The 55,496-nt window shown below is 35.3% G+C and overlaps 1 pseudogene; it reads right to left on the bottom strand.

Annotated features, from left to right (window-relative positions):
* Positions 1 to 12,530: 12,530 nt before the first annotated feature.
* On the bottom strand, positions 12,531 to 14,740 carry LOC103078595 (poly(A) polymerase beta pseudogene; annotated as a pseudogene).
* Between the last annotated feature and the right edge of the window lie 40,756 nt (positions 14,741 to 55,496).

The raw sequence follows: 55,496 nt of genomic DNA on the forward strand, positions 1-55,496 counted from the left end.
GAATGCCGAACTTAACATGTTAATAAATGCAACTTTGGTTAGCATTCTATGAGGCAATAAAATATAATGATTGGGATTATGTCTCTAAAGACAGGAAGTCAATTTTCTCTAGTGTGGATATCTATTTACATTGCTGTGGACAAAAATAATTGGTATGACAACCATTATTCAAGAATACTTGTACACTTACAAAGTGGTAAAATAGACTAGTCATTAGAAAGACAGTCAAAGGTGCACACCCTTATATCCTAATAATTCCTAAGGTGTACATCTTAATAAATATTACTATATTATCAGCTCCCTGTGAACGTTATGCCTACTAAAAACATGCAGTAGTCTCTTTTGCCCATTGCCAGATCTTAGAAAATATTTCCTGACACTTTTATTTTTTTGTGAACTCTGAGCAGTGTCTCTCCATTTCCCCCACCCCTAGCCACTATCATTCTACTTTCTATTTCTATAAGTTTGACTTTCTGTTTTCATCGTATTTGTCTTTCTCTGTCAGACTTTTTTTTTTTTTTTTGCGGTACATGGGCCTCTCACTGTTGTGGCCTCTCCCGTTGCGGAGCACAGGCTCCGGACGCGCAGGTTTAGTGGCCATGGCTCACGGGCCCAGCTGCTCCGCAGCATGTGGGATTTTCCCGGACCGGGGCACGAACCCATGTCCCCTGCATCGGCAGACGGACTCTCAACCACTGCACCACCAGGGAAGCCCTAGACTTACTTTACTTAGCATAATGTTCTAAAGGTCCATCCATGTTATCACAAATGGCAGGATTTCCTTCTTTTTTTATAGCCAAATAATACTCCATTGTGTGTGTATTTGTGTATACATATCTCATATTTTCTTTATCCATTCATCTGCTGGTAGACAGATTGTTAACATGTCTCAACTGTTATGAATAATGCTTCATTGAACATGGTGGTGCAGGTATCTTTGAGAGAGTGATTTTGTTTCCTTCAGATATATACCTAGAAGTGGAATGGCTGGAGCATATGGTAGTTCTATTTTAAATTTTGTGAGCAACCTCCACACTGTTTTCTACAATGATTGTATCAATTTACATTTTCACCAACAGTGCACTAAGGTTCCCTTTCCTCCACATTGTCAACGAAACTTGTTATATCTTGTCTTTTTGATAGTAGCCATTCTAACAGTGTGAGGTGATACCTTGTGCTTCTAATTTCAATTTTTCTGATGATTAGTGATGTTGGGCAACTTTTCATGTACCTATTGGCCATTTGTATGTATTCTTTGGAAAAATGTGTATTCAGGTACTTTGCCCATTTTTTAATCAGATTGTGTTGTTGCTATTGAGTTATATGAGTTCTTTATATATTTTGCATATTAACCTCTCATATATGGTTTGAAAATATTTTCTTACATTCTATAGGTTGTCTTCATTCTATTGGTTGTTTCTTTTGCTATGCAGAAGCTCTTTTGTTTGATATAGTTTTGCTTGTTTATTTTTGCTTTTGTTGCCTGCACTTTTGATATCAGATCCAAAAATCATTGCTAAGACAAATGTCAAGGAACTTTTTCCCTACAGAAGTTTTATAGTTTGGGGTCTTACATTTAAGTGTTTAATACATTTCAAGTTAGTTTTTATGAATGGTGTAAGACAGAGGTCCAATTTCATTCTTTTGCATGTAGCTATCCAGTTTTCCCAATATTATATATTAAAGAGACTATCCTTTCTTCATTGAGTGTTCTTGATTCCCTTGTCAAGTATTAGTTGACCATAGATGAAACTGTTTATTTCTAGGCCCCCTATTCTATTCCATTGGTCTATGTGTCTGTTTTTAATACCAAAACTATACAGTTTTAATAATGATGGTTTTGTAGTATAATTTGAAATCAGGAGGCGTGATGCCTCCAGCTCTGTTCTTAATTTTTCTTTGGCTATTCAGGGTCCATACAAATTTTAGGATTATTTTTTCTATTTCTGTGAAAAATGCCATTAGGATTTTGTTAGAAATTGCATTGAATCTATAGATGGCTTTGGGAATTACAGACATTTTAACAGTGTTATTATTCTGATTCATGATCATGCGATATCTTTGCATTTATTTGTGTCTCTTTCAATTTCTTTCATCAATGCCTTATATTTTTCAGTGTACAGTTAATTTCACCTCCTTGGTTAAATTTATTCCTAACTACATTATTGTCTTTGATGCTATTGTGAATGGGATAGTTTTCTTTATTTCTTTTACAGATAGCTCATTGTTGGTACACAAAAATACAACCGATTTTTATATATTGATTTAGTATTTTGTAACTTTACTGAATTCATTAATTAGTTCTAAACATTTTTTGGTGACATATTTAAGGTTTTCTATATATAAGTTCATATAATTCATAAACAGAGACAATATTACTTTTCCTTTCTGATTTGGATGACTTTAATCTCTTTTTCTTCCTGATTGCTCTGGTTAAGACTCAGGTACTATGGTGAATAAGAGTAGTAAGAGTTGGCATCCTTGCCTTGTTCCTGGTTTTTGAGAAAAAGCTTTCAGCTTTTCACCATTGAGTATGATGTTAACTGTGTGTTTGTCAGATATAGCCTTTATTATATTGCAGTCTTCCTTTTCTATATTGAATTTGTTGAGAGCTTTTATCATGAAAAAGATGTTTAATTTTTTTGTTAAACACTTTTTCTGCATCTGTTGAGAGGGTCATATGGTTTTCATACTTCATTTTATTAATGTAGTGATCTTGACATTTTTGGCAATTCAAATTAATTTCAGTAACGGATTTGGAGAATTATTAGAAATAAAATTGCCAAGTTCAATAGTATAAAATTATTGTTACACCAAATGAAATAAATGAACAGATTGCAAAATTTTCAGGAAGATTTTAACAATATAACTTTTCCCAATATCACTTGAGACTGTCTCTTTCTAACCATATTAACTGGAATTAAATATTACAATATTAAAATGTTTCCAAAAATTATTAATTTTCTAGGCCAATAAAGGTATTATTTAGTTATTTTTTTTCTGAAGCTGAACATTAAGAAAATATTTAGAAGTCTTTTGTGTTTTTTCAAGTATAAATGTTCTCTTCTTGCTCTTTGCTATTTTTTTCCAGTTCAGCCTATATCAGTGTCTTTATCGACTGATATTGTTAATTTGCAGATTAAAAATATCAATCCATTTTTGTACTTGTAGCAAATTTTTTCACCTAAATTTGTTTAGCTTTTTAAATTTTAAGCTTGTTGTTCTGTGGTTTTTGTTTCAATAGAAACTTTTATAGTTTTATAGTAATGAATCTGTCAATATTTTACTTTGAGATTGATTCTGCTTTTATACAAAAAAATTTCTAAATTCACACAGAGATATTCTAATTTTAACTCTATTTTACCTGGTATTTTGTGTGTGCTTACGCACATGTGTATGTTTTGGACTGATGACCTAGATATCTATTTCCCGCTCAAATTACTGACTCACTTGGTCAATAATTATTCTCTTACTCTCATGTTAAAATTTTACATGAAATAATGTTTATTTCCAAACTATACTATTTACTATTATTATGACCACATCATATTATTAGTACATTTCTAAGGAGAAGTTGTTTTCATTACTTTCTGTTACATAACATCGCTCAGCACAGTTAAAATATAAAAGGTAAATTTCCTTCTTACTCAAGGATGCTTATCGATATTCTTTCTAACACACAGTCATTTCTGTTTAGTTACACTTATGCTAAAACCAAATCAGAGCAAAATGACACCTGAAAAATCATTCTGGAATGTATCAGTTGGCTTTCCTTTACCATAGCTCTATAAATCCATAGACAGAAATAGAGTCACAAGGACCCTGCATATTTTGTTTTTCTTCCTTCACCATCCCAAGCTGAGATAGGTAAAAATAGAGAAAGAGATGTCAAGGGGGATAGTTGAAGAAGAGAGAAAATATACATTTTCTACATTATATATGTATTATACAATATATTTATGCATTTATATAAATATATATATTTAGAAATGTATACATTTATCTGTTCATGTTACTATATCATATATTTATGTTATATATAATTATATTATTAAAATATAACATATAATTTTAAAAGTTATATTGCATTGTATATATTATTCCATATATATGGGATACTGTATATATGTGTGTGTGTATATATATATATATATATATATATATATATATATATATTGCATCTCTACCATCCTCTTTTCCTCCTTTCTCTTATTGTTAGTTAATTAGTATATTATATGAATGTACTTAGGTGAAAAATTCATAAAATACAATCCAATCTCACAGCAAAAGCTGCTGTTTGCTTCAAAGAGACAACATAGGAAAAACGTAGGGGAAAATGTTACTTCTTCTATTTCCATCAGATATAATGAATGTTATAACCTATGAATCCAGAAAGAGAAATCTGGGGTGAGTGATAAATGTTTTCTTCTCCCTACCACACCAAATATATGACAAAAATGGATCATTTTCAAGCACTATACGAAAGTGTATTTTTTCCCTGAATTGTGAGATTTTGATATATTCATTTATATTTTAAATCAATCTCTATCATCCTACCTTGCAGCAGTATTCTGGCCATCTGATCACCTCTCATCTTTTGACATTTCCCTGGTTGTAAGTAAGGGTTTGGCATCTTTCATGTTCTTTGGCACCATGTACAGTATTTTAACTGTGGTTTCAGTTGTGCCATTGATAGAAGGGTCAACACCCCTAGCTTCATAACATAATATCCCTGAGTACCCTGGGGTGTATTTCTTTACTCGAATATTGTTTCCTTGATTGTTTTAACAGAGTTGATGCGTTTTCCTAGGGTTCATCTATCACAAAACAATTTACAATGCCTCACAAAACCCCACTACCTTAGAAAGAATGTATTTATGTTTTCTTCGGCTCAGAGTGAATGACTCAGGTAGTACCATGTCCCTGAGGCCTTGTTCTTTAGGTTCTTTCTGTTTAAAGAAAATACATTTAGGTCAAACACTGAAACAGGAACTACATTTAGATAGCAGTGAGAACTGGTGAAAAATTGCTTGGCAAGCAAACTTTCTTAGCAAAGTTCTCTTGCTGAACTTAACAGCCTTAAAGCTTAAAGAGCCTGTAGGCTTATATTATTTAAAATTACAGATAATTTAAAATTAGTATTAAAGCAAATAAAGCCTTTAATTAATGAAATAGAAAGATATTGTTTGATTTTCTATCTGTGTCAATGATTCTTGTCCTCCAAGACTAAAATGAAAAACATTGTTTTATTCCTGCCACGATTTTAAATGGGCTGAGCATGTGTTCATACTGTGTCTGTAGCATAAGAATACGTTAATACGCAGAACCTGAGAGAATATTTCTTTGCCAGTATAATTTTGTAAGCACAGAATCATAATCGTATAGTAATATAGAATAGTGAGGTTTTGCAAGGCACTCTAAATTGTTTTATGATAAATGGAAGCTAAGTTGGAAACATATTCCCTAGTTTTCCGTTTCTTGTATGTTTCTGGGTTAGGTTTGGTCACAAGACGGATTTGTGCCAGATTTAGAAGGTAGAAGTAAAGCAGCAGATAGTTTCCCCAGTGATCAGCACAGAGCTATAGGCATTATTGCAGTCCATACAATATGTTGCTGATCTCCAGGCTCACAGGGCAGGTACCTATAAGTCCTTCTACTTTGCAGTTTGGGGTCCTGGCTCATGCATTTAAAAAAATGTTTACTCAGGGCTTCCCTGGTGACGCAGTGGTTGAGAGTCCACTTGCCGATGCAGGGGATACGGGTTCGTGCCCCGGTCCGGGAAGATCCCACATTCCGCGGAGCGGCTGAGCCCGTGAGTCATGGCCGCTAAGCCTGCACGTCCGGAGCCTGTGCTCCGCAACGGGAGAGGCCACAACAGTGAGAGGCCCACGTACCGCAAAAAAAAAAGAAAAGAAAGAAAATATAGGCAAACAAGAAAGACCTAGAATAATAGATTGGGGAAAATTAAGAATAGGAAACCTTATTAGGAAGGTCATTTAATGTTGAACTTATTTATATTCTTATCTTTTGTCTCTTATTGTATCTTACCTGTATCTTATCTTTTGAAAAAAATTAAAAATATTTAAATTTCTAATATTTTCACAAAAAATCCCCATTAGTTTACTAATCTTTTGGAAAAAATAAAGTAATATCATGAAAAATTTTTATTTAATATTATATATTCTTTAAAAACAATTTAGACATAATGACCACTGATGCAATGAACACTGTGCAATTTAAATTTAAAATTTACATATTCAGGCTTAACATAATAAAACAAATTTCTCAAAAAAGCTTTCTATTGTATTTCACAAATGTTATTAACATATTTTGCCTCATTTGAACCTAAAAATAAACCAGGGAAGTGTGCCAAATGAAAGCTCTGGCAAGGTTTATTATCCATATTGTCTCAAATTCAACAAATCAAATTTCAAATATTTCATTTAATAAGGTACTAATAAGGTAATAAATGTATATATTAGTAAAAACTGAATGAGAAAACAACTACACAAATATCCTGAAGGCAAATAATAAAGTTAATAATGAAACATTGACCAAGACTTGACTCTAAAATTAATTTTTATGTATATAAAGAGTGAGATAAAACTTAGTAGAACCTCCACATATGCATTAATTTAAAGTTTTATGACATTTTAAAAACTTATTCAGGTTTTATGTTGATGCTTTCTTTTTGCAGTTTCCTAAACAATTTCCTTCTCATCATTTTCTTGACATTTGAGTTATTTTTACAAAAAAGTTTTGTTTTCTTTTTTTTTTTGCCAAATAAAACCTATTTTTCCTTCCAAAGGGAAAAAAAGTTCTGTAACTTAAGGCAATATGAAATACTGAACAGGTATAGAATGTATCTTTTCTACTTTTTACAAATAAATCCAATATGATCCTCTCTCACATACTGACCTTAGGGAAATCCCCCATCTTATTTTTTCCTTTTAAACTAAGGGGGAGAAAAGCATTTGTACATCCTCAGTGACAAGATTACATGAAAAACAATGACTACAATATTCATATCTGTCTTTCCAATTTCTTCCTAATATTATCTATGATCTTGTTTTATTTCTTGTAATTTGACTTATTTAAAGGTGTATACTTTGCAAAGCATCATTGCTTACTGTGTTCTTTGAAATGCTTAAATGGAATGTAATTTTAAATTCTGAAATACGTAATTATAGAGATTTAAGGATTCTTAGCTTTCTTAAGCAAATCTCCACTGTTGTATAAGAAGACTCATTGAATATGCTAATTGTTTAAATACTCCTTAATGCAATGTTAATAAATATAGGTTTAATTTTAAAATGTTATTTATAACCACATTAAAATAGACACTCACATTTTAGAATTCTGGGAGATATATTCAATTTAACTCAACAAATAATAAGTCAGGAGGCTGTGTATTACATCCCCAGGACTTATTTATCTTATAACTGGAAGTTTATACTTTTTGACCACATCCATCCATTTCACCCAATTTGCCCAATATCTTAACGTCAAAATCCAGTTTCTTCATCTAACCTGCTACACAAAAAGAGTTCTACACAAACTTGTAAATTTAAAGACTAGGTTACTGGAACCCCTCCCAATTCATTATCAGAATGAGCAATCATCAGGCTTTTAAAAAAAGTTTAGAAGTAAAGTTATTGTATATTGTGGCCATTGTTGGATCCAGGTTTATTATGACTCAAATCTTACACAATGTTGCAGTCCCACTTTAAGGAAAATAATTCAAATCAGGCACAGGGCATCTTAGAAGTAGCCCATGCAAGTGAGAGTCTCCAAAACTTAAACTTCATTAGATTCTTGAAAAATTGATGAAAAAATGAAGGTAGATTAGAAGGAATTTGCTACATAAGGATAGATGCAATGAAAAAGAGGAAAATTAATGCCAGAACCCTGTGATTGAAGGCAGTATGGTATGTTCAAGGAGCTGAAAACAAAACAAAACTGCGTGGCTATAATAGGGGACGTTTGGGAGAATGTGGACATTAAATTTGATAAGTTTTACAAACGTGCTCTATAAGCTAGCAAAGGGTATACAGATATTGAAAATAATTGTATATTTAGCATTGCCTAGGCATTGAGCAAGGGAAAGCATGATTAGGGAAGACGCCAGTGGGATAGAGGTGGTCAGGAAATGTAGGGCTCCACAGGCCGTTTTAAGGTGTTCTTTATTCACATTACAGCAAATATAACTTTCGGAAAGTTTCAAATTGGGTATGTAGGGGTGAGGACAGAGCAAATGAGTACAAGCAGATTTGATTTCATCAAGCTTAAAGTGGCTGTCTAGAGAAGGATTTAGAGAAGAATAAGAGAAGCTGTTGCTGCCAAAACACGCAGAAATACCGGTGGTTTAGACTGGGTGGCTACTGGGTGGTAAATATGGGGGAAGTGGACTGATTTGAGAGATATTTAGAAAGGCATATCTATAGGGAAATACAAGAGGTCAATGTCTATGATGACTTGGATTTTCAATTTATGTAACTAGACAAGTGGCAGAATATGGAAGAAATGCAGATAGAAGGAAAATTCAGTCTTGCTTCGTTAGTAATAGGTAGTTTTCAGTGATTCCAAGAGGTAAGACAAAATACATCCAATCAGTAGCCTCTAGCTATTTAAATAAAATGAAAAAAATCAGTCTCACCACATTTCAAGTACTCAATAGCCACATGTAGCTAGTGACTACAGTTTTGGTCTGTACAGATATAAAACAATCCCATGATAATGGAACATTCTGTGGAGGCTGGACTGATCTAGATTAAACTTCAGTTTGTGATTTGTCTATAGAGAGATGTACATAAAAATATTAGTTGAAGAGTCGCAGGCTAGGCTGAGACTTGCAGAATGTCATCATTCAATAGAAGTAAAATAGTTATGAAGGCCAAGAAAAGTTTGCGTCATAGATCCAAGAGAAAAACTTCAAAATATAGGGAGCTCTGGACAGGTTTGAGTGCTTCTGAGAAGCTAAGTAAGATGAGGCAGTCAAAATATCCACTGGGTTTAGCAAGACTTCCCATTTCCAGAAGCATGTTATGGTATAAGCTAGAAAGGAGTGGCTTAAAGAACTAATGGGAGATTGGAGAATGAACATAACATTATGGATTCCTGGTTTTGAAAGGAAGGAGAGAGATTGCAGTAGCTTCAAGACCATGATAGTTCAAGTGTAAGATCGATCTATCTATCTATCTATCCATCATCTATTTTATTTTTAAAAATTTTAGAAAGAGCAAAATGAATTTACCTTGAAGAAGAGTTATCCTGTTGAAAGGGAAGGGAGATAAATATACAAGAGGGAGAACAGATAATCTACAGTGTAAAGTCAGTAAGAAAGAGAAGAGATTTAAGACAGAGCAAAAAATGGAAAGTTTATCCTGAGAGAGATCCATACAATTTACCAGAGTTCCTGTGATTTTAACACCATTTGACTCATCTTCAAATATATTTTTTTAATGAAGCATTCCGAACATCTGGTTTATAAACACACACAAAATATATTTTATTTACAGATGTTTCTGTTTCCATGCTTGCCTGTTGTTTACATTTGTTCTTCCATAACTTCAGCGAAATGAGGCAATGAAGTTCAGTTAATCCCTGCAAGACTCCTCTGTATTCCTCCCACACGGCAGTTACTTACCAAATGTTCACTCTTTTCCCTCTCTGAGGGAATGGAACATTGTTAACGAGTTAGATTTTATAACTACATGGTCAGATTTATGTTTTAGGCAATTTCTTTCTCAGTTAAATGGAGAAAGTTTCTAAGCCAAAGAAAGACTGGTGTTAGGGAGGATAGTAGAAGCGACTGCAATAAACCAGAAGAGAAATGGTAACAGCCAGTGTCATCTGGGATGAGAAAAGTGTCAAGACCATGAACAATAACAAAACCAGACTGGGATACAGAATTACTCAGAACAGAAAGAATTTCAGTAGCTTCCTAACTGTGTTGTCTTTTTAATATCTTGGTCTAAGATTTAATATTAGTAACAGGATTACAGTATGTATTAGTTCTGTCTAGTGTTTGTATACATAGATGTATTATAAATACATAGTATATATCTACATATTGAATAAATATGGATTATTTATCTGCGTATTTGTATCTATATGCATATGTATATATTAAAGTTAAAATGGAATCAAAATTTACCAAATTCTCATTTTTTGAGGGTTCAGTCTATTTAATTTATTTGCCTTTATAGTGTTTCAGTTTTTTCAGATATATTCAAAGATTGATACATGAACCGGGTAGACAGATTTCAACTAATAAGTACAAAGCATTGGCCTCTCCCACTGCGGAGCACAGCCCCCGGACATGCAGGCTCAGCGACCATGGCTCACGGGCCCAGCCGCTCTGCGGCATGTGGGATCTTCCCAGACCGGGGCACGAAACTGCGTCCCCTGCATCGGCAGGCGGACTCCCAACCACTGCGCCACCAGGGAAGCCCCAGTAGTGGTTTTTATAGATGAAGCATTATGTTTGGGTTTGTTATGTTTCAGAACACATTAAGATACAAATTATAGACAATAGTAGAAAATCAAGAATATTTAAAAATGATGAGAATTTAATCATCTAAAATGTATACAGAGGTCTCAGCATATTGTGTTTTCCTAACGTAGAAACCTATGTCTTCCCTGTATTTCCATGCTTCTCTAAGGCTTGGTAGGACTTAAGTTATTTCTTTTATACTATATGCTCCGGTAATCATAAAGCTTAGTTGTGATTCTTTGTCCAGCTTTGGATTGACACATACGAGTGTATCCAAATGAATGCATTTTATTAGTAATCAAAATTAGCTCAAAATACCACAAATGGAACCAGTCACTTTCGCAACAAAATATGTTCTTTCTATCCATTTCTTATCTTGGCTGATGTGCTCAGAATGTAACCAGTCACCAAGTCCAGAAACTTGAGTAAAATCCTAAATTCCACATTCATCTTTACTCCACTATTTTAGTCAGAGGTTCTGATTCACTTATAATTTCTGTTTTATGATAATCTTGGTCTACTCCACTTCACTTGGCAATATTCCCTTTAATAACAAAGAAAGAGAAATTGTAAGCTTAGTTCAAAGTTTATGTAAAATGTATTTCCACTATTTTAGCTATCTCTGTTTTCAGTCACACATGTTGTAAAAGCACCCACAGCCTCCAGCATGCTTTGAATATCCTGTGTCCAGAAATGGAGTCTATCCTGTGCACTCTCATCTCCTCCATTGCATTAATAGACTAGTTGTAATGCTTTGGGAATTATTTGGGGAAATAACTCCCAGGGTGGTTCTGAACTGAAAATGTCTCCTAATTGCATGAACTCTGTCAGATAATCCCCCTAGGTACAACTTCTGACACTTTGTTCAATAATCACTTCATGCCCACTGCATTTAGTCTTCTTTTTTTTTTTCTTCAAGTTTTAGCCCAGAAATTCCAAAAAATATATTTGTACTGGTCAAGAATAGAGTTACAAGTGGGGAAAAAACCCTCAACTACAGTATGAGGCTTGTTGATTAGCATACTTCAAAGGAGCATGTAGGAAACTGACCCAATGTCACTACTGGAACCAAGGTTTCTCTACTATGCTTCTATTTCCCTTTTGTCTTTACTTCCCTGTCGTATCACTTAATTCTCCAAGCATGATAAAGATACTCTGAATGGTTGTGGAAGCACTTTCCTAGAACCATAGGTTTATAGTCGAAGAGCATTAGAAAAAGGTTGGTTTCTATCATACATGCTTAGAAATATGCTGGGGAAGATCTTAGATCACCTGACTTAGTCCTATGCCCACAATCATAGGCTAATTAACACGGCTATGTGTGTAAGTTTTGTAACCAGAAGAATGAATAGAAAGGCAGACACAATTTTCAGCAACTGTGCTATAATAAATATATTTTATTTCAAAACTATGTTCAGAATATTTTATAATTTTTGATTTTGAATATTACGTTTAGTCAACACATTTATAAAATGTGTTGTATGTGATTCCTCCATTTATTTACTGCAACAGAAAGGATAAATAATCCCTTTCTTCTGCTGCTTGGTATATTTAGTCCTACTGCGTAAAGAAACAGCAGAAAAAAGACATTACCTTATTTATCCTTGTTCTTCCTGTACTGACTAGTGATAAAGCTCAGCATGAATGAATATATAGTGACTGATGTCATCATGGCATAGTATTTAAAGATGTGTGCTGAAAAGTCTAGCAGGCCTGATTTTATTTTTTTCCTGATACCAGTTTGTATTGCAAACTTTCCCCAACAATGCATCAAACATCAACCCAGTCCCATATCAGTCATGGGTACAAATATAGCTGGAGGGTTTTTTTCCTCTTAAAGGGCAGGAGTCCTTTGAAATAGTTAGCGTCACTGTTGCTGACACATAAATAATCTGACACATTAATAACAGTACTTCTAGCTTCACATACTAACCTGGACTTCTGATCAAAATTAGCCCAATAAAGGAAGTCATCAAATAAGCCTAACAATTCTATTTTGAACCATATCTAGTTTGGTACCCTTCATCCTCCTCCTTTAGCATTTGAAGACAGCAGGCTCAGTTGGCAGATACTGTCTATGGATGCTTGAGGTTGTGTTTCTCAGTTCAATCTGTTTCATTGAACTCTTGATGACAGAAATAAGATTTTCAGGGAGAGCAGGGGTACTGAGAAGGTCTGCACTGGATGTTCCCCGTGAGGCCAACAGAGAAGCTGCTGTCTGACTAGTTTCCAACTGAGTCACGGTTGTCTCTTGATGAGACAAGTTCATCTTCTGTTCTGGTTTCCTTGGTCCTTTCTTCTTTGTAACGTGACAATATCCTCTGGACTCCTGTGATAGGATTTTTTGCTGCTGTGCTCCCTGAAGGCCTGGGTGGATGGTTGACCACACATGTTGAGAAAACAACTCTGGTGACCATGGGCTTCGGTGGTGGAGAAATAGTTGGTTGTGGGGCAGTCTGAGGGATGCTTTTGCTGGACGCACCCCTGAGCTGTCACTGGGATTTGCTTGTTGCAAAAGGAAACTTTGGGAACCTGTACGCTGGTCACAGATGCTGCCATCACAGCTGGGGCAGGACTGCTTCTACCCTGAGCACTGCCAGTCACTGGGCCAGTCTTCATAGAGCCAGGAAGTGAAGACACAGATGTGCTGTCTTCACTGTCTACAGACAGGTCGAGGCTGCCATCATCCAAAGCTGTTAATCTGACACCTTCCGTCGAGTGTGTTTTCTTTTTCTGAAGCACGTGATTAGGTAGTAGTTGATGAAGTTCCTTTCTTCTCAAATGCATTGCAGCAATTTTCATATCCATCTCAAACATCTTACTATTTATCGCTTGCCTATAAACTGTATCTGTGAAAGACTGGATATCATAGGTGAGATCAATACTGAGAACTTCAGACTTTTCTGGGTTTTTTAACACTAACCCAATCACCCCCACTGTACGAAATTCTTCCTTGTCAGGATTTTCCGTGGGTGCTGGAAACGACTGAGGATTCACATGTGCCAGTGTAATAAATTCATTCTTCTCCAAGCTTCCAGCCAGGATTCGGAGTTTTGATTCCACCAAGCCTGCCCATTTTAGATGTTGTTTTTCTGTTGGTGCACTTGCTAGAAGTATAATATAATGCTTGTACTTTTGAAAGAAGCTGGGAGCTTCAAAAAGTTTGGACCGCTCTGCGTTACTCAGCAAAATCTCATGTGTGATAGCAAGCCCTTGCTTACACTCCTCAATCATGACCATCCTTGTTGAAACAGACACGTGGTAAGTGGAGTTCTTCTGTGGGTATGCTGGTGTAATTATAGGCATGACATGGTACCTACCACTGGGATTTACTCTCGGGTCCCAGATAGGCAAATTAAGATTTCGTTTTTTCAGGCTCTTTCAGTAGCACTGGATTTGGCCATTCCCATTCAGAAAGCACCAAGAAAAATTTACATACAAGAGTTGATGCTATTGCATTTGGATAAAGCTGGCAAGTTCTTGCTCCTAGCATCGCCCAGGAAACACCTCCTAGGAAACCTAATATATTGTAATAGATATTGTGGCATTTGGCCCACAATTTGTTGGCGCTCAGAGTTAATCTGAAGTTGTCGATGTTTGGTACCAGATGTAAAATCTCATCAGTTACCCAGCAACCATTAAGACTTATTATTGCATCTAATATCTAAATTTTTAAGCAGACTGTCATCTCTTAGGTCCAAATCTTCCAGAATAGTCAGCAGTGCTAATCTTGCAAACAAAATATCAATCTCTATCCCACTAAAACACAGTTTGATAACTGGTACAAATGCCTCCTCAACAGCCCTTAAAACCTTTACTTCTTCATGTAGTTTCAATTTATCATAGAAGTAGGTGAAAAAGTAGCTTCGATCAACACGTCTTGGTGCCACGCACAACGTGTCAATATCTGCACCCTTCGTATGCACCCCTAATCTATAAGAACCGAATGTAAAGATTTTCCCTCCAACATTTTCAATTACAGCTTGTGGAAGACTCTTGCTTTCACTGATTTCTCGTATCCATTCCTTTACCAGATTATTTAATTTCTCCAAAATTAAAATCCTGAGCTACAGTTACTCTTCCTCTTCAAAAACCCCAAAGGGTTTCAATTAATTTCTGGGTGAGTACGCAGTCAGTCTCCCTGGGGGCTGCTAAACTGATGGGGGAGGGGATGCCATAGTGCTTGGGCGGCGGCGGGGTCTGCTGTGATCCCGGGGTGGTCACTGGAAACAGCATCACCTCTAGCGCTGGCCCCGCCACGCCGCGTCCGCGCCACCGCGACCTGCGCAGCCGCAGCCCGGGTCATGATCCACTGAGGCGGGAGGGGGCGGGGCTCCTACCAGCCCAGGTCCGACCCGCTCCCGCCACTTCAAGCGCCTCTCCGCCATCCCCTCGGCCCCAACACGGTGCCGGGGCCCTCGCCGCTGCGTTCTAGCAGGCCTGATTTTAAATGCTAGCTACGCCACAAACTACCTGGGTATAATTAGGAAATACTAATGAAAGTATGCAGAGGTTCTCTTATGCCACGATGTGTTCTACACACTTGGGATATGTAGGAACTAAGGGTTAACTTTTCCAAAGTGGATTCTCTGCAGGTTGGTCCACGGAGGCCAACCATTGTTCTAAGGGAGCCACGCCTGGATGAGGCTGAGATGGAGGATCTAAAACTGGCCTGACATGTTATGCAGATGCAAGACAAGGCTTGGAACCTAGCCTCCAGATTACACCATGATGGTTGCCCACACTGAGCATGCATACATACAACTATGTATGCTCAGCATACCTAGTTCCTCCGACTATGCATGCTGAGCTGGGAGATCAGCACTGGAGCCAAGGGCCTGCCCACTGGAGTGCTGTTCAATCCCAATTCTAATCAGGCCAGGGAAGGGATGATGATTTCTTAATCATGTGGTCTAAATAACCCCACAGTCTAAGGGTTTGGTCCTTCTGCCAGAGTCTAGCAACTGTTCCTGCTCTATTCCTAGGCTCTAACCCAAAAGTAAGTGGTTACAGGGGATCCACACTTCTGCCATTGACCCAGACTCATAGTTTACCCCCAAAATTGTTCCATCAACTCAGCTCTGATGTGTTTGTTCTCTGACATCTATTTGACCTTGTTCACTTGATATTATATTCACAGTTGTTTTTGCTCATTTTTCAAAATACTTTTCTACAGGTAAACTCACAGCTCAGCATTCTAGCTTCCCTCCAAGGCTACACAGACTTTCTCTTCTGTCCAAAATATCCTTTACCTTTGCTCAGTAAACACCTATTCCTTAGAATCCAAGTCAGGTGTCACTTTCCCTTTATGCTTTACCTTATTTCCCTGACAGAAATAGATGGAGGTAATTGCTGTTATTTGTAACAGTTTTGTAGTTTCTGTGTATTTCTAGAGAAGAATATAAAAATTATAATTTTAATTATTTGTTTGCATGATTTGCCTCCTGGAGCAAAATATGTTTTTCAAGGGTAGGCAGCATTCATCTTTTTATCCCTATTCCTTAGCAACATGTCCAAACTAGAATAGACGTTTGACAAATTTGTGGGAATGGAAATTGGCATGAAAACACCACTAAAAATCCACTGTGACAGAAATAACCAAAATATTTAGATAATAAAGTTCAAAGCTACATTTCGAATGAAAATAATGCCACCATCTGGCTCATCTCAAAGAAAAGAGAAAAGCAATCTCTCAGAGTACTGATTACAAAGTCAAAATGCATTTGGTAACTGAGAGAAGTAAAAACTTTACCAGTAACATTTCCTTAAATTGTCACTCATTATTTTAAAATGGCATTAGAAAACTTGAGCTTGAAAAACTATCTGGTTAAATTTTCATGGTAGTTGACAGACCATCTGAGTATACTGAATAAATGGCCTCACTTGGTCACAATACCTGACCCACTGTTTTAAACCAGTACCTGTAATTCCTGTCACTTGTATCATTTATTTAGTTATGTATTTGCATCTTCTTCAGAAGTAGGTAGCTTAATAACAATGACTGATTTAAAAATATGATTTTTATCCTCTCATTTATCCAGGAAAACATCTCCCTGAAATTTGTAGCTTGCAATTATTTCTGAAGTGAGTGTCATATCTTGTACTCTATACCACGTATTTTATTTTTCATAAACAGTTATCTTCCTTTTACACCACACTGCATATTTTTAGATCATTGATAACAATTTACAAATATATTAGACATTTAGATTTCTCATTTTGGGATGTAGGTATGAGATCCAAGCAAATAGAATAAATGGAAGTTGTCCTTTTTCAAATGGCAATAATTATATAAATAGATATGCAGTGAAAGTACGTCAGGTGGGAGGAAAGCCCAGAGAAGTTGCAGAACCAATAAAGGGAAGGCAGCTGCCCAGTATTCCTGAGGGGCACTTGAATACAGGGAATACGTGTACCGAGTGTGCTAAGAGTGCACATTTTCAACAACAGAGACCCTGCATTTACACTGAAATTAAAATAAGCACAAGAGGGACTTCCCTGGTGGTCCAGTGGTAAAGAATCCACCTTCCAATGCAGGGGACGTGGATTCAGTCCCTGGTGGGGGAACTAACATCCCACATGCCACGGGGCAACTAAGCTCGTGCACCACAACCACTGGCCCCAGAAGCCTCAACTAGAGCCCACGTGCTGCAAACTATAGAGCCCACGTGCCCTGAAGCCTGTGCGCCACAACTAGAGAGAAAAAAACCCGAACACCACAATGAGAGAGAAGCCTGCGCACCGCAATTAAAGATCTTGCATGCCTCAACGAAGATCACTCATGCCACAACTAAGACCCAACGCAGCCAAAAATAAGTAAAATAAAATAAGCACAAGAAAACAAACAAGAGCAAAGCTTCCTAGAGAAAACTCACCTCTGTCTGATTAATTTTGCAATGAGCATATAGATTCATAATGAATTTTTAAACCAAATATCTCATGGTACATTTTAGTTAAACTGAAAACAAACAAACCAATTGATTTTATTACCTAAATCATAGACATCTCTATGCTTCCAAAATGTTACCTTAGTTGGAAACTTTCTAAAGAGATCTGAAGAGAGCATAAAACTAAAAAAACTGTCAAAAAAGTTTTATGGATTTTCTTAAAAACAGTATCTTCTCCACTTTAGCTAGAAATGGACAAGGAAGCAAGTCTCCTTCTGTGTACACTTCATCATTAGGAAATAAATTTCATGCCAATCCCACAAAACACTTGCTAAGCATGAGTTAACATGAAGGATCAGACTGTCAAATCAGACTCACACAAATGAGAGATCTTATTCAGTTTTAGCCTTTATTAATAATTTCGAGTAAATAGGCTTTTAAGAGTCATGAGTGATCAAGGGTGAGGTATAGGGATTTTTAGTGTGCCTTCCTACCTACAAGTTTCAGCACTATCAAGCTTTGTTGTTTAGCTCTAATAAAAAATATATAAATCCTTCTTGAGTAGCAGATAAAAATAAATAAAGCTGGCAGAAAAAATAATGTTGTTTTCAAGCTTTCAAAACCATGTTACATAAGTAAATAATAGTAGTAAAATATATACTCTGTAATAAAAAATAGATATACCTAATAGGACTGTTTAATGGACTCCTACTGTCTTTTATTAAATAGCAGAATGTTAGCCACAATCAGTCAACTTGAAACCAGTAGGTTTAATTTATTAAAAAATAAATGTTACTATCATCATGTTTGTTAACTTTTTAAACAAATCTGTACAAATTTGCTAAAAAATTCACTTTTTTTTTTCACAATTTGCTGCTTTGTGGAAACAAAAAACAATAAAAAGGTTCATCAACCCAAATGTCATTAAAAATGAATTTAAAAAAATTACCTTCTCAAACTAACCATTGAAAGTCAGAGCACCAATAAATAAAATGGGTAATGTGAGTTACTAGAACCAGAGGTTTCAAATTAACTTTGAGGTAAATTAATAGAAAATATTCCCACTAGTGTATGAGTTTTTTATAAGTATAAATGAAAATAAGTAATTTTGTGCATAATGATGATTAATATCAATCTATTTTACTTTTGTCTTTATTAAATGTGATAAAATATCTATATTCTCATTGCAGTGGAACTCCTCACATTATGTGATAATTGAAGAATGAGTAAACGTTTTTAGAAAGAATTTATCATGCAAATTTGGGGGAGGAAAATGTCTTAAATAAAAATTTTTTCACAATTATTTTGTATTTGTTCACTTTTTTGCTTTGGGGTGATTTCCGGGGAAACCCAGATGAGAAACAGTAGACAATAAGTTCCTTATAGTCACTAATTTTGGTGTCAATGTGAAAATTCACATTTTCCTTAATTGAGCTAATGTATTATTGTGAAACCTTGTAAATATTCAGAGTTGATTTTGTCTTCACCGATTTAGGAGTAACCATTAGAATGTCAAGATTGCAGAATTTATCTACAACAAAAAATTGTGATCTTCTTTATCTTAATACTATTTGTTATTTTCATTTGTATTTAGATATGTTCTAGATATGCTACTCTCAAATAATAGACCATTTTACTGCCCCTTTAATAATATTTATAGTGTACTTTTATAATAAATGTATTGTATTTATATTTTATAATATGTAAAATATATTTATTATATTTATAATCTAATTATATTCTATATATGATCATATATGATATATAAAATAATATATAGTTATAATATAATAAATATTTTACATAAAATTATATTTATTATATATAGTATAAAGTAATATTTACAGGGCATTTTTATTTGTATAATAGTATTTATTTGTTTAGTAATTTTATTTATATAACTATTTACCTATATGTGAAATGCTTCTATATAGTAACTTTTAACTTTTAAATATTGTGTATGTGTTGAGAGAGAGAATTCATTATGTATTCAGCCATAATAAAACACAGCCCTTACCTTTTAAAAATTAGCAGAAGACTGTAAAATTTTCTTTAATATTTTATAGTGTTCAAAATGATTATACAGATTACTGTGAAGATGAACACGTTGACATGTTGTAGATATGTACTCTACTTTTTTTCAACTGTGTTTTGATATTAGAAGACCACAGAGACATAATATTTAACTTTAAGTTGACTCTGAGAAATTTTTCAGTCTATTGTTTAATATCACAGGACATTTTTGTGATGGAATGGCCTGATGATCCATGTATCCAATTACATTATAATTTGCATTTGGGAAATTCAAGTAGGCTTCTTTTATTTATAATTTGCTTAGCTTTGAAAATACATTATTAAAGCTTATATTATTATTAATAAAAATAAATGTTATTAAAGGTTTTAGAGGAGAATTATCTAAAAGAGAACAAAAATTGCATTCATAATGTAAGATTGCATTCATAATGTAAGATGTCTGTGCTGAAAAAAGCGACATATGTTTGGATAGAAACCACAATACCAGATAAGTTGCTTGTTAAGTATAGTTCTAACATATATTTAAGTATAAAAATGTGCCGAAAACAATGGTTCTTTTATTTTTGAGGATGTATTTCTCTGGAATGCCAATTTTTTTGAAGTTTTAATAAATCACTTGAAAACGAAGTGATGAGGCATACATATATTAAACATGGCCATAATGAACACTTAAAATATTTATAAAGATATTTTGAAATTCCTTTTTGTTTACTCACCACTGTTTGGAAACCATTGATATAAGGGACACCATTAGGGCTGACATACAAGCAAGTGGAATACATGACCACGTACCTAACCTATTTTAGACGTCCTCATGATTTAAAAAGTAATAATAATTCTGGAAATTTAATAGCTAGAAGTTTGTTTCTTAAATCTAAGCTTTTATACCAGACCAAAAGGAAACATACCTTAGTCAAATCACACTTGAAGTTTTCGGTGGAAGAAACTAGAAAGATAGAAAATTAGGATACACATGTTTTCTGGGTGGGGCTTAATAATTGTACTTAGGTTTTAGCTTTTATGGAAATATTAACCTGTAAAGTTGATAACACAGAATATTGTTTCACCACAAATTGTCCCTCCAACAGGCTGAAAGTTTGTTATTTCCTTACAGTTATTCCTTTCTTCCCCATCATTAGTTACCTCCATTAACTGAGAATATAATCCTACCCCATTGCAGTTGGGTGTATCCACACGATTTGCTTTAGCCAATGGAATGTGGGGAGAAGAGACAAAGTGCTAGTACCAAGATGAACATTTAATAGGCATCACCTTTTCCCACTTGCCCCTGTAGTGGTTCTGCCATCTGCTCTGAGAATGCTTGTGCTGGGAAGCCATTGGTCTAAGGAGAACAAAGACACTTGGAGGACACCTGAACCTAATCACCACCCCTGCTGCTCACCAATTCATGGGTAAGAGAGAAAACATTCATTTTTTTCATCATCAGCCAATGAGACTTTGGGGTTGTTACTAAATGAATTCTAATTAATTTTTCCTACAACTCAATTAACCAGTCACAGTAATATATTATTCTATCTATATTTGAATATAGATATGCTAGAAAACTTAGTGTGTTGATATCTTTTTCTGTAAGGAAAATCTGAGTCATGGTCTATGCATTCCTCTGCTGTTTTTGCCTTCATACACCGAGAATTTACACATCTAAGTTTGCAGTGTCATGTTGATCCCTTTCAAAGATTTACCAACCTATGCATACTTTTTCCTACCCTCCCATCTGGAAAATATTTCTTTTTTGTTTGCTATAAGCTCTAACCTATACAAGGCTATTCACAGTATGGTTCTAACCTATAATTCCATGCTAATCTTTGTTCTCTCCAGTACACGTAATGTAGGTCAGTGAAGAATACCCTAAGGTGTCCAAAATTTCTGACAGCTGTGCCTTTATTTATGTTATTTTTCTACCTAGGAATCATTCCATGTTCTAGCTTTTGTATTCCCCATTCTTCATTCTTGCCCCAGAACCAAGATGCTGAAGATCTATTGAACTAGTTGTAACAGGTTCTAACTGAAAAGGAAAATGCCAACTCAGAAAATAGTATATATAAAAAGGGAGCAGAAACTATTTTCCTCTTTTGCTTCCTTTTGTAAAGAAAAAATCAAAGAAAATGGAAGATGATTATTTGAAAGATGCCAAAAGTATAAAAAGATACTAAAAATTCTGGTTTATATTAAAAAAAGATACAAAGAAAAACATATCAAAGCAGACATCCTCAAAACTTCATTGATGGTGCAAGAGAAAATAGGTCACTCCTGTGTGCAGCCCAAAGTCAAGAAAGAAAACCATAACCCATTGTTGAGATGTTATTTTAAACATCAAATACAAGTTATTATATTCTAGAAAATTCTAAAATTTTATTTTAATGTCTGTCATTGTACATTTGTTTATTTTTCTTTATATTAATGGTCATTATTCAGAACAAATTGGTTTTAATATTCACGTTTAAGATTGAGAATAGAGGGGCTTCCCTGGTGGTGCAGTGGTTAAGAATCCACCTGCCAATGCAGGGGACATGGGTTCGTGCCCTGGTCCAGGATGATCCCACATGCCATGGAACAACTAAGTCCATGCACCACAACTACTGAGACTGTGCCCTAGAGCTCGCAAGCCACAACTAGTGAGCCTGCATGCCACAACTACTGAAGCCCACGTGCCTAGAGCCCATGCTCCACAACAAGAGAAGCCACTGCAGTGAGAAGCCTGCCCACTGTAACGAAGAGTAGCCCCTGCTTGCCACTGCTAGAGAGAGCCCACATGGAGCAACAAGCCCCAACGCAGCCAAAAATAAATAAATAAAATAAATAAATTTATTTAAAAAAAAACATTGAGAATAGAAAAAAATTAGCTAAGGAATATCTGCTCATTAAGAGTGATATATTTCATGAATTTTGCACATTTGTTGTGGTTATGACAATAAAAGTAGACTAGTACAGTTTTGCACATAATGAAAATTATATATTTGTTTTATAATGTTCTTTATGCAGATAAGAGAATATATCTGCACAAATGACTTTTTTACTAGTGTTGAAAAAGATATATTTGCCTCATTCTAGAATTTAAATAATACAAATTATATAATCACTACTTATATTGAAACAAATGCTCTTTAAATTTTCCCTTCTTAACCCTTATCTTTATCTATACATATAATTTTTAAGTTTATAAATTAAATATGTATGAAGAAATTGTAACTTTTTAAAAAAATGCATTTTAATCTTACATTAGACTGTAATGAAGACAGCAATTTAAACAAAATTCTAAAGCTTTTATTTTTGGTAAACTAAAGAAACATAATATTCTGTGCAAGAGGACTTGAAGTTTATATGATGAGATTCTATTAAAATAAGCTCAAAGAAAGGTAAAGGTTGACCTCAAGAAAACTTGACAGGATTATATGGAGGAACACATATCATTCTGATATTTTATAGGATAAAAGCTTCAATAAAACAAGAGATATTATTTAAAAATATATTCATAGAAAAAATCATATATTTCAGAAATTGAGAAAAATTGTTTGGTATTGTACAATTTTCAAAAGCCAACGTATTTTAGAAACTGATTACATTTCTCAGTTTAGTAACCTTAACAAAACACATGATAATAGACCCCAAAATCAGTCTAACCATATTCACATTAACTCCACAGGTAAATTAAAACTGCCAACAGTTTTGAGCAGTTGCTAAATCCTGGGAGCTATGGTAAGGTTATTATAGGATAGCATCACTTAGTCATCACAATGATCCTATTAAAAGATATTATAATTGTTTTCCTAAGGAAACTGAAGTTTAGGTCATCACTTACCTACAGTCTCAAAGTGATGGGCCTGGAATTTAAAACCACATCTACTTAGGTCCACGTTAAGAATTTATATTTTACCATTTGCTTATTTACACTCTATTATTCTTTCATTCTATTAAAGTGAACTCAAAGAAATATTCCTTGAGCCATGTCTATGTTCCAGGAACAGTTCTGGGTGATATGTAACAGTGAACAAAACAGAAAAACACTTGGCCTTCTCAGTAAAACATGTCAGAAAAAGCTAAAGAGAAAATTAAAATGGGGAAGGAGGAAAGGAATTATGGGGTTGGGGAATTTGTAGTTTTAGAGGGTGGCTAGTAAAGTCCTAACTGAAAAGAAATGGATGCATAAAGCCTGGAGATGGCTGGGGAAGAGGTCCTGTGAGTATTCCAGGGAGAGTATTCCAGGCAGGAGGGAAGAGTGCATTAAAGCTTTGAGCATGGCTGGTGTGTTCAAGGAACAGAAAGAGGATGGTGCGGTTGGAGCACACGAAAAAAGAGAGGAGCAATAGGAGACATGTTCAGAGAAATAATTAGGGGCCAACCATGTACATCCCCCTCGTTGCTGATGTTATATCTGTTTTACTCAGAATGATTTACGGAGCATTGGAGAATTTTAAGCAGAGGACTGACATGAACTGGCTTCCATTTATAATACTAGGATCATTGCGGCTGAAGTGTTGAGAATAAACTGAAGGGGAGCACATACAAACGGAGGGAGACTAAACACAGTGTTCAAGTTCAAGTAAAGCAGCTAGGGAAGTATTGAAATATCAAAGGGGATAGAAATGATTTGCATTAGGTTTAAGGACATGAAGAAAACTGGAGAAATTTTTATTAAATATTTAGAACATAAAGATCAACAGCATATTGTGATGGGTTACATATGAAGCATCAAAGAGGAGAGGCGAGTGTCAAGGATGTACTTGACTTCTAGGTTTCTGTTTGGGAAGTAAAAACGAAATGCAAAAGGAGAAAGCTGGTTCTTTGCATTATCCATTCCCTTTTACATAAATACTCAGTCCCCTGTGGGTACTGAGTATCTTTATGTAGTTCTCAAAGACCATTAAGCAATTTAACAAACCTAATTAAGCAAAATGTTCTCTGTACTGAAATGACTAAATGCATCACATTGATGGTCATAAACTCAAATGCCTGGCCCCACCAGGAAGTAGCATAAAGGAGTGAAAGGGCAGGAGTAACAGTGAACAGGACAGCATATGCTTTCTCAAGAAGGGCAGCTGCCACTGAGCTTTGAGTCAATGTTGCTTTGGGTGCTTGCAGCTCCTTCATTTTTCATATGAAATCTCCCTGTTTTTAATTATTAGAAATTGTTCAATTTCATTAAAACAGTGTGAAGGCTGAGTGCACAACATTTGGTATGAGAATTATTTGTCATAATCTCAGTTTTACCTACAAAGATATCAGTAAAAAGATAAGCATTTTTAGTACAATAACAAAGTGATAGAACTTGGGATGTGACTCCTAAAATCTCTAGGACACAGAATAAACATTAAAATATACAGTGATATACAGCAAGCAGTAAATATGTCAATAGAATAAAGAACAAGCAGAGCTTCCAGAAAAGGTGCCAAAGTAAATATGAGAGTCCTCTTGATGTCTCATCTTATGACTCAAACTACAGACATTGCTGTGATTACACACATTCTTGGGTCAGGAAGAGAAAGAGAACAAGCTGGTTTCACAACATCCTGTGACAATAGCCTGCTTTCTAGTGTATCTTTCCCTTAGATCTCTGGGAATAAATTTCACACAACTCCGTTGTGTGCATGTGCCTGAAGCAAGGCTCAAAAAATAACAATCTCACTGTATTCTTTCACTGGAGAAAAATCAGAAAGAAAAATGTAGAGATAGAAGGCCCAGAGGCAAGGGTGTCCGAATGACATAAAAGACATAGTACATTTATTTCTTTATTTATTTTTCTCTTTCTTTTCTTTTCTTTTTTATAACATCTTTATTGGAGTATAATTGCTTTACAATGGTGTGCTAGTTTCTGCTTTATAACAAAGTGAATCAGCTATACATATACATATATCCCCATATCTCTTCCCTCTTGCTTTTCCCTCCCTCCCACCCTCTCTATCCCACCCCTCTAGGTGGTCACAAGGCACCAAGCTGATCTCCCTGTGCTATGTGGCTGCTTCCCACTAGCTAGCTATTTTACATTTGGTAGTGTATGTATGTCCATGCCACTCTCTCACTTTGTCCCAGCTTATGCTTCCCCCTCCCCATATCCTAAAGTCCATTTTCTAATAGGTCTACATCTTTATTCCCGTCTTGCCCTTAGGTTCTTCGTGACCATTTTTTTGTTTTGTTTTTTAGATTCCATATATATGTGTTAGCACACGATATTTGTTTTTCTCTTTCTGACTTACTTCACTCTGTATGACAGACTCTAGGTCCATCCACCTCACTACAAATAACTCAATTTCATTTCTTTTTATGGCTGAGTAATATTCCATTGTATATATGTACCACATCTTCTTTATCCATTCATCTGTTGATGGACACTTAGGTTACTTCCATGTCCTGGCTATTGTAAATAGAGCTGCAGTGAACATTGTGGTACATGACTCTTTTTGAATTATGGTTTTCTCAGGGTATATGCCCAGTAGTGGGATTGCTGGGTCATATAGTAGTTCTATTTTTAGTTTTTTAAGGAACCTCCATACTGTTCTCCATAGTGGCTGTATCAATTTACATTCCCACCAACAGTGCAAGAGTGTTCCCTTTTCTCCACACCCTCTCCAGCATTTATTGTTTGTAGATTTTTTGATGATGGCCATTCTGACTGGTGTGAGATGATATCTCATTGTAGTTTTGATTTGCATTTCTCTAATGATTAATGATGTTGAGCATACTTTCATGTGTTTGTTGGCAATCTATATATCTTCTTTGGAGAAAAGTCTATTTGAGTCTTCTGCCCATTTTTGGATTGGGTTGTTTGTTGTTTTGATATTGAGCTGCATGAGCTGCTTGTAAATTTTAGAGATTAATCCTTTGTCAGTTGATTCATTTGCAAATCATTCTGAGGGTTGTCTTTTGGTCTTGTTTATGGTTTCCTTTGCTGTGCAAAAGCTTTGAAGTTTCATTAGGTCCCATTTGTTTATTTTTATTTTTATTTCCACCATTTCTCTAGGAGGTGGGTCAAAAAGGATCTTGCTGTGATTTAGGTCATAGAGTGTTCTGCCTATGTTTTCCCCTAAGAGTTTGATAGTGTCTGGCCTTACATTTAGGTCTTTAATCTATTTTGAGTTAATTTTTGTGTATTGTGTTAGGGAGTGTTCTAATTTCATTCTTTTACATGTAGCTGTCCAGTTTTCCCAGCACCACTTATTGAAGAGGCTGTCTTTTCTCCACTGTATATTCTTACCCCCTTCATCAAAGATAAGGTGACCATATGTGTGTGGGTTTATCTCTGGGCTTTCTATCCTCTTCCATTGATCTATAGTTCTGTTTTTGTGCCAGTACCATACTGTCTTGATTACTGTAGCTTTGTAGTATAGTCTGAAGTCCAGGAGCCTGATTCCTCCAGCTCCGTTTTTCTTTCTCAAGATTACTTTGGCTATTCGGGGTCTCTTGTGTTTCTATACAAATTGTGAAATTTTTTGTTCTAGTTCTGTGAAAAATGCCAGTGGTAGTTTGATAGGGATTGCATTGAATCTGTAGACTGTTTTGGGTAATAGAGTCATTTTCACAATGTTGATTCTTCCAATCCAAGAACATGGTATATCTCTCCATCTGTTTGTATCAACTTTAATTTCTTTCATCAGTGTCTTATAATTTTCTGCATACAGATCTTTTCTCTCCTTAGGTAGGTTTATTCCTAGATATTTTATTCTTTTTGTTGCAATTGTAAATGGGAGTGTTTTCTTAATTTCACTTTCAGAGTTTTCATCATTAGCGTATAGGAATGCAAGAGATTTCTGTGCATTAATTTTGTATCCTGCTATTTTACCAAATTCATTGATTAGCTCTAGTAATTTTCTGGCAGCAACTTTAGGATTCTCTATGTATAGTATCGTGTCATCTCCAAACAGTGGTAGCTTTACTTCTTCTTTTCCGATTTGGATTCCTTTTATTTCTTTTTCTTCTCTGATTGCTGTGGCTAAAACTTCCAAAACTATGTTGAATAATAATGGTGAGAGTGGGCAACCTTGTCTTGTTCCTGATCTTAGTGGAAATGGTTTCAGCTTTTCACCATTGAGGACGATGTTGGCTGTGGCTTTGTAAGACTTAGTACATTTATTTTAAGGACATTCCAATGACATAAGCAATATAATATATTTATTCTATTTAATTCAGGATAAAATACATTTTTTAAATACTATGATTTTCCAGGTGTTTTACCTACATTACTTTGTCTAAGCATAGCAGCAACCAATACAGTGTTATTATTCATACTTTTTGTGTAAAGAAATTGCTCTTGAAAGAGAGTACTTAATGTACCAAAGAACACACAGCTGGTAATGAAGATTTCAGAAAGAAATGTAGTTATATCTAGCTCCTTCAATACAACACCATGCCACTGAAGACAGGAAAGGAAAACACTTCCCTAGCCATGTTTCATGGTCTCCGAAAAGTATGGTGGAAAGGAGAGGCAAACATTAATTTCTACTCTGTTATTGACTCTGCCAGTCTTCTTGTCTGTCTTGTTTGTGAAGATAAATATGAGGTTGTTATAAAGGGTCATCCAGGAATTTAGATAAAGTCCCTCCGGCTCCCATAATACATAGCAGTCTTTGGCTTTTTAAATATATGTATATATATCAATTAATGGTAAGTCCTTTAAAATTGTTACATTATTTTATTTCAAAGTAATATATAAAATATATATCACATTATATAAAAGATTTAAAAATTTCAACTACTAAGAAATGCATACAATGAAAATTCTGTACTCCTAACTTTGGAATCTGACCTTCTCCCAGAGGTAACTATGCTTAACAGTTGCTTATATGAGCTTCTAGAAAAAAAAAAAAAAAAAAAAAAAAAAAAAAAAAAAAAAAATATAAAAAAAATAAAGCAGGTGTGCATATGCAGATATATATATATAACCCTCTATATATAAATATAGATACTTCATTTGTACATATGTACATACACACATGAAAATATAAATTTAGTGACTACTAAAATAATTACCAAGTAACACAATTCTGCCTAAGTTTAAGCTTATTATTATTTCACATATGAGCAATGTCTCAAATACTTTTCATTGTGACTTCAAATATATCTAAACAAAACATAAGATTAAAAATATATCTACAAGAAGCATAGCAAACTTTTTTTTTGATTAAAAAAAAGAAAATTAAAACTTCCTGCCTCAGTACCAACAACATAATTGGGAATTTTCTGCAATATCCTTGCTATCTTATAAGTAGAAAAGAAAATATTTATGTACATCTGTGCCACAGAGTTTTCAATAAAAATAAAAGTGAAGTAGTCAGTACTCAGTATGATCGTGTAGTACTTTCTATCCTTAATGGAATTTAATCTGCTTGGCACACTCATTTTGGATTTTTTTCATCTCTGTGTGATCTTGTACTGACTTTAAGAGAGCTTCCATGAAATACTGGTGATGTTGTGCCACAGAGTATATAAAAAAGATCTTTCTAAGATATAGAGTATTAATACCCGAGAAACCAAAAATGTTTTTTATTGGTATTGGACTATTAGCATGTGATTATACTAAAAGTTCCTCTAGAGCTTTATTTTTTTTAATAGGTTACTATTTTTTCATCCATTCAACAATAATTTTTGAGACTTTAGGTCATTTATTTGAAAAGGAAAAAAATGTTCCATTATTTTTTTTTCCAGTTTGAAGCCACTAAGACGTCAAACTAAAGCTTCTGAAAATTAAAAACAAAACAAAATGAAAAATCATCTCTGGGCATTGGCCTATATGTGGATGTTCTATAAGCTGTTTACAGCTTGGTCATTAGAAATCCTCATGTTGCTTTGGCTGTTAGAAGTTTGGAATTAGTCATATTTTTGTGCTTGAAGTAATTTCACTGAAAAAAAAAATCTGTTTTATGTTGATCCAAGTAATAATGCCTAGGATTTTAGAACTTTCGTCTGGTTCCCTTTTTAAAAGCATCCGTCATTTAATTAAGAGTTTGTCTTAATACTGTCATTAGGAAATTAATGCTAGATTGCTAACCCCCGTGATCAACAGGAAAAAAAAAAAACACTGAAAGTCCTTCATGTATTATCTCATAGCTGACCCCATTGAATGGAAGTGGAGAGAAATCACCAGTAATGATCATTCCCTTACAGGGAAAAATTCAGTGTTTTCATATATGGTCTTCCATCTACCTGGGATGCTTTTACTCTCTCCTTTGCCAACCTAATGCTTTTCAGGCATGCATCTCTTTAAGCTTTACTTCCCCAAAGAGTTAGATAATGTCAGTACTCTATCCCATCTACCTAAATCCTTCCCGTCTCACTAATGCTGAAGTGCAAATCTCTACTGAATAGATCTATGTGTCTATTCTAAGTTTCTAACATCACATACCTCAGTATCTCATGCTCTTACTCCACACCAGTCACACTGGCCTCCTTGCTGATTCTCAAACATGCCAGGCATTCTCTTTTCTCAGGGTTATGTCATTGCTGCTCCATCCCCTGCTATGTTCTGCACCAGTTGCCAGGAGGCTGGCTCCCTGTCTCATTCAAGCCTTTGCTCATGTCATTTTCTCAGTCTTGTCTTCTCTGGATATTTATTTAAAACTGACTCCCCTGATCATGCACCAAACTGTTTTCCTTATTTATTTCCCTCCATAGCACCCATCATCCTCTGATATACCATACTATATACTCTAGATTATAAACTTCAACAAAGCAGTTTTTTTTTTTTTTTTAAAAGAAGATGTTGGGGGTAGGAGTTTATTTATTTATTTATTTATTTTTGCTGTGTTGGGTCTTTGTTTCTGTGCGAGGGCTTTCTCTAGTTGCGGCGAGCGGGGGCCACTCTTCATCGCAGTGCGCAGGCCTCTCACTATCGTGGCCTCTCTTGTTGTGGAGCACAGGCTCCAGATCAAAGCAGATATTTTTGTCTCTTTCATTGACTGCTATATCTCCGCCATATTGGAATAATGCCTGGCTTGTTTTAGGTACTCAATGAGAATTTTCTAGTAAACAAACGAATGGAAAATATTTATGTTAAGGACATTTAATCTGGGATCTATCCAGGTCCATAGATTAGCTTCATGAGTTCAATGAATCTCTTGAAACTGATTACAAAATATTAATAGGTCTCCCTGTATGTATTCTAAAAAGTATGTGGCTAGCTATCCTCATTCTGAGGCTTAACATAATGTACCTTTCAATGCTTAACACATAGGAAGTACTCAAAATTACAGTTAATACTAGTACTATATTGAATGGCAAGTACCTGTTCATGCTTTTTTTTTTTTTTGGACTAGAATACAAAGTGCTCAAATAACTTTGAACTCATGTTTTCTAACATAATCTTTGAACTCATATTCTCATATTTGAAAATATCTTTGATCTCAGATTACCAAGCATGAAGCAAGCTAACCTTGCTTAATAAATATTTGATGAACTGAACAATTCATATAAAAAGTCCACCAAGAAAAAATGAGAACTAGTTCAAGTTGGTAGATTGAGTGAGTAGCACTCAATGGTACCTCCTTCCCAAGACCCCATTAAAATAAGATTAATAAAACAAAATATATAAGAAAATTCACCAAAAAAATGAACAAGATGTGAACATCATTGCACATAATTTTATTAACATTTTGGAAGGTGAACAGTGAATGAAAAAGCAGTTACTGATGGAGAGCTTTCAGAAAATTTGACTTTCTAACCCCTAGAAAGCTAAAGAATGCCCAGGATGCCTGGGAATACAAAAAGGCAGGTAGTAGTAAGGAGAGAAATGAAATGTGAATATTATTTGAAAATCTATAGCTGAATAGTCAATCTCATCACCCTTTCACACATATACTCCACACTCTCCCCATATCCATTCCGCAAAAGTAAATTCAGGGTTACTCCAACACTAGAAAATAAGCCAAGAAAGAAAATATGCAATAGAAGAAACTATGGCTGCAGTCCAGGAAATCAAAAGATGTTGATAGAAGAGAGATGTCAGAAAGATGGCAGAATAGAATGCTACAGACCTTCCTTCCCCCATAAAGACATTGAGGTAACAGTATATAAGACCAGAACCCTAGAGAGTTGTTGACAAACTATAGCACTTAGGTATACGTAAAATCAAGAAGGAATTCCAGCAAAACAGGTTTGAAAATTCATGGAGTTTTAAATAGTCATTTGTGTCTGTCCACCTACACAGTATAATGCATGCAACCAGAGGAAACCTACCATACTTGGGCTCTCCCATTGGATGGAAACAAGAGTGCATCCAACATTCTAGGTTGTTGGGAGCCTGCCTGATGGAATGGCTTTTATCTTGCCTGTTTTGGAGGACTTAGGGAATAGTGGCAGAATTTGGAAGCCACTAAAAATAGGCAAGCACCACTGCATGTAAGAGCTGCAGTTCCACAGACAGATTCCAAGGGGAACGAGAGATCAGAAAAGATTTGAGAGGTCCTAAAACCTTTAGCCAGGCTGACTGGCAAAGGTTTTTCCCTTCATAAAGCAAGTATGCAAAGACTACAGAGGAGGTTGTCTTCTTCAAATGCCCATATCCCAGAAAAAGATTAAAAGGCAAATAAAGAAATAGTAAAATATGGCCCAGTCAAGGGAAAAATATAAAATTATGGAAACCAAACCTAAAAAAATACAGATCTATGAGCTACCTAACAAATAATTTAATAGTAACTGTCATAAGAATATTTAACAAACTTAAAGAGACTACAGATAAACAAATAATTGAAACCAGGAAAACAATGCATGAACAAAATGAGAATACCAACCAAAAGAAACTATAAAAAGAATCAAACAGAAATTCTGGAGTTGAAAAAAACTAAAAACTTCACTGGAGGGTTTCAATAGCAGACTTGTTCAGGCAGAATAAAGAATGATCACACTTGACCAAAAGTCGTCTGAAGTCATTAAATCAGAAGAGGAAAAAGAAAATACAATTAAGAAGAAGAAAATCTAAGAGACTTATAAGATACCATCAAGTGGACTAAAATACACATTATGGAAATCCCAGAAGGAGAAGAGACAAAAAGGGACAGAAAGCTTCTCTGAAAAAATAATAGCTAGTGGCTGATTCACTTTGTTATAAAGCAGAAACTAACATACCATTGTAGGGCAATTATACTCCAATAAAGATGTTAAAAAATAAATAAATAAAAAATAATGGCTGCAAACTTCCAAAATCTGATGAAAGAAATAGACATATAATTTCAAGAAGCTCAAAGACTCCATTTGGGATAAATCCAAATAGAACCACAGTGATTATAATAAAACTACCAAAAGTCACAAAGAATCGTGAAAGCAGCAAGAAAAAAGTAACTCATCACATAAAAGTAAAACTTCCATAAGCTTATCAGTAGATTTCTCAGAATAAACTTTATAGGCCAGAACAGATTGGGATAACACACTTAGATACTGAAAGAATAAAATTGTCAGCAAAGAATATTATACAATAACCAGAAAAAATTTCCTTAAAAATGAACAAGAAATTAAAATTTTCCTAGATAAACAAAAAGTTAGGCAGTTTATTGCCACAGGCTAACTCCACATGAAACACTAAAGGGAACGCCTTTAAGATGAAGCAAAGGGATGCTAGACAGCAACATAAAGCCAAATGGAAATATAAAGTTCTACAGTAAAGGTAATACATGGACTGACATAGTAACCTGTGTTACCGTAACTTCGGTGCCTAGAATTTAAGTGACAAAAATATTTTTTTAAACTATAAATCTATCTTAATGGGTACACAATATATTAAAACATTACAACCGATGACACAGAAGGAAAATGAATTATAAGATAATATTATCAAAAATTGTACACCAAAAAATTTGATATCCTAAAAGAAGTGCATAAATTCCTAGAAACACCCACTTACCAGGACTGAATTATGAAGAAATAGAAAATCTGAACAAACCAGTAACTAGTAAGTAGTTTCAATCAATAATCAAAAGCCACCCCTACCCCAAAAAATAAAAGCCCAGGATCAGATGGCTTCACTATAAAAATTAACCAAACATTTGAAGAATTAGCACGAGTATTCTTGAAACTCTCCCCAAAAATTGAAGAGAAAGAAACAAGTCCTCATTTTATAAAACATCATTACTCTGATACCAAAGCCAGACAAAGACAATACAAGAAAACTACAAACCAATATTCCTAATGGATAGTTATGTAAAAATTTCAACAGAACACTGGCAAACTGAATTCAGCAGCACGTTAAAAGAATTATACTACATAACAAAATGAGATTTATTGCTGAAACGTGAATACGGCTCAACAGATGAAGTAAAAATGAAAATCAATCAGTGTAATACAGCACGTAATAGAATGGACAAAAACCACATAATTATCTCAATTGATGAAGAGAAAAAGCATTTGACAAGATTCAAGAACTTTTCGTGATAAAAACAACAAACTAGGAATAGAAGAAAACTACCTCAACATAATAAAATCCATCTATGAAAAGCCCACAGCTGACATCATAGTCAATAGTGGAAGAATGAAAACTGCAAATATGTATTATTTAGCCATAAAAAAAGAGAAAATCCTACCATTTGCAACAACATGGATGGACTTTGAGGGCATTATACAAACTGAAATAAACCCGACTGAGAAAGACAAATATTATATGACCTCAATTATACCTGGAACCTAAAAAACCCTAACGCATAGAAACAGAGAGTAAATTCTTATTGCCAAGGGCAAAGGGTGAAGGTGGTCAAAGAGTACCAACATCCAGTTCCAAGATGAGTAAGTTCTGGGGATGCAATGTAAGGCATTGTGACTATAGTTAACAATACTGTATTTTGTACTTGAAAATTGTTAGGATAGTAGATATTAAAAGTTTTTACCAGACACAGAAAAAATTATGTGAGGTGATAGATTTGTTAACTACCCTCACCGTGGCAGTCATTTCGCAGTATATATGTCTGTCAAATCACTGCGTAGTATACCTTAAACTTACACAATGTGATATGTCAATTTATCTCAATAAAGCTTGAAAAAAATAAAATTAATACAATAAAAATAGCATTTTGGTTATATAAATTAGAAGAATTGTATTCAAAACAGGCTGAAGAGTTTACTTCCCCTGAGTGGGATTAAATAAGAATGGCAAATGGAGCCAGAGGAAGGCAGAGCAGAAGGGTCTTAGATTTCACAGAAGTTCTTATGGATACAATTTAACTCATTAGTATGTGCATGAAACATATTGATAGGACATATAAATTATTTTAGGGTAAAAACAGCTGGGTTTTTGCTGGAATACTTGCAGTATAAAATGGGATATGGGAGAGAGCAATTCTATAGTGTAAATATTCTATTCTTAGTTAAGAGATTTAAAAGACAGCAGGTATCAACCTATTTTGACACATGACAGATTTACATGAGTTTTTCCTTAAAAAAAAAAAAATCACTACTCTAAAGGGGAGTGGCTGAGGATGGATTGAGGAGATAAGGATGTCAATAGGAATCCTTTTGAGTCTATTGTTGAAGCAGCAGAAAACTACTCATGGATACTGTGAAAAACAGCAGAGGCAAGAATCTTGGTATCTTTTGTGTAAGATGTACAAATCAGTGAAGGGCAAATAGCCCATCCAATGTACCAACCTCCACAGAACCTTTAAAATAGAAGTCACTGCAAGAATATAGACTCATTTCCTAGGAATAGGTTAATGTAAATTCATGAATTTCTGATTAGCAATTAACATTTAAACAAATAGAGAAAATACTATATTCTCTCTTAATTCTAATACATAGGTGTATTTTAGCTGTTCTCCTTTAGACATTTAATTCAATAATTTATGGACTTTTCTAAAAAAAAATAGTCTCTTTTAACATGCCACAAATAGTAGACTATTTTGTGTGGCTATATTTTCTTTCTGGACCATCTGCCTACAAAGCAGAAATTCAACAAGTTTGAACTCAAAATAGTACCCCTCTCTCTGAAGTCTCTCATTCACCTTTAAACCCAAATGTCCAAAATTAGATACATCATCTTCTCACAGCTCACCCTCCTCCCTCACCACCAGGCATATTCAGGCTGCCTTCCCTAGAGTTCTCCAAAAACAAACCCCTTCGTCTCCAGCCTCTATCCCCAATTTATAAATCTCTATCTCCATTCTGTCACTTTTTTTGCTACAACTGTTCTCCCAGATTGATTTTTACACCCAGGCATCTAAAAACTCGCAGCAGCTTAAAACTGGTTTCCTTTACTCCAGTTGTACCCTTCTCAAACCCATGCCCACGATGTTGTCAAAATAATCTAATTACAAACCAAATATGTGCACGTCTCTCCACTGTTTAAAATGACTTTCTGGGGCTTCCCTGGTGGCGCAGTGGTTGAGAGTCCGCCTGCCGATGCAGGGGACGCGGGTTCGTGCCCCGGTCCGGGAAGATCCCACATGTGTGGAGCGGCTGGGCCCGTGAGCCATGGCCGCTGAGCCTGTGCGTCCAGAGCCTGTGCTCCGCAACGGGAGAGGCCACAAGACTTTCTTTTAGCTTCAAGATGAAAGTTAAGCACTTAGCATTGTTTATGAAGTTCTCCATATTCTGATCTCTGTCACCTTCTTTAGCCCTGCTACTCTTTGTCTCCCTGTGGTAATGATAGGTGGCCATAAAATCTTTGTACTCGTCCCATTGAGAGGTAGAGTCCTGTCACCGTCACCATCACCATACCCTCATGACTGAATTTCTCCATTAGAATATGGCAGAAGTCATGCTGTTTACCTAATATCTAAATGCAATTCACTAGTTTACATATATTACCCCTTGCATCATGTCTATGATGTAAGCTTACTAGTCCCATTCAAAAGATGAGGAAATTGAGCCACAATGTCTTTACAGAAGTGCCTAAGATTCAAATCCAAAAGGCAGGCTTAAAGAGCTTTGCTTCTGCTTTCACCCTTGTCAATAACATTCATTCTTGGAATCCAGTTTTGAGATAGACCAGACAGCCACGTGGAGAAGTCCACGTGGAGGAAAATCCAAACTCCTAATAGCTAACAGCTCCAGCTGAGGCCCCAGCCAGTGACCGGCTCCAACTGCCAGTCACATGAGTGATGCTTGTGTAGCAGATGATCCATCCCTGCCAAAATCTGCCCTAATTGTATAATCATGAACAAGTAAATGATTGCTGTTAGTTTGTTTGCTATGTTGGTAGAAAATCAAAATACACACGCTTAACAAGCTATATATAAATATATATATATATACACATAAATATACACATATTACATATACTTAAGTTCCAAAGACAGATAGTTCATGCCTATGCCTCTATTATATTTTATAGACCTTTCTGAAAAACCTTTCTAGCTCACTGCTCAAACCCATTTTAAAGATAAGTAAAGGCAGAATCCTCTCTAAGATGCATTCTGTGACACTGCCATCTCACCCCCACTCAAATTGCAAAGTTGGGCTTGGTACCCTTCCTTAGTGCTTCTACAATATCTATTAGAATGAAACTTTCTGAGAACAGGTGGTGTGTATTAATCACTTTCATTCTATTTTCTTATCAGCTAGTCTCCCTATCCCTTGTACATGCCTAGACAAATAGGCTTCTATTAAATATTGAAATAACTAAATTTTCTTATTGTGTTAGCTACCTGAATTGTGGACAAGTGATCTTTGTAGTAAAATGAGAACAAGGAATTAATAAGAAGGTGGTGAAGGAGGAGGAAATAAAATCTAAATGTAATGCACATATTTACACGTATTTAACCCTTGTAGTATATTTATGAAACAAATGTTAGTCCTCTTATTTTAGAAATGAAGAAATTGAGGTTCAGAATGTTTACAGAGATAAATGAGATTCAATCTCAAGTATAAGTGACTTCAAAGTCCTTATTCTTATTATTATACTGTTGTGCCTTATGTTCCCAACCCATGCAGTCTTCTAAAATTAGTAAAGTCATATAGAATCAGGAAATATTACTCAGCTAGTGTATTGTGAAGAGTTGAACATAACATCATGCTGATGCCTGATGTTTCATAGAGTAGTGCTACAAAAATTGTGTTCTGGAAAACCATCATCATTACCTGAGTGCTTGTGAAAAATGTGAATTCACGATCCTCACCCCTGAATTGCTAAATCAAATCTTTGGTGTTGGGTCCCAGAAATCTGTGTTTTAACAAGCCCCACAAGTGACTTTAATGCTTTCTTAATTGAAAACCACTGCCTTTGAATATCACAACCTTTGTGATCACAGACCATTTAGTATGATTTTCTCTTTTCACAGATAAAGAAACAGAGGGTATCTATGTTTGGCCTTGTGAGTTTATTATAATTAACAAATAGCAAAGCAAAAACTAAAGTCAAGATATCCTGATTACCAGTTAAAGGCTTTCATTGCAACTCAGTGAGATTTTTACTTGTAACGTATGTCAAATTTTGACTATCAATAACATAAAAGTTTTGTTTCAAACAAAAGAATCAAAAGTACATATACCTACATATACTTATCTAAATACACTGAGATGGCAATTGCTCTCAGAAGGACATACGCAGAGACTTGAATCTCAGCAGGCTAACATACCCAGCTGTAGTAGGGCAATGACAAGGGAAGTTCACAAAAGAAACACGCTAAGGATACATTGAACCAGCGTGAATTGATGAGGCATGATTATAGAGTACTGCAATATAATCATAGCATAAAGTACAGGCTGAAGTACCAAAATCAGAAATATGAGCAAAAGCTCTGCAAACATCTGCTTTACCCCAACTCAAGATTACTAGTTGCATTTGCCTGGGGTAAAACAATCTGCTGGTCACACTTTACCAAACTTAGATGGCAATTCTGAAACATGAGAAGGCCAAGAAAATGCATGTGTGCTCAAATGTACATAAATACCCAGAAAACAAAACTTCATAAATATATGTAATATATATAAATGCAGATGAATTTAGATACATGGCATTTTAGTATTCTCAAAGCCATAAAATATCTCTTCATACTTTGAAAGGTTTAGGAAAAAATTGAATATGATAATCTCCTCTTGGAGATTTACATGCACTTTAGTGTATCAATATCCTTAAGGTGTTCTCCAGCAAATAAAACCTTTCTTAAGCTTTCGTTACCCATTCTCCTTTGAACATAGATTTAAAAAACAAATTCTAACAAGTGTATAGTCTTCTTCTAAGGATGAATCCCCATCCTCTTACTCCCCTAGGATTTCAGTGTCCCTGCTGCCTATTCTTCTGTTGGACAAGAAACAAAGACTATATATGCCTAGTAGCACTAACACTCCTGTGGAAAAGGAATCATAGGCTGAAGAGATTTCAAATAAAATTTTGGAGTTTTGCTTTCTCTTGAAAAAAAACAATCTGAAAACATTGTGCTTACCTTCCTGTAAGGCAACAATTAGCTCTCACCTATTAGTGGCTGCAGTTTTATGCAGAGATAAGGGCTCTTCTGTTTGCCACAGTGCTTACCACTGCCTAATTCAATTATTTTATCTGCTTGCCCTTATAAGTTTCAGAATTTATTATCCTTATTGTGGGACTTAGAGGGAAAAGGGTCACTCACTTCAGATGACAAGAAATTGCCAGTGATTTAGGTAGAGGTTTGTAATTAATTACTTTGCTACTTAGTGGATTTTACTTTTGCTTAAACTACTTGCTGATGATAGTCATAGGTCACAATGCAAATACATTGTTTTCCTACATATCCACTCCCATTCTGTCTGGTTTTAGATGAAAATAATGAAGTCAAAGAACTATTGATAATGTGTGGTCTGAAATATACATGTAAATCAAAAACCTTTCCCCCTGTGTTCTAATAAGATGATTTTAAAATAATATCATCTCTGTTCTTTGGAAACCTAACTTTCATTAATTGATATTCCAGGCAATGTTGTTCCCATCTTCTCCATGTAAATGAGGGAATCAGATTGCCATTTGCTTTTATTCTATTTAAACATCTATGAGGAGCAAGAGTAAAATGATAAATATGCTAAACTTGTTTGAATTGCTATTTAGTATGATGCCTAGATTTTGTTATTTGAAGAGTATTCCTCCCACAATAAAATAAGTATTATTTAAAAAGAAACAATCTGTATGTCCAAAGAAGACATACAGATTGCCAACAAACACATGAAAAGATGTCCAACATTACTAATCATTAGAGAAATGCAAATTAAAACTACAATGAGGTATCATCTCACGCCAGTCAGAATGGCCATCATCAAAACATCTACAAACAATAAATGCTGGGGAGGGTGTGGAGAAAAGGGAACCCTCTTGCACTGTTGGTGGGAATGTAAATTGATACAGCCACTATGGAGAACAGTATGGAGGTTCCTTAAAAAACTAAATATAGAACTACCATACGACCCAACAATCCCACTACTGGGCATATACCCTGAGAAAACCATAATTCAAAAAGTGTCATGTACCACAATGTTCACTGCAGCACTATTTACAGTTGCCAGGACATGGAAGCAACCTAAATGTCCATCAACAGATGAATGGATAAAGAAGATGTGACACACATATACAATGGAATATTACTCAACCATAAAAAGGAAAAAAACTGAGTTATTGGTAATGAGGTGGGCAGACCTAGAGTCTGTCATACAGAGTGAAGTAAGTCAGAAGGAGAAAAACAAATACCGTATGCTAACACATATATATGGAATCTTAAAAAATGGTACTGATGAACCTAGTGGCAGGGCAGGGATAAAGACACAGACCTAGAGAATGGGCTTGAGGACACAGTAGGGGAAGGGAAAGCTCTGACGAAGTGAGAGAGTAGCACTGACATATATACACTACCACATGTCAAATGGATGGCTAGTGGGAAGCTGCTGCATAGCACAGGGGGATCAGCTCCATGCTTTGTGACCACCTAGAGGGGTGGGATAGAGAGGGTGGGAGGGAAGCTCAAGAGGGAGGGGAGGGGCTTCCCTGGTGGCACAGTGGTTGAGAGTCCGCCTGCCGATTCAGGGGACACGGGTTTGTGCCCCGGTCCAGGAAGATCCCACATGCCGCGGAGCGGCTGGGCCCGTGAGCCATGGCTGTTGAGCCTGCGCGTCCGGAGCCTGTGCTCCGCAATGGGAGAGGCCACAACAGTGAGAGGCCTTGTGTACCGCAAAAAATAAATAAATAAAATAAAATAAAATAAAAAAAGAGGGAGGGGATATGGGGATATATGTATACTTATAGCTGATTCATTTTGTTGTACAACAGAAACTAACACAACATTGTAAAGCAATTATACTCCAATAAAGATATTTTTTGAAATAGTTAAAAAAATAAAAAGAAATAGACAGTTTGGGAATAATACATCATATTCAGCTTTTCTCTCTGGTTTCTAAGAGCTGCCTTTCTTCGTCCTTCTGGGCATGCAAAGAAGATAAGCCACTCTGACTTTCTTTTGCTGCTCATTTTTCTCTTCTGGCTCTGTCTGTTCCTGAAGGGAATAGAAAGTGTCAGGAAGCTTAGGAAGCAGCTTAAGTGTTATCTGGGCTGGTTTTTCCATTCTCTGCTTGCTCAGTGAGGAACTATGGTGTACCTGTCACCCTCCTCAGTACTGTTAGGGCCCTCTTGGACAAAAGGGAAAAGGCTAATATGGATCATTAAAACAAACTTTCTATGATTAGATAATTTTAAATTCACGGAAGAGTTGGTAAAGATGGTATACAGAGTTGCTATATACATTTCCACTAGCTTCCCTTTATGCTAACAACTTAACCACAGAATATTTATCAAAACTAAGAAGTTGACATTGATACAATGCTATTCAATATTAACCAAAATATGTAATTTATGTGAATTTCATTTTTTTAAAAATTTTGTCCTTTTCTGTCCCAGGATCCAGTCCAGGATATCACGCTGCATTCAGTTGTTATGTCTCCTTAGTCTCCTCTAACATAGGAGAGCACCTCAGACTTTTCTTTAAAAAAAACTTTATACTTCCGAAAAGTACTGGTCAGTTTATAGAATGTCCCTTAGTTTGGTTTGTCTGATGTTTTATTTTGATTAGATTGAGGTTATGCATTATTGCGAAAGATATCTCAGAAAATCGTATGCCTTTCCTAGTGCATCATATCAGGGGTACATGATATCTGTATCTTATTAGTGGTGATGTTAACCTTGCACTTGACCACTTGGCAAAAGTGGTGTTTGCTTGGGTTTTGTCAAGTTGCTGTTTTCTCTTTTTAATTACCAAATATTTTGTAGGAGATATCTTGAGACTATACAAATACCCTATTTCTGCTTAAACTTTTGTCCACTAATTTCTACATCCATGCCTACTACTTTTCCATTTGCTGCTTTCTTTCTGTCACCAATATTTGAAATTCTTCTGTAGGGGATATTTATCTATTCTCCTCTATTTATTTATTTATTTATTTATTTATTTATTTATTGATTAATAAATTTATTTTTGGCTGTGTTGGGTCTTCTTTGCTGCATGCGAGCTTTCTCTAGTTGCAGCAAGCAGGGGCTACTCTTCGTTGTGGTGCGCAGGCTTCTCACTCTGGTGACTTCTCTTGTTGCAGATCACGGTCTCTAGGCACGTGGCTTTCTGTAGTTGTGGCACATGGGTCTAGTTTAGTTGCTCCGTGGCATGTGGGATCTTCCCGGACCAGGGCTCGAACCCGTGTCCCCTGTATTGGCAGGCGGATTCTTAACCACTGCACCACCTGGTAAGCCCTCTCCTCTATTTATTAATTTATTTTGTTATTTATTATATCATATGGACTCATGAATTTTATCACAAGAAACAGTCATAGACACCACAGAAATGAATGTGATTATGTTCCAATAAAACTTTATTTATGGACACTGAACTGAATTTATATGGTAGTCACATGCTGTGAAATATTATTTTTTAATATTTTTCAACTATGAAAATGTAAAAATCATTCTTAGCTCACAGATGGCAGAAAAACAGGCAGTGGGTAGGATTTGGCTCACAGATTATAGTTTGACAATTTCTGGTCTAATTAATAAATTTAACCATTTTCAAAATACCTGATACAAAAATTGTGGAAGAAGTCCAGAATAACCACAGTTAAAAAATTGTCCAAGGAAAGAGATGCATAGTGCCTTGACCACTGCCTCAAAAATATAATATTTAATAGCCTCCAAAATAGGAATAGTGTATCTCACAAGTTTTCATTTGTTAGCTTGCCTTCCTTAGCAGTTTATTCTCACTGGAAGACTTTTCCTTATATAGAGTCCACTAGGATCACCTTCTGAGAGTGGAGTTGAAGTTTTGTTGTTTATTTTCCCGGTTGTGACATTTATTTTTAAAATAAATCTACAACAAATGTCTATCTTTATCTAGAACCTCTACTGTGCCAGGAATTTTTCCAGACACTTGGAATATAATAGTAAACAAAACAGGCAAAAATCTCTGTATTCACGAAGCTTATATTCTAGTGTACATTTTGATGGGAGGGGATAGAGACAGATATGAAAAAATAAAAATAATTTAAAATTAAATAACACGATATCTGTGAAGGGTTAAATACTATGGAAAAAAAACAGATCAAGGCAAAAGAAAAAGGAGAAATGGAGTTGGGGAAGTTCCATTTTAAATCAAACAGAGTAGATCTCACTGAGAAGATGATTTGGGAGTAAAAGATTTGAAGGAGGTTAGGGAATTTGCCTTGGAAAAAGCTGTAAGCTGAGAGTTCCTAGAGGAGATAAGAGCCAGTGGGAAATCGCTAATATCCCAAAGCCAATATGTCTGCAGCAGAGTAAGGCAAGGCAGGAACAGCAGGAACAAAAGATGGAGGGATGAAGTGGACTGTTCGTTTTGATTTAATTCTGTGGAGACAAATAGCTTGGCTAATCAGGTGCATGCCAGAATTTAAGAGAGAGAAAGAAAGAAAGAGAGAGAAAGAGAGAAGGGAAGAAGAGAGAGAGTGAGGGGGAAGGAGGTGTTAACATATAATGGAGACCAGGCTTGAAAATCCCCAGACGAAACCATTTAAGCCATGTAAGCAAAACTAAATCTAGCTTATATTGTGAACAAGCAAAACTTAACTTAGGTTGTTTCTTATAAATGCTTCTGATAATAATCATAAAAGAAACAAGTCATCTTTCTAAAGTGGTATAAGATAGTCACTTTAAACTAATCCCATAATGTCTGGAACCACCATTGTAATAACCTATCATTATAAAGGTTAAAAACTTCCTTATTTTCACTTTAAAAGTCATCCTGTAATATCATACCTCTAAGCTTTGTATCATTTTTGGATTTGAAGACTCCCAGTTTCTGAGCTGTTCTTCTATGTTCAATAAACTCTTGCCAAATACTATTTTACTGATCTGGTTTTAACATTTACTGTTTCTGGATTTTTGACAAAGGGAAGATGGGAAGGAGTGAAGGAGGGAGGGAGGGAGGAAGCAAAGAAGAAATCAAAGAATGAAGGAAAGAAAGAAGGAACAAATATACTACTTATATATATTTTATATAAGTATATTTAAGTATATACTACTTAAATATATTTTATATATATTAATATAAAAATTATCTGAAGTAACATCTCATAAACTCAAAGGGGATTGTATTTTTGTAAAATAACATTAATAAATACAATATTTAAAATAAATAAACTCTATGGTGAGTTAATTTGTTCCAAGCACTGCATTAAGCATTTTCTATACATATTCTCATTTAATCTTCACAATGTGAGTAAAGAATCTTTATGGCATTATTTTAAAATATCCATAACTTGGAAATAAGTAAAAGATGACTGCATGTCCATTCAATGTCACACTAGAGCATTGTCTGACAGGACTAGCCAGGAGTTCTGTAATTTTCTAGTGTTATATATGTTTTATTTTATTTTATTTTATTTTATTTTATTTTATTTACTACTGATAGAGGATTTAAGAATTCTGTAAAGGTAGCTAGTGATTTGTATAAAATTGATAGTATTGTAAATGCTTCATGTCAAATAGCAATGCAAATGAATGTTGAGATGCAAATAGAGATACAAGCATGCTAAAGATTTCCCCCCCAAAGTTTTATTTATTTTTTATTGTCCAGTGGGACATCAGCCTGTTTTGTATGTGATTTAGAAATCCTATTCCAGCTTTCTATCTTTTTAAATAGAAAAGAAAGAAATACTTTGAATAGAAACACTTTGGTTTTTCTTAATTTTTTAAAAGCAAGGTTTCTCATAAAGAAGTTTAATACATTTTGACAGATGCTTATTCTATATTTCTACGAAAACTGTACTTTTAACTTTTTGCAAAGTGAACTTTGAGAATTTCAGTGGCATGCCCCTGATTGAGCCTAGGCAAATAGGAGAAACTCTCAAATGGCTGAAGCTGTAAGATAAAGATTCTGGAATGGTTCTTGACCATGAAAACTCTTGTGAACCAAAATTTGAAGAGAGTAGAGTCTACAAAAGGAGAGAGATAAGAAGGAAGATGAGGTGGAAAGAGTCTTGACATTGTTCAAGTACTGAATTCTACTTTTCTCTGAAGTCTAGCTCAGATCCCATCCTCAACTTCAACTGGACAGCTTAGAATAATTATTTATAAGTTCATTATTCTTAAGCTAATTTAAGTGGTGCTGTTATTTGGTTATTTTTTGTAATGCAACCCCAAATACAAAAAAAAAGTAGTGTTTCAACTATAATACATCTCAAAATGTAGCTGGCTGCATGGTGGATCCTAGTAAGGATTCCTTCACAGTGGGTTGACAGATAACAGTCTTTTTGATATTGCCTATTTTCTCTGAGGCACATGCTAGAGAACCACAGGAATGGAGATTTAAAGTGATTAGTAGAAAGATATCAGGTTACCAGTTCATATATATCAAGTGTCTGATATGTGTGAGCTCTGCTCTAGAAACTAGGGAAATATTACTCAAGTAAACTGACAAAAATCTTTTCCCTGAGAAGGAACTTATATTTTGGTAAAGAGTTGTGCTTAGTGAAATCTTATTCTCTTTGGTATGGCCCTCCTGAGAATAATTAAGAACTCACACTACAAGCTCGTTTTGTAAAAAGAAACTCTTTTTGCCTACCTTCAGATATATGAGATTTTGTGAGATTACCATGATCAAGAAAGACATTCTGGGAAATGGCGAGGGGAGATTCTGTGTCTTGTGACCCAATACCATTGCTGTGAATCCTTGCCAGGGGGCAAGTGACAGTGTACCTAAAGATAGAAATACTGAGTCTCCAGGCCTATTACTTAGAAACAGCCAAAAAAATAGAGTCCAAATCAAACTGCAAGATTTCCCAAGATTTCTGGATTTTGGTTACCAGCAAATAGAACTCCTTCAAATAAAATTGCTAATAGCAAAGTTTTAAGGATTAAAAAGTTTAACATTAGTTCATATAGTTTACATCATTTTTGAATGATAGCTATTCTATACAAGCATCCTGAATTTACTGAAAGCTTTAATTAAAGTATGGACATGATTCATATCTTTGAGGAGTTCATAATTAGGCTGTGCAAAGCTGTGAGGAAATAAATAACAGTGCAGAGTAGAGAAGAAAAAAAGTCCAGAGGGATGAGCAAAGCCATAGATACTGCAACTTTCAAAGGGCCCAGATTTACTCTAAGCCTGAATCTATACACTTGACATTCAGAATAAAGCCAAATTTCACTTTAATGAGACCATTTTAACATCAGCCCCTGCCTTTCTCCTACAAGAAGCTAGCTGTTAAGAGCAGTATGTTAATGACCTGCTTCCAAAGCAAACTTTGAAATAAGAAGTCCTAAAAATGCTACCTTATTCATGCATCATTACGTTTATATAGCAGAATATTTTTTAATCAGTGTCTATGCCTTCTACTACGTATGTATTTGTAAATAGTGCCTTAGCGTCCTGTGGAAAGAAGAAATGCAAAATACATCCAAGAATAACAACGACAAAAGAATAAAATAAGATAAGGAAACCTAATCTGTAGAATCTCAGATTTTAGAGCTAGAAGAGAATTTAGAGATTATTTAAATCAATTCCCTTCATTTTGAAGATAAGAAAAGCCCAGATAGGTTACGCACATATAGAACCAGGAATAGACACAGATATTCCAATGAAAGTGGAAGCCAGAACCACAGAGGAGCCAGAGTCTGTACAGTCTTACAGCTAAAGAAAACACATGCACACACACACACACACACACACACACACACACACACACACACAACACACACACACACACAAAAGAGCCCTACTTTCAGGTGTTCTTTGTTTGCATTGTTTAATGCACAAAAGCACCACATTTCATTGATTCCATAAATATGTATTGAGAACATACCATACACCAGGCTTTCTGTTAAGTGTTAGCAAACACAGTGTCTGCTCAAGTATTTGTTTTCTAAAACAAATAAACCTGCAGGACCATGCTTTGAAATAAAGGTTATGTTAAATCAGTTTTTACCTATACCAAGAGGCTATGACTCCTAATTCTCACTAAATTAAAATTCTAAAGGCATAGATATTGCCTGAAATAGTGTTTTCAGAAAATTACAGTGGATGACATAAATAAATAGCATGCCAAGTTTCCTGTAAGAAAGAGCGGATTAAGTTATGATTGCCACAAGATGGGAATCAGAGAAGCTGATAGAGGGGTATTAGTCTCTCCACCATATCAGACCATCAGTTCAAGAGGAAGACATAGAGGTTCGAATAGCATCCAGACCTACCAGTGGTCAGCAATGTTCACTCTGAGGTGGTAGAGAGTAACATGCATGGAGGGATTTCTGTAGGATGGTCATTTTCCACAACAGCAATGTTTTCAAGTTTCAGGTTGGAAAATTTATCTAGTCTAATTAGAAGCATACCAAAAGATGGCAGTGATCATAGGAAAGGTCCTGGAAAGCAGAGAAATATGTGAGAATGTCAAGGTTTCTGGATAAAATCTGCTTCAGGGCCAGGTTCCAAATAACACAGAAAACAATTCCTACAACATAGTGGGAACTTCATAAACTTGTTGAATTAATGAATAAATTAATGATATTGTCATCATTCACCAGTGTAAGTAACACATTACACTCAATCTTACTTTGAATACATGTTGCTTTGGTACCTATAGTATTCAAAGTATTCTGATAGGTTCTATTGATGATAACAAAGTAAAATGGATACAGCTCTGACCTCAAAGACTACAGAGTATAGACAGGGAGCCATGGCAAGCCTATTCATATCTAATTTATAAGGAGGCATAATAAATGCAAATAACTGACAGGTATAAAATTTAAAGGAAGAAGTCATTTGTGGTCAGAAGAAAAAGTGAAATCTACAAGTTGATTATGAGCAAGAGAGCAACTGAGATGGAATTAACAGATGTGCACTGGCATTTAGGAGAAACAGTAAAGGGTATGGGCCAGAGTATAAGGTATAGAAACAATGAGTAGAGTAATCAGAAAAGGGGTTACAAGTCACAACAGGGTCAGATCCGGGAAGCCTTGTAAATTATTCTTAATTTTCACTTTACTTTGATAGTATAAAGAATCTGAAGGTCTGTGAGCAGTAGGGTCATAATCTAAGTGGCTTTGTAATGTTTAATGTGGCAGTCATTTGTGGGATAGATAGAAAAGGAAGAAACCAGGTGCATATAAATAAATTTGATGGCTATAACAGAAGTCCATATTAATAAACTTTTAAAAAACCCATGAGTTTCAATGTAGGAGGATGTAACTGCATAAAAAATAATATCTTGGTTCATATAAATTGGATATTTTATAGTAAACTCTTAAAAGTCAAATATTGCATGTTTTAGAAATGTCAGAAGTAATAAAAAATCAATGTAATATTAGTTATCCTACTTTACATTATAGCTAACTCATAACTGCTATCGACTAAATGCTTTGAAAGTTCTTTAAGGAACATTATAATAGAGTTTTTAATGGAAAAAAAAGCAGGTCAGTTTCACCCCAAGAGAGGTCTCCATCAGATAATAGGAGAAATTCACAGTTCACTGCCTTTTTCTATAGTGCATCTTCTCCTGTTTCTTGCTTGAGTTTGGGGCAGTTAAAAATGACAGGTGGAGGTGGCAAAGGTCAAATTGCTCTGGAGGTGGTGAACTAAATCATTATATATATTAAAGAAATGATAGAAAAGGCCTGAGCAGAATTCTCCAGGGAAAGAAACATTAAAATAAAAACGATTTGCAGCTGTGCTACAGAAAACTAGATCTCTGTGTTCTCCTAATGTTGCAATCAATTCTTGATTACCTACACTAATTTGGGAAGTAGTGGCACATTTATCTCAAATTCATTTGTATGTGATGACTGACTCAAGGACACTTGATAATATTCATGGCCTGTTGAGACTCTTCGAGGACCATGTTCTAATGATCTAATACCAGTATTCTAACACCCCTTCTTAAGACTCTTAGAGTGCCCTTGAGAAGACTGAAAAGGAGTGAATAATACAGAAAAATAAGTATTTCATTTTACTTCATTAACTGTAGAGAACCAGGATGGGCATGACAACATCAACTAAAATACAATTTTCACAGGGCTGTTCTAGGATATACTACCCAGGCAAAGCTGTGAATTTAGTTCCATAATGGAAATACATGCTTTTCTAAAACTATAGAAAATAGAATAAAATCTAAATTAACCTACTGTATGATGAGGCACTGCATAACTATGTCAATTCAAAATCTGACTTCAGAGACCAACAAATCCTGTCATTAATCACATTCAGATGAGTTAGAACTGCAGAAAGTAATCCAAAAGCAGTGCGTTGAGCAGTTTCTCTCTCTCTCTCCCATCCCCTCCCACATGTGTATGTTATTCACAGGTCAATTTGCACTTCTGATGAAAGTTATATACCCTAATTTCAGAAAAAAATGTGCTAAATGGGCCTAATAATTTCCATACAGTTTGAGGACGTTCACCAATCCACTAAAACCTCTCTAGTGAGATAGTGAGGTTTTTCTTTTGTCTCGTGTGCAAGGCCTTCAATTCCAGTCAATGCTACCCAGTAGTTAGTAAGGTCTTGTGTTGTAGAGAAGAGATTGTTGTCTAAGTGTGTCTGTCTTCCAGTATGGATGTCAGTATGGATGTCAATTACAAATACTCATAATTGTTAAAACAATCAATACCTACACCAAAATCTGAAGATTTTATTTAAACTTCTTAATTTAAGACAAGGCTTTTGTTTAAAATAACTAGGGGAAATAGTTTCTTTATAAGTAATAAACAGGAAATTACAAGATTTGTTAAAGCTACTTAACCCAAGATTATAAACTTAGTCTAAATGTTCCCTTAGAATATGAATTTCTTATCACTGAACCCGCTTTAACTAAAGCAGTGTTTTGCCCACAATGTAGTGCTCCTTTAAAAGCCTAGCACTTCTTTTCCTCTGAGTTTAGGTGCTTTATCATTTTAGGTCTTGTTTTGATCGATGTGTGGCTTTGTGATACACAGGACAATTTTTGTTATTTCAAGAAGAGAGTCAGCCAGCTCCAAAGCCTGTCGGGGAAGCCTAGTGGAATGGTAAATGTGGGTAGTTCGCTTTTAAGGGAAAACCTTCCAGCGTCCCTGGTGTTGTAACCACTGACTTGTCCGAGGGGCAGGCAGAGAGATGGAAAGTGGAGTCTGCAATGCATTTGGAGGATAAGCAGTTGGGAGGGTAGAATCTCAGCTGTGAGAATGGCAAGGAGACTTCCTGCCCGCTTGATGAGATTCTCACCCTAATCAGGTGACATCAAAGCAGTGCGACCTGAAAGCCAGGGAGACTGTCCTTTCAGCAGGGCACTGCTGTGTGTTCTTTCCCACATACAAGGGAAATCAGAACGTTTGAAATAGAAACATTTGCCTGGGGATCTTGGAATCTTTTTCTTAATCACTACCATCCTTGTGACAACCCAGTTACATAACTATTTTAATTTAAATTAGAAAAATAAGGACATCCTATACATAATAATGATATAAAGTTCATTTTAAAGTGTGTAAAAACAGAGATAACCAATAAAAATATTGTTCATAAAAGTATAGATGGTATAGAGATATGGTAAAAAAAAAACTTAATTGTTTTAACTGAAGACACTAAATTTGGGAAAGTGATAACCCAACCAGGATTACTCTTCTGCTTCCTCCATCCGTCATATAATGCCTTCTGTATCCTTGATGGTGGCTTCCTTCCGTTACCTGCCTTTGGCATACTTTTCAAGATTGTATCTTTGGTCCTCTTCTTATTGTCCCATACATGGTGCCAAAACAAAACATAACGAAACAGAAAAGAAACAACAACAAAAACATTAACTTTATTTTCTCAAAAAATGTGGATCAGTTTCCCCTTTGTGGTACCCACAATCCACGTAAGCATTCATTACCTCTCACTCAGATCCAGGCCCTGCCCTCCACAGTGCCTGAAGATCCACACTTATTCTTACTCCAGCCTTCCAGTCACTCCTTTGCACAACAGCACCTAAAAGTACAGAACAAATTTCAGAGGATATTGCACACCTTGAAATATTTGGACCTTATCGCCCTTTCCATTTTTATTGCTGATCCTCTCAGCATCCCCCAAACCTTCATTTCCAAGCACACCTAGAACTTGCTTCTCAGACCATGCCCTGCATTTTCTTCTTTGCTTCCACTTAAGATGCACAATCTCTGCCCTCACTTTTCTTTCATGACTGCTTCTTTTGTTAATTCATCGGTGACTTTCTAGGTCATAATATTCATTCTCTTCTCAGTGTCCACAGCACTGTATTTAATTTTCCACTTCTATTTTCATTTGCATTAAATTTGCTTAGATTCCCTTCACTTTTTGAAAAGCCTGCCATTTAAAAAATGTTTAAATTTGTGCCATTAAATTGACATTCACATTCTTCATAGTTTCATGCTATTTTTACTTCCAACTTACCTTTTTTTCATCTCACTCTTTGTCATTTCTTTCAGTCTCAGGATAATTCAGGAATTACTCAATCATGATTCTTCTCTTCTGTGATGTTTGAGGGGTGAAAGTGCCAGTGTAGTAAGAATGAATGTGGTCAGAACACTTTGTGATCAGACAGATCTGGGTTTGGATTTTACGTCCAGTGCTGCCTAGTTATGTAGACTTAGTCACCATTCTTATCACTTTCAGTCAATAGTTATTATAATACTTACAACCGAGGATTTTTAAAAGAAATGTATCAGTGCATGTTAAGTGCTGGACCACTAAGAGGCATTAAGATACATTATTTCCTTTCTTCTCTTGTGTATGACTCAGAACAAGAAATAGGTAAACTTAATTATAAACCATGTAGAGCAAAATTCCTACACTGAGCTTTAATTACAGCATTAAGAATATACTTTTATGATTCATACTTAACAATGTTAATATCCCAAATGTCTTGCTTGTGAGAAACAAGGCTGTATGGTGAAAGAAACCTGAGTTCCAGTCCCAGCTGTGTCACTCCCTTGTTATATGACTCTGGGCAAGTTAAAGTACCTGAGTTTCCACTTACCTACCTGTAAAAAAAATCAGTGTAATAGTTCTTATCCCTCAAAGGATTGTTCAAGGATTAAATAAGATTGAGTTTGATTCACAGTTATACCTATGCATGTATTGATAATGATTCTTGGAAATAGCCTTATGGTTTGATTCTTTCATAAAGCTGAATAACATGGCATCCAGAATTGACATGAAATTTTGTAGAATAATTAAATCACTCCTAGTAGGTGTGCATAGAAAACATTTCTCTCTGTAATGTGCTTCTCTTGTCAGAATAAGAAACGAACAAAAACTTAGCTAATTAAATATCTTACAATTTTGTACACCTTCTTTTCATTCTGTTTTTATTCATTCTGCTCTAGTTCCTTGTGAATTTGACTTCATATATGCATATATTTCTTCCTATTCTCTTCTGCTATTCCCATGGTTCACAGCTCTGGCTGCACATTAGAATCAACTGATGAGCTGTAGAGAAAATATGAATGCCTACACTTCAGATAAATTGAATGGGAATCTCACAATTGTTCTTAAATTTTATCATGAATCAGATTCATCTGGAGAGCCTGATAAAACATAAGTTTCTGGGATTCATCCCCAGAGTTTCTGATTTAGTAGGTCTGTAGTAGGGCTCAAGTATCTGCATTTCTAACAAATTCTCATGTAATGCTGATGCTCTGGTCCAGAGAACGCTTTTGAGAACTACTGAACTAGTAGACGCTTACTAGAGTGAGACACTGATATTAGTATTTTATAAAAAGTTCTCACATGATTCTAATCATACCAAGAATTGAGAATTCTGGTGTTACACTTTGCTTGACTTCAAAAGCTACTGATTTAACCATTCACTGCAATGCTCACCATTTTCAACCCACAGCCTGGACCTGCTATCTTTGGTCATCAAGATAGTACTGTAAGCACGTCATCCATCCATTAATCCAGTCATTTAGGTAGCCGCCTATTCAGTCAACACTTAACAATTGAGATAAATTTCTTACTGTCAGGATTTCAGGGTCTCATGAAACAGACTAACAAACAAAAATTTCAGCATAATGTAAATGTGTTTAATTTGGGGTGTAGGGTTGGGGAAAAACACTTGTTCTGACTTCAAGGGACACAGGGTGTTGATGTCAATGCTTGAATTATAAGTACGGATTCAACAAGTGAGCCAAGTAGGGAAGAGAATTCTAAAACACATTTTGGTTTTGTTTTTAATGTTTATTTGCTTAGAAGAATGGTGCAAATTGTAAAGATTTCATTCTTAGAAGATTCATTTTATGATAAGAGGTGTTTATCACTATGTGATCTAGGCTGACTGAGATATTTGGGTGGGGTGTGGATGAGAAGAAGACAAATAAATTTGGCCAAGCTATACTGAAATTCAGTACAAGTTTTAAAGTCAATGTCAGCACAAATCCACATTCTATAACTCAGAATAATCCTTACTTAGCAAAAAGAGTAATAGGACAGAGGTGCAACAATTTTCATCTAAAAATTTATCGCAGCTATTTATTATTGAGCCCCTCCAGTGTCCCCATTGCATTGGGCATCTGGAGTTACTTATGTTTGGCTAGTACTGTTGAAAATAGGCTATAAATCAGGCTCCTTTCTTTGACTCCATTCGTGCCACTGAAAGAATAATTAGCACCTGCACCACAGGCTCAGGTTGCAACTTTGCTGCCTGTTTATGCATCATTCCAAGTAAAAAAAAAACGACTTCTGCTGCCCACTCTGACCACCTGCCGCCCTGACCCTTTGTCATTTCTCTGAACATAACCTTCAGAAGTCATCTAAGTTGTGACAACCCAACAGCTTTTTTGAAAGGCTCACTTCATGTGCCTGTTCATTTGAATGTTCAGTGCCAGTTATGTGCTTCTTTGTACTGGTGCCTACCTACCTGCTAAATTGTTGCTGCCGGTTCCCATATTCTTGCTATTAACAGTGGCTGCTGTTGCCGTATCTTAACTTAAATATCTGAGGTGAGTACACAGTTCAAATACACTTGTGACAAACATAAAAGTGCTTAATTTGTTCCCATCACTCCAGCACTGAAGTAAATAAATATCTGCGTTGCTCCTGTCTGACACCTGCAGTGAACATTCAAATCTTTCACCTGCTTCAGTTTCTAATTCCGTTTCCCTGAACCATTTAAATTCTCTGTGTGCACCAAGCTGTTTTTATTAATAATCTTAACCTCAACTAATTTACAATATATGAAAATAATAATATACACATTTTTATAATGAATGCAACACAAAAAATATTTTTGGCATATATATACAATACTAAAAGGAACACTTACAGAATCAAAGAATTATAGAGTTTTAGAAAGACCTTGGATGTAATCTAGTCTTAATTTATGCACACATGAAGATATCAAGATCCAATAAAGTTGTATAACACAGACCCTTAATAGGAAAACTAAAATTCCAGATATTCCAACTTCACATTCAGGACTCTTTTTATTAAACTCAATTTTCAAAGTGTTTTATTTAATAAAAACTGCCTAACGGTGGCAAAGTTAATGTATAGAACTAAAATAAAATTATGTATTATTAAATTAAAATGTCCACTTTTAAAAATCTTTGATGCTGTATTCCTGCAAAATCAAAAGTGTGTACTTTAACTGTTGTCTGTGTTCATTTGTTAAAGATGCTCTTATAGGGCCAATGTAATTTATTCGTTCTGCTTTAATGATGCCATTTTCTCCACTTTTTATTTGACAACAGTATTCACTTGTCTCTTTGGAGCATCACAGACAGCTGCAGAAGAGAGATCCAACTGCATATTGGCAGGAGCCCACAGACATATAAGGCTGTTTGGGGTACAACTGCAGTTTAATTTAGGTTGATGAGAAAACACACCAGAGTTTGCTTGTCAGGAATTTGGCCACATCTTTTGCTGAATATTTATGTGCTTCTAAATTTCTACTATTCTTAAGAAATACAATTTTTGGTCTACTTAACATTCTGTATATTAGAGAGCTGAGAGTTTTCTCACTGCTTCTTTACACTTTAGAGTCTAAGATTATCTGGTTCAAGCAGAAGTTTCACAGATGAGAAAACAGATCCTGAGAGTTTAAGGGATATTGGCAAAGGCACACCGTTAGTTCATTACAAAACTAAATTTCAGGATTCTCAGTTGTTTCCTATTACCACTGGACAGCAGCTTTTTAGCAGGCATTATTAAGCAAATATCATGTTTGAAAATGATGTTTTCTTAATATAATTCCTAGATAAAATAACGCGAAATCCATGACTCCTACTTCCCTCTAACCCACTCACCTCACCCAGATTACCACAGTGCACTCAATAAATTGTGATGATCTAAAGCCATTCAATAATTTTTTTCTGGTCTGTTTTTTAAACTCTAGTGTCATCCTCTTTATTTTTCTAAGAGTCTTAAAATTAGACTCTGTCTGAGAGTTCATCTTGTACTATCTTCCTTGTACCTTTTTAACCTTCTGCATTATTCCACTGTGTGGATCAGCTAACCTCTCCTTGAACACTTTCAGTAGCTGAAAACTCTGTGAGGCAAACTTTCCTTTATCAGTCAACTCTAATAGATTCAGTGATTATTTTATTTAACTAGTATTTAATTCAGGTTTACTATGAGACAGGTGATATGCTAAGCATTAAGACAATTTAAAAAGTAATAGGGGCTTCCCTGGTGGCGCAGTGCTTGGGAGTCCGCCTGCCGATGCAGGGGGCGCGGGTTCGTGCCCCGTTTCGGGAGGATCCCGCG

The sequence above is a fragment of the Lipotes vexillifer genome, unplaced genomic scaffold (assembly GCF_000442215.2).
Source record: "Lipotes vexillifer unplaced genomic scaffold, Lipotes_vexillifer_v1.1 scaffold732, whole genome shotgun sequence".
Lineage (NCBI taxonomy): Eukaryota > Metazoa > Chordata > Mammalia > Artiodactyla > Lipotidae > Lipotes > Lipotes vexillifer.